This window comes from Lacerta agilis, chromosome Z (genome assembly GCF_009819535.1).
Source record: "Lacerta agilis isolate rLacAgi1 chromosome Z, rLacAgi1.pri, whole genome shotgun sequence".
Taxonomy (NCBI): Eukaryota; Metazoa; Chordata; class Lepidosauria; order Squamata; family Lacertidae; genus Lacerta; species Lacerta agilis.
The window spans coordinates 39,325,126-39,396,458 of NC_046331.1; the positions used below are offsets into that span (position 1 = coordinate 39,325,126).

The 71,333-nt window shown below is 42.9% G+C and overlaps 3 protein-coding genes across 5 annotated transcripts; 1 reads left to right on the forward strand and 2 right to left on the reverse strand.

Moving 5' to 3' along the window:
* Positions 1 to 21,019: 21,019 nt before the first annotated feature.
* LOC117040299 (protein CXorf40A-like) lies at positions 21,020 to 32,532 on the forward strand. Of its 2 annotated transcripts, XM_033137991.1 has the most exons (3): positions 21,020 to 21,076; positions 29,141 to 29,424; positions 32,112 to 32,532. In XM_033137991.1, the coding sequence occupies exons 2-3, from the start codon at positions 29,172 to 29,174 to the stop codon at positions 32,333 to 32,335; spliced, it is 477 nt and encodes a 158-aa protein (XP_032993882.1). In that variant the 5' UTR covers positions 21,020 to 21,076; positions 29,141 to 29,171; the 3' UTR covers positions 32,336 to 32,532. The 2 variants fall into 2 exon arrangements, with proteins under 2 accessions (XP_032993882.1, XP_032993881.1); XM_033137990.1 differs by lacking the exon at positions 21,020 to 21,076 and having other exon boundaries at positions 29,056 to 29,424.
* Positions 32,533 to 36,728: 4,196 nt separating this feature from the next.
* On the reverse strand, positions 36,729 to 41,273 carry LOC117039937 (heat shock transcription factor, Y-linked-like). The gene is made up of 2 exons (XM_033137348.1): positions 40,448 to 41,273; positions 36,729 to 37,612 (listed from the first exon to the last, which is right to left on the reverse strand). Exons 1-2 carry the CDS (start codon positions 41,009 to 41,011, stop codon positions 36,833 to 36,835), a joined length of 1,344 nt encoding a protein of 447 aa, XP_032993239.1. The 5' UTR covers positions 41,012 to 41,273; the 3' UTR covers positions 36,729 to 36,832.
* TMEM185A (transmembrane protein 185A) lies at positions 37,474 to 52,170 on the reverse strand. 2 transcript variants are annotated; one of them, XM_033137350.1, is made up of 7 exons: positions 52,023 to 52,170; positions 47,880 to 48,056; positions 47,240 to 47,447; positions 46,238 to 46,321; positions 44,863 to 45,039; positions 44,007 to 44,130; positions 37,474 to 37,612 (listed from the first exon to the last, which is right to left on the reverse strand). In XM_033137350.1, the coding sequence occupies exons 1-7, from the start codon at positions 52,058 to 52,060 to the stop codon at positions 37,584 to 37,586; spliced, it is 837 nt and encodes a 278-aa protein (XP_032993241.1). In that variant the 5' UTR covers positions 52,061 to 52,170; the 3' UTR covers positions 37,474 to 37,583. The 2 variants fall into 2 exon arrangements, with proteins under 2 accessions (XP_032993241.1, XP_032993240.1); XM_033137349.1 differs by lacking the exon at positions 37,474 to 37,612 and adding an exon at positions 42,612 to 43,894.
* Between the last annotated feature and the right edge of the window lie 19,163 nt (positions 52,171 to 71,333).

Genomic DNA, 71,333 nt, shown 5'->3' on the forward strand with positions numbered 1-71,333 from the left:
CCTTACAATTTCTGTTGTGAAGCACTCTGGGATATTCAGATGAAGAGCAGTATACAAATTATTATTATTATTATTATTATTATTATTATTATTATTTCTTGAAATTTTTATCCTGTCCTTCCTACAAGCAGATCTGGATAACTTGCATAGGCATCCCCTTCTTTTACCCTCTCAACTATCCTGTTGACAGATCATGACAGGCCTGAGCCTGTCAGTAAGCTTTGTGGCTAAGTGGGGATTCGAACCCTGGTCTCAAGCAGTCTAGCCACTACCCCAAATTGGGTCTGAGGCAGGAACCTTAGCCTGTCACCAGGAACTCCCCAAGAGATTAATCAGGCTTGCCCCTTACTACCAACTCCAGTGAGGACAACTGATTTCCAACTACTGTAGGTAGCCAATTTTTAACTACCCTACATGGCCTTAAGAATCTCTTTCATTAACACCAGCTTTTAGGGAGCTTTTTCTTTTCTTTTTAAGATTAATTGTTTCTTCTATCATCTATGCACACAACAATCATGACAGTAAAGCAATCTTTCTCTCTCTCTCCTCCCCCCCCCCGCCAAGAATAACATGATAAATAGAATTAATAAGATTTCTAAATATTCCTCCAGTATTGCGAAAATAGAGTCTGTTTGCAAAGCATCCTTGGCTCATCCTTGGTGCACAATATATGGCAATGTATTGAAAAATGAAGTGGTTTGTTATTGCCTGCTGACAACTGCTACCTCAATCATATATAACTTTCTCAAGCACAATTAACCTTGCCTTCTCAAACTAAAGTTAATAAGACTTTTATTGGGCATGACCACATATTTTTGGTCCCTAGCTAAGGATTCAAAGTATATGTCAAGATGTACATGTTGTTGAGCATTGTTCCCAATAACCCTGCATCCTTATTATCAATGGCTGAACTGCTCTGATGTCACAATAACCCTGTTAACCCTTGCAAGTAGGTCAAGTTGCTTAGTAAAGCATTCATTCTGATTTATTTTGGGGGAAAGCATTTACCGGTACCCTTCACTTTCCATAGCACAAAAGTTTGGTTTTTCATATTTGTTGCAGAAATGCACCAAATCCACTTTAATTGTGTTGTGTAAGTTTACAGGAATGTGATTGGATCCCACCCGCAAAACAGCAATTGTCTGAAAAGTGCCTCAGTAACCTGGCCTTGGGTTTAAAAGTCATAGAGCCTCAGTGGGTGTGGTAAAGACCTAAAATGCATCAGCCTCTCTAAATGCCACAGAGTCACAAACAGGTTTATTAAATTGTTACTAATGATATAAAAAAATGATCAAGCAAATTATCCAAGAATATACACATTCATTTTGCTTTCATTCTTAAAGTACATGCTTAACTGTTTGAGGCAGAGTTACATATTGGGAGCAGGTTAACTACATTTCAGCAAATATAACTTTCTGGAGTTTCTAAAATTAAGATGTTCACCATTAAAATGTTGTGTATGGGGTGTTAGGGGAGGGGTAGTGCCTCTGGTGGGGGACACATTGTGCTCCTTCTGGGGCAGTTGGCACCTTTGGTCCCCACCCTGCACTCAGCTCTCACCTGTAGCTCCTAGGAACTGTCAGCATGCAACTGTGGCCACACCCTAGGAATGGCACTGACTGGCAAGCTAAACCAGGCGAGGGTAGCCAATAATTTCAGATCTTCAGTGAATTAGGGACTTCCTTGCATGCGAAGACAAGTCCTTGCATGTGAAGACAAGGCTCTGTGGATTGAGCAGATGAGACCAAGTGTGTCCAACAGTCAAGGCGGCAGTTTCTGCCCATGTTGTACAGGGAAGTGAGGAATAGATGGGGCTTGTCAACTTGGTAGTCCATCTAGGAGAAGGACAACTCTGATCCTAAACCTCTGCTGTCTTGCAGGGCATCTTTGGAAGAAGAAAAGGCTAAGGAGTAAACCCTACACAAATCAGGAGTCGCTAAAGTGGCTAGATTGCACCTTGTATGTTTCCTTTCAGCAACTCCTGCAGCCAAGCTGGTGCCAAATGTATTGCTATCCTTACCTTTCGTGAGGCCGAGAACAACAACTTCATGACACTGACTTCCAAAAAGCAATTCAAATAAATTTGAACAAAAATAGCAAAAGAAAACAAAACAAAAAACCCTCAACAGGTACCAACCCCACAAATGAAGTTTATTTATTCATTTTGGCAAATTAGCCAAAAGCTAGATAGCCCTTAGTGTAAAGCATTCATCAGATCTTAAACACATAAAAATTTGTATGTGGAAAATACAAAGTGCTACATGAGCTTCATTTCAGAATTTTTTAAAGAATCCAAATCCCTAGACTACAAGGAAACAAATATCCTCAAATGCAACTAGCATGGGTGCAGCAAATGCAACTAGCATGGGGGGGACAGGGAGCAGGGTGGATAAAAATCAATGATTTAAAAAAAAATCAAAAAAGATGGATTTTTTAAATTTAAATTGGATTTTTTTAAAATAAAATGCTTTTTGAGGAAAATATATACCATCCAAAGGTTATTCAATCATGAAATAAATATTAGTTTTTTAATTATGTAGAATAAGGCTGTATATGTTTAATTTTTTTGGTAAATAAATTCCATTAATCCATTCACAATGTCATTTATGCTCTTCCAGAGGTTTTTGTAAAATTATTGGGCAGTTTCTCTGCCTACAAGATATTATCACAGATGCTTGGTTTACTTTTGCAGTTCTCAAAACTGAATTTGACTCAGCAGAGATCACATGCCTCTTCTTCACAGCAAAAATGTTATAACATGAACAGAGTTGAGAAAAAGACCTTAATCCTATTGTTCTACAAACCTATGAATACAGAATCAACCCCTTCAGTGTTAAGTTTCAAGAAGTTCAGTGAATAGAATAGAAACAATATTTTCCTGATTGTTTGGAGTGGAATGGATCTAATAAATCTATTTAAATTGCTATTATTAAGGTAATGATTATTTTTCTCCTTCCTAAGTACAACAGAAAAGTTGTCCAAATATGAATGATTAACCTATTAAACTGGGGATAAAAAAACTAATATGAAAAGTTGTTATTCTAAAAATCTTCATCTACTTGCATATTAAAGTTATACCAGCAATAATTAGTCTTTATGTAGAAAACTGTGATTTAAATCAAGCCTTACTGACTAGTGATTTAAATCAGTTGGATTTAAATCAAATCCACCCTGACAGGGAGAGACAGCTGCCCCCCTTAAATCAATAAAAATACATAGCTAACTGAGGTTCTGCCCCCACCCCACAAAAGGCCTGCATGCCCCTAACAAAAATCCTGGCTACGCCCATGGATACATAAATGAAAGCTGGAGACACATACATAATTCCCCATATTATAAAGCACAGCATTTTAATTGGCTACATGTTTTATTTGCCTGCACAAACTATCACTTTTTTTTTTGAAAGACTAAAATGGGGGGGGGGGGGAGTGAAGACCTTGTCTCAATAACTACCATCAAACCAGGCAAGAAGCTTTTAGAATGAAAGTTTAAGGCACTTTCAAATAGCATATACCAGTAACAGCTGTTAGCATCTGGAAACAAAAGTGTTAACTAAAACAAGCCTTGACTATGCTTAAATATTTAAACAAAAATAGGGGTAATAATTAGTCTTTGATGCAACAGTGGTGTAGCAATACAACTGCTAGCACAGTTACAAAGCTAAGCAGAGTCTAGGATGGTTTCCAGATTGGATGGAGGACTACATGTTGAGGTGCCTGCATTGCAGGGGGTTGGACTAAATGACCCTCAGGGACCCGTCCAATTCTATTCTTTTTTTTAAGACGCATAATGGGCTGCTAACTGAATAAACTATTATTCTACCTTTTATTCATTGCCACTTTGAAATGGAACTGGAAGAGAAGGGAATGTAGCATCAGCATACCATTCATTGAGTTTCCCTTTTACTCACTGTGAAAGCAGCAATTTTCCTGCCATGTTTCAGGAGCAGCTCTTTATTACACACATGTCTATCAATACAAACTCTGCATACCATGCTGTGCCTTGGATAAATTCCCATCAAAACATAAATTCTGTTAATGCTCTAAAGGTTTTTCAAAGTACCGTCACATACATTCACCCTCTCCTTAATACATCTCACTGTGTTCAGTTTCACATGCTCAACAATTCACTGCAGGTCATTTGTAAAGATCAAAGGTAGAGGCACCCTGCCAGCAAGCACTTTATTTTGCATTAAGTGAAAACTTGAAATCAGGAGTAATTTCAGTCATTCTGACACAAGGATATTATTTAGTAAGTTTTAAGTAGCTGGCTCCTATTGGAGCCCATCACTATGACAACATACAATGTATTTTTAGCACTGTTCTGTCCATACTACTTGCACAATGAGCAAGACTTGTTGACTTAAAGCAACACACACCATGATCCAAGGACCAAGAGCTAATTAATGGTGCAGCAGTGTTTCTTAAAAAAATATGCCTAGCCATGCTAGCAAATGAAGTTGTTTTTACCAGCTGAAGGGATGTAATGTGTTGTTGTGTTTAAAGTGACCACAGCTCAAACAGTTGAATCCAGACTTAAGAACATAAGGAGAGCCTGCTGGATCACGCAAGTGGCCCACCTAGTCCAGCATTCTGTTCTCACAGTAGCCAGCCAGATGCATGCAGGAAATCCACAAGCAGGATCCAAGCACAAGAACACTCTCTCCTCCTAAGGTTTCCAACAACTGGAATTCAGATGCATTACTGCCTTTGACTATGAGGTAAATAATGTTTCACGTCACACCAATCTCTGAGCTGTATGAGATTCCAAGGGTCCAGGCACATAGGGTTCGTGTTTCCTTTGGAAATGAGACACAGTGGATACTGTGGTGCCTTTATGATACATGGTTCATTTACAAATATATACCAACTGACCCTACAATGGAGGGGCTCACAGCATTATACTCCAGGAGTTTCTTGCTTCTCCCATGGACACTGTCAAGGATGGCAACAGAAATCAGCCATGATCCTCTGTCTCTTTGCTCAGCTTGTTGCATTTAGCAGGTTGCCACTTTTTTCTCTCTGGGCTCACAATACTACCACTGCAGTCCTAAAATCAACTCTGCTTACTATTTCTCAGTTCAAGGAGCGCTCACACCCATTTGCTTTGTTAATCAACATTACCTTCTTTTTCTTGGCCTTGATGGCCCTTCTCCCAGGTGATTTCCCAAACTCGAAAAAATGCTTTGATCTGTATTACAACACTTTGCTAAATCCAGTGTCTGGCATCCAGGAATTAAAAGGGGGTCCAGTAATTAGAAGGGGGGTCCAGACACCTCATAAACTTTTAACACTTTCTCGAAGCCTGTGCATTACTGTGCATATAGTCATAATGACTAGTAACCTCTGATAGCGTTATCATCCATCAAACTGTTTAATCCCCTTTTAAAGTCATCTGAATTGGTTGCCATCACCACATTTTGTGATAGCAAATGAAATTGTTTAAACTACACACTGTGTGAGGGTGCTGTTTCTTTTGTCTATCCTGAACCTCCATTCAGTGTGGCTAGATGGCCCAGGGTTCTTTTATTATCAGAAAGGGGGAAAGTCTTGTTCCCCAAAACCTGCACAGGAGGAAGACTGGGAGACAGCTTCTCAGCTGATACTTAACCATGAAGGTTTGAGTGTACCTTTTTGTATCTACCATGTAATATTATTGTGCTATTTAGTGCATGTGTGCTATTGATGTACTCCCTAAATAATATTTCCTGTTCCCCATCCATCAGTGGAACAGTACTACTGACTCAGACTTATTTCACTTCAGTTTCCCCCTCCTACCCATCAACACCTCAGCACTCTTTCATACTAGCAGCTGGTCCAGGCATTAAAAATCAGGCAGAATGCTGGCAATTCTGTTTACTGGATAAAACTTAAATCACTTGGATCTTAAAGCTAGAAGGCACAGCAACATCTAATTTCAATGCCACACAGAACAAATACAGCTTGTCTGAAAGGACAGGAACAAAACAAATGCTTGGGGCGATTTTGTTTTAACTTAGAAGGCAATACCAGTGTGAAAATCCAGGAAGTGTGTTTGTATATATTCCTATTTGTCGAAAAGGTGAAAACAAACAGCATTCAGCACAGACTGTTCTAGGGAAACATTTGAGGATGACAGGAAAATGAGGCCTACCAAGATACTAAAGAACATCACACATTTGCAAGTGACTCTTCACTACTGACATGTAGAAATGTCCAAGATGACTTCTTCTTTTTTTGTAGATTACCCCTTAATCACAACACTGCAATATTTCCATGTTGCTATAGTTATAGCTTCTAGTGAGGGCAGAGGTCAGCAGCTGCAGCCTGCTTCTCTGGTGATTTCAGTCAGCAACTCTATTAAACCAGCAGACATTATTGTAGAGCACATAATAATGAGATAAAATCCAGTTTCCCTCTCACCCACCACCTTTCTTTTTGGCGAAGCAACTTTGGAATCACAAGTCAACATCATATCACATGTTGATTCAACAATTGCTGCTAATAAAAAGTTGGTGCTTAATTCCTATTAGGCTAGCTGATAAGTGAAGTTTGTGCACTTCAACTGGGAACATAATGTGTGAAATGTGCCAATCTTTAAGAACCACTCCTGAAAATTGTGGCATCAGCAAGGTTTTGGAATACTATTAGAAATGGACTTGTGTGATAATTCGTTTCTATGGCTTTAACACCAATACTGTGAAAATAATAATAATAATAATAATAATAATAATAATTTATTTATTTATACCCCGCCCATCTGGCTGGGTTTCCAGCACTTACTCCAGACATATGTGATGGTCTAGTGCAGTGGTTTTCAATTAGCCAAGTACAGCAGACCCTGTTTTTCAAAATCAAGTCATGGACCCCCTACTTTTGAAAATTTTGATACCTCTACGGTACTGTAGTTTCTGTTATGCAAATAGTGCCATGGACCCCCTGGGTGGGTTAAACAGATGTCCTGGAGTCTGTGGAACACCAATTTGGAACCACTGGTCTAGTGGTGAACTATGCAAATGAACCGTTACATGGATGTCATCGTATCTGTACACTACGAGCCAAGGCGAGTAAGAAGATAAGAAATTTCACTATCACCTTTAATAGCCTACACACAAACACAGAAATACACACCAAGTAAATATTCATAGTACTGTAATTGCATTTAGTTATTAGGGACTGAATTTTTGCAGAACAAATCCACCTTAGCAAAAATGTAACTAAAATCAGAGCTCAATAGTTTGTGAGAAATTAAAAAGAAAGCAATGACAAACATATTTTTAATACCTTCGCTCTGGAAGCAGATGAGTGGACAGGTGAGTTGAAACCTCAGAGCATTTTGTACTGCTTTACTGTTCCAGTAAATGCCAGAGTAGGTAAGCAGAGGGGCAGTATCAGTAAGAAACAGCACTGGGCACAATGCAGATGATGGTTACCAGCACTTTTGCTATTAGTATTTAAGTTCCCTATTCCATCATAACATATTGCAAAGATTCATTAACACATCAACCGTCAGAAATGCACTCTAGCAAAATGGAGAGGAAACTGACAGGAGAGAAGAAATAAGAGAGCAATAATAAAAGATATTGTTGTTGTGGCCTCAGGCATATTTTGGGGTTTGGTTGTCAAGCTCAATTTATTTCACTGTTTTACTTTTAATAGCTCACTTAGTTTAACTTCCAGCTAAAACACACAAAATACTTTGGGTGGTAGTTTCCTAGCTGAGGACTTACTCTATATGGCATTATAAGTTAAACTCTAGATATGAATAAATGGTGGCAGGGCTTTTTTCAGCTGGAACCTGCAGGAACTCAACTCCGGCACCTCTCAGATGGGCACCTTTGCCATTCTAAGAGAATTCATGGTAAGTTCCGGCACCTCTTTTCCTAGAAAAATAGCACTGAATGGTGGATTTTGATTATTTGGGATGTGAAGGGAGAAATAGAGGAATTCCTGCAGAGGAATTCCTGGGCTAGTCTGGCCAAGGAAAACAACCTGGTCAAGCTAGGGACATGAAGAAACCATACAGGGCCATTGAGTGCCATTGGCAATGCAAGAGAACTATCCTCCCCACTCCCACCCCAGAGACTGGGGGTTTGGAAGGTTCCCAGGGTTAACTGGGTGTGAGGTAAAAGGAAGGGAGTGTCTTTAACAAGGTAAGCTGGGAAGAAGAGAGAACAAAGGGAGAGATCCACCTTGGGCAGACTGGCTGAAGGCAGGCTGGGGAAAATGCCTTGGACACAAGTAATGCACTGCTGTAAGGAACAACGCCCTCTTGAGATGACCATGCTGTAAGATCTGGGCTCCCTCCCTCCAACCTTAGCTGTAAATATGTGAATAAACCATATTTCTTAAAGCTACGACAGCCTCCACTACATTTTCAATTCTCCAAAGGAGCACAGACCCTGGTTCAGGGCCAAGATCGCTGGAATCCTGTGCATGGCAGGGATGGGGGGTGGGCTAGTAAAAATATATTGCGGGTAGAGGAGAAACTTAGTAGTAGTAGTAGTAGTAGTAGTAGTAATTGCTACTGGGTGGCTTCCAACAGAATATATAAAGAAAGCAACAACACATCAGACTTTAAAAGCTTCCTAATACAGAGCTGCCTTCAGATGTCTACGGGAGGTTGTGTAATTGTTTGTCTCTTTGACATCTGATGGGAGGGCATTCCACAGGGCAGGTGCCACTACTGAGGAGGCCCTCTGCTTCAGTTGGCTTTGAATTCTATGGGGGTGAGAGCAAGGACCTCATTTATGTTCCTTCCAACTATCGTGTACATTTTACTGTTTTACCTTGCATGCTACCCAAAATCTAGCTTCTATAAAACAGGCGAACTTGTCTGCAACGCTTCACCTGAAAAATGTAAGCTGCTGTGATTCTTGCTCATTTGTGAGCCTAAATTACTAATGCCAGATACACAAAGGTTAGAAAACATCCTCAAACTTTATCCTCTATAGAGAGAGCTAACATGTCCCATGCAGAGGAGTCTGAATCCAGACCAATACATAATCAATTCAACAGGTAATAAGCTGAAGGAAAGAGGGATAGTGATGCTTGTGCTGATTTCTGGGCTCAAGATCACTCATCGTTCTCTAGATAAGGGAAAACTCTTGCTTGGATTTCAAACAGGGCAATTTTGACATATGAAAGAGAGGAGGAAAATTGTTTGCCATTAGTAACAGAGAGAATATTAGATTTCCTAGGTAGGATTTCATTCTAAAAAATGGAGATACCGTCCTGTATATAGTATGATTAGAAAGGTAATTAAGGAAGCAATTGCTTGCTGTGCTTCAAATCTGGATGCAAGTGGTAGTATTGCAGAATTAGATATTAGATGTGAAGAATGCAAACGAAGATACAGCACGACAAAGCAACTGTTTCTTATTCCTTTGTTCTTGAAATTGCAGAGATTACTATCTGCTTGTAGAAGCTGGTAATTACAGGCAACAAAATTTGAAAAAGAATAAAATTATAAAAGGAAATGCATTATTAAAACCAAAGTGAAATAATTCTTTTATCAAATGATATGGGTAAGAGTGGCAACCTCTCAGCAAAGAACCCTCTTCAACTATTTCAACATAGGTTTGTACCACAAGGCCAATTTGGCCATTGGGATGCCCACAATTGGTAGAGCAAACCAAGTTGCCACTGTTTGCATCAATGAATTTTGTTTGCACTAAAGTGTATGCAAGCAACATACAAATACATTGGATATAGTCATTCACATCCACAAGGCCTCTGCAGACATGGTTAAGATAATGGATAATACAACCAGGATAGTTGGGGGGGGAAATGATACTTTGCTTGTGCAAAATCACTATCACAGTTCTGCTCTGGTGAACATAGTTTTACTATCACATGAATGCAGCAGCAGCAAGCTTATTGAATGATAACTTGAAGTTACCATCCTAACTGGCCATACCCTCCAGCTGCAGGTATTTTATAGGTATCATTACAGCATAATAATCCTACTATTCCTCCAGGTAATTTAAGATGATGCACATGGTTCTACTGCAGGGGTCCCCAAACCAAGGTCCGCAGGCCGGATAAGGCCCAAGGGACATATTTATCCGGCCCGCAGACTTCCGCTTGAGCACGGACGGGTGATGGCCGACTATAACATTGCTCCAATTCTCACGGGTTAATTGAAGGCTGCGATGGAAGTAAGCAGCCTCCCAAATCTTCCCAGGGGCTATGGGAAGACACTGCCTCACCCGCAGATGCCCACTAACCCTACTCCGAATTCTGAGGAAGAAGGGGGAATTTTTGGCACTCCCGGAAGCTACCCGGCCTGCGCTTGAGTTCCAATACTTAAAATGAATAATTTGATAATAAGTTTGGACATGCTTCAGACAAGGTGGAGAAAAAGTATTTTGCTAAACAACCCAGCCACTGAGAAGACAAGAAACATCAAGAGGAAGAAGATTTCAACTCCCTATCGGTATGTGGGAGCGGAAGGAAAAGGGGGGGAGCCTGTCTTTCTGTGATTGTACTCTGCTATATATATTAATATATTAATGGGCAACCCCCCAAAAAAGAGCCGTTTTCACTATTTAGAACAAGCGATATCTGAAAGTTTGAAAGTGTGATATATTGGACATAATATGGCTCCTAAAATATAAACTGTGTAGAAATGAAAATATGATATAATAACACCATTCCTACAAATAAGACATTACATTTCAGAGCAGTTTGGAAGAGGATAAAAGGTGCTTTAATCTGTTAATTGGCAGAGCATCCCCTTGCCACTGGATGTTTTCTTTTTTCTATAAGAATTTTGGACGATTTCCTGGAAGGGTCTGGCTCTGATTTATGTTGCAGTTCTAATTAGGAACTGCCATGTTGAAGAGAATGGGCCGTGAATCATCAAAGTCAGAAGGGGAGAGAAGCCAATAAATTATCCCTTATATATGAACTCATAGTTTGACAGGCAAACCTCCCCTGGAAAGACTTTGATGCAGTTGGTTTGACAAGATATTAAGCAGAACGCACTGTTTGGATTATATCGGGACTGTGTGAAGATGGCGGCGGCTGCAGTACGGACTTTTGGATTCAGACTTGAGAAACACCAGTGTGTCAGGGGGAGCTGCAATTTATGGAAGAAGATTATGGACATAAAATCCACACAGAAATGTCAATTTTAGCTGTTTTATCTTGCTTGTTGAAACAACTCAGTGGCGTGAAAGAAGAACGAAGGACAAGATCAGAAAGAGTATGGAAAACATTGGAGGACGATGGAAGGCAACGGAAATTTGACGTTGATTAAGACTCCTAAAAGTTTGAAGCATGGGAAGTCATATAAAATTAATAATTTGAGAGTTTATTTGGATTTATTTGGATTATCGTATTTTCCGGCATATAAGACCCCCAACTTTTCCAGTTAAAATATAGAGTTTGAGATATACTTGACTGCAGATTCTCCACCCGGCATATAAGATGACCCCTGAGTTTTGAGAAGATTTTCCTGGATTAAAAAGTAGTCTTATACGCCACAATATACAGTATTTGGATTATTCGATATTCATATGTAAAATTGGAATATTTGATGTGATTATTATAATTGGAAAATTTAATAAATATTTATCCGGCCCGTGTCAGCCCCTGCCACCCACTCTTACCGGCGCTGCGTGGCTGCCCATTTCTAGGTGGGAGGAGCACCGGAAATAGCTTGTGCACATTATTTCCGGTGCACATCCGGGTCGGAGGAGGCCCGTACACATATGCACAAGCTATTTCCGGTGCTCCTCCGACCCAGAAGTACGCCAGAAATAGCGTGTGAGCATGCGTATGGGTGCACGCCTCCCTGCCCTCCGATCAGCGCTGGAGACACCAGCCTAATGCGTGGTAAGTTTGCTGACCCCTGTTCTACTGCATCTTCACAACAGTCATGGCTCCTTGCAAGTGAATTGACTCTCTCAAAAAGGAGATTTTATAGCCTGCATCTTTGTTAACCCAAACAATCTGCACAATCCTTTTTCATAAGGAGAAAAAGTTATTTTCTTTTTAAAGTCACTTGTAACTTTTTCTTCTTTGTTTTACTACCAATGGATGGAGATCTGTTTGTTGTAACTTCTGGAAACTCTGTGAGTAAAATATACACTTATTTGGAAAGCTAAGTGTCTATGATTTAGTCTAGCCTAAGTATTTTCATGAAGAATGGTTTGTTTAAAAGTGGATGAGGGTGGATATAAATCTAACCAACTTTAAATATGCATGGAACAATCGCCATTGTGCTAACTCTGCTATGAGATAGTAAGAATCTATTTTCCAAAGCTCTCTCTCTAGCCTTAAGGTAACAACACGTGTTCCTTGTGTAAATCTGTGTAATCATATACACATGTAGAACAAGGATGTGTGTTGAGAGGGGAATGAAGCATGGGGAAAACAACTCACCATTTCCTCTCACTTGGACATGCTACATGCTGTCAACATGTTCCCTGAATTCTCTCTCTTTGACAAACTTAGAGCAGAGACCATATAAGTGAACCCCACACAAGGAACACAAACAACACACTTAATCTACTTCATAGATTTCATTTGCTTCCTGAAAGGCTCTCACCTGTTATATGGTATGCATGCACATCTTAACTTAAATGAGCAGCCCTTCCACAGCAGCAGTGTTATGTGGCCTTTTCTGTACAAGCCATTCAGCCAATACAAACCCCAGCCATAAAAGATTGATGCTATTGTAATGTAGCCCCTCTATCCATACACAAAACATCTGCTGTTATTTAAAACGACAGGTTTCTTCAAAACATACGGGTATGGTTGTGCATTTGGAGCAAGAGTTTCCCTTAGGAATCACTGAAGTGTGATAGCTACTGCAGATGAAAGAATTCCTGCCCCAGTCAACTAGGAAACTTCTGTGCCACCCCTTGGAGATACAAATACTGTGGCATTTGCTCTGCCTCTGAATTTACTCACAATACTGTGCTCCTCTAATTTTATAGCTGCTCAATAGTGACATTAATAATTTTCCACGCAATTTAACTAATCCATTCAGACAGGGAAAGCTGTAAAGATCAGTACTGCCAATGAGTCTCTGCCACCCCACGCTTTTTCCTGCTACTGCTGGTCTATTGTTTACACACACACACACACACACACACACACACGTAATACTTAAAGCTATGTAACAAGTAGCTGACTACATTTCATTCCATTTTCTCCAGGAAATTGATACATATTTCGTCGTAAGGACTAGGAGCAGAATGATTGCATTTATGCTTATTGCTTTCAGAAAGAGAAACCACATTGCCACCCTGCAACTAGGTTCAGATTTCTTTAAATGTTGTTTCATAAGACAAGATGAGAAAGGTTGCCTGACAGTTCAAAGCAAGAGGAAAGGAAGTGAAGAACATGTTTTTAATCACTTAGAAGCCTGAGATTATGTTACGTGGGTTCTGGGGCCACCTAGGGGAATGCCAGGAAGGCATAAAAAACTATTTAATGTGGTTGCATCAGCATTAACCAAGTATTCTCCTTCAAATCAATATCTGAAAAGGCGCGACATCCGCAAACCTTTTAAAGGTCATCTTTACTGATTTGGATTGTTAATTTATTAGGATTTTCAGACTACCCTGGCAAATTACCCAGAGAAGGTACAAAAATTACTCACAAGTTTTCTAGTGGAATGAACGGCCCAAAGAGAGCAACCATCTGGTGGGAATTTTTAGGGTCAAATGGGATATTTCACATCCTCAATCTCTAGGGACCATATGGGGGAAACTTTCTCATGTGCTCTTCCTACATCTTTGTCCCCACACTGTCTTCGTATGAAACCTTATACCCAAGTAACTACATTTACTGACCCAGCTGTGTTTCCAAGACAAGCAGGAGCTGCTCTAGAATAGCCAGTTCTTATATACAGTATACCGGTACTTCTTTGCCCATCGCTTCAGCTTCAGTCAATGATGCTAAAGTTCTCTGGGTCCCTTGTCCAAGCTGTATAGTTGAGCAGAATGTGTCCTTGTGCAGGATATTCCACAGTGGTAATATAGGTTTCGGGGGCAGGGACCTGCTAATCCCTAAAAATTAATAAATGGTATGATTTTGATTATTTGGGGTATGAAGGGAGTACAAGCTGCAGAGGAATTCCTAGGCTAGCCTATGCAAAATGACCTGGTCAAGCTAGGCAATGACAAAACAATACAGGGCCTTTGAGGGCCATTGGCTATGCAAAAGAACTGTACTTCCCCCTCACCTTGAGGTGTGAACAGACAATGGGGATTTCGAAGGATGCCAGGGTAACTGGGCAAGATGACACAGGAAGAGTTTGGGGCCTTTGGCAGGAGGCTTAGAATAGATGAAAAAGGTCAGAGGGATCTTGGTTGGCTGGCTGAAGGCAGGGTTGGAGACCCTTTGGACTTGTGCTTCACTGCTGGATGTGGGGGGGGAGCCCCACTTAAGGTGACCAAGTTGTAAGATCTATAGTCCCTCTGTACTAAAGATCTGTACTCCCTCTGTACTTACATCTGTACTAAAGGTGTAAATATGTGTCAATTAAACCATATTTCTAAAAGTACGATGGTCTGTGCTGCATCTTGATTCTCTCTGGAACACATACCCTGGAACCCCCTGGAATCTTGCCACAGTTTGGCAGAGATTGGGTGGGTGTGGTGTCTAACTTTTGTAACAGTTCTTTCCCAGGATTCTGTGCCACTTCCAGCCTGCATGGCATGAGGGCTTTTCTTTGTTATTTTGTTTGCTTCAGAGTCTGATGGATTTTCTCTTCTGATTATTTTCCTGCTGGTAGAGGTGAAATACCGGTACCTGTGAACCTACTTGGACTCTGCAATCATCATCTGATGCCCTTCTTCGTGTATCTCCTCCATGGGAGGTCAAGAGGGGGCCTTTTCTGCATGTTTCCTATTTGTGGAGTGCTTTACCCCAGAGAAGCTCACCCGGCACCTTCATTATCCACCTTTAGGTGCCAAGCAAAAATGTTCCTCTGCAACTAGGCCTTTGGCTGATTAACATCCTGCATCCTTTTAAATGTTTTTTTTTTTGGGGGGGGAGGTTATTATTTCATTTTTTTCTTGCCTTTATTATGTATTTTGTGTATTTATCTAGTATTTTTATGCTGTGAACCACCATGAGATCATCAGATAAATGATGGTATACAAATTAAACAAACCAACCAACCAACAACTAATGCTGTGCAGCCTCTAGCTAGACACCAAAAGGGGGAAGATTTCATTGCTTGCTTCGTAAGTATCTCCATCATAAAAGGAAAAAACAAATGCCAAGAGTTCAGCACAAACAAGGCCAGATCCATAAACAAAGCCTTCACATAGTCAGGGTTGCTGTACTAAATTAAAAAGAACTATCCCATGCAGCACTGTGTTCTACCAGAAGTCCCCAGGAAGAACACAACCAGGCAGCCCTCCCCTGTTATTTGTCCCCAAAATCATGTATTTAGAGGTACACTGCCTCTGAACATGGAAGTTTTATGTTAATTATCAAAACTAAGATAGCAACCTTGTGGCGGCTCTCTTGCCAGAAATGCTCGTTCTTAAATCCCATTCGTTACAGCTACCGTATTTTTTGCACCATAAGACACACTTTTTTCCTCCCAAAAAGTAAGGGGAAATCGCCGTACATCTTATGGTGCGAAGGCTCCCTGTCAAGCAAGCCGCCCGCCACCCCTTCCATGCTCCATGAAGCATCTCTGCTGCCCCCCCCCCGCCGCCACCGCAACTTGCAAAAGCCTGCTTTTACAAGCCATGGTGGCGGGGGGGGGGGGAGATGTTGCAGGAGCAGGGAAGGAGGGGCGCACGGCAGCTGCCTGATGCCCCTTCCCTGCTTCGTGAAGCATCTCCTCCGCCTCCCCCCGCCTCCACCGCGTTCAGCAAGAGGTGGCGGAGGGATGCTGCTGGTTCTTCCCCGCCAACCCCGTTCGCAAAAACAAGCCTGCTTTCGCGAATGGGGTTGGCGGGGAGCGCGCTGGGGGTGGGGGGGGAGGAAGATCAGCCCGGTAGCATCGCTACAGGGCTCCCCGTGCCTCCCCCACCCCCTTCGCTGGGCTGTTCCCTCCGCTGCTGCTGCTGCCTCCTCCGCTCCCCCCCCAGCCCCCCCCCCAGCCTTTTAGAGGAGGAAAACCAGAAAAATATTTTTTTTCTTGTTTTCCTCCTCTAAAAACAAGGTGTGCCCTATGGTTTGCTGCGCCCTATGGAGCGAAAAATACGGTATCTCATCTTCATTCTTTGTTCTCCTCCAATAGTGCCAGCACTGCCAAACACACAAGACCATTACTCTTTCCGCCCCCTCCTTCAGTTCCTTCAGTCTCTCTGGGTATCTTATTTTATTTATTAGATTTATATACTACCCTTAATCACAAGATCTCAAGGCGCTTCACAAGATAAAAATATAAAGTAAAAGCATAAATAAATAGTTAAAACGAAAACAACACAATAATGACACACACACAGCAAACACATTTAAAAGGCTGTAGAATGTTAATCAGCCAACGCCTGGTTGAAGAGGCGCCTAAAGATATATAATGAAGGCGCCAGATAAATCTCCCTTACACCAGCATGAGACAGGTTAAAAAACCTCAGAGCTATCCAAATTCAAAGCTCATGTTCTTGGATTATGGACACCAGACTTTCCACAGAGGACTGTAGGGCAATGAATAGGCAAGTTTAGTCCCAACAAGTAGGGAAACAGACCTGCAAGTATTCAGTGTATTCAGAAGCCTACATGAACTGCCTATAGTTTTTTCAGCATGCATTGTCTATCTCTGGACTATTATCCTTCCAAATTATCCATTGCTAGTTTCCAGTTAGAAATGAAACATTCTCTCCTCATTAACTACAAATTCTGGAGTCTGCAACAGAATATGTTGATTCAAGACACTGAATCAGACACTGAGGGATAGCATGAGACTCTTAATCTCAGGGTTGTGGGTTCAAGCCTCACACTGGAGAAAAGATTCCTGCATTGCAGGGGTGTTGGACTAGATGACTTTCGTGGTCACTTCCAACTCTACAGTTCTATGATTCTGTATTGAAGCCAACAGTGGGGAACATCAAATTGCAACAGGCTTCATTGGAAAAAAGAAAGGTACAATTTTCAGGGAGCACGGAAATACTAACTCTCAGTTAGTACCCTTGCCTTGCAAGGGTAAAATAATTTAAAATGCTGAATGAACACTCCATTCACAGCAGGTATCTAAATTTTTTTTTTAAAAAAAGCTATAATGAGAAGACATGATCAGTACTTTTGAGGTCACCATCTCTGACTGTGGATACAGATGACTTAATCTTTATCCTACCATATCTTTAAAAATATTTTCAGCTAGCAGGTGCAGAGGACATTCTCAGTTGCCCCTGGAAGAGGACATAATAATCAGTAGAGGAAGGAGAACTCATGGTAATGAGCTCTTCTTCCTGTGCAGATTACCTCAGCATGAAGCCAAGGATAAAAGAAAAAGTGGCTCTGAAGGCTACAGTTATTTCTCAATCAGCTGCCCAAATGTGCAAAATCTTATGACTTTCCTACATCTTTCCAAAAGCCGAAGGACAATATTATGAATTTATGAGATATATCTTTAAAAGCAACCTGCAGTGTTACCCCAAAGAAGCCCTTTATTTCAGCCGTTTGAATTCCAGAGCTACAAATAGGGATCATGGTATCCTCCAAATGTTGTGGCTTGGGTTTATGAGAATTGTAGTCCACAGCACCTGGAGGGCACCACTTTGCCTACTTCTGTCCTGTTGAAATAAAAAAAATCCAAATTAATTTAATTTTTAAAAGCCATCTCACCCCTTGCTTTTCCCTGTAAGACCAACTGCAGTTGTTAACAGTCGTCAACAGGTTTTCCACACCTATCAGCCAATCACCCATTCCCACCACCCTTCTGAGTATTACCCCTCCCCACCCTCTCACTATATATAAGGGTCTGGTGACTTCTGTTTCAGTGTATCTGAAGAAGTGTGCATGCACAGGAAAGCTCATACCAATAACAAACTTAGTTGGTCTCTAAGGTGCTACTGGAAGGAATATCTTATTTTTTATTTTGTTTCAACTACAGCAGACCAACACTGCTACTTACCTGTATATAAAATCAGACTTATGCAATAGTATAGTTCTGAATAACTTGACCTGGTTTTGACTTTTGATATCTTGGCATATCTTCCTGGATATTTAATCAGGAAAAAAAATCAAGTACTGAGTAGATTCGACAAAAACATATCTTCCATTCTTGCATTGCAGGGGGTTAGACTAGATGACCTTTGGGTTCCTTCCAACTCTACAATTCTATGGTTCTATGATCCTATTCATATCAGAGTTGAGACTTGATAAATATTAAATAGGCATTGTCATAGCAAATTATGTAAGCAAAAACTCAATTTCTTCCTTTTTAACACATCCTATGTACGGTAGATAGAATCAGGTAACATTTAAGACACTCAGATACTGACTATATCACAAATCTATGTACATTCAAATCCACAAAATAAACAGGCAGTTTCTGTTAACTACTAGAACTTCATATTGACTTGTCTTACATGGCTATTGTAAAGATTGCTGTGGACCCTGAAGAAGAACAGATTTAACATTTAAGCCCTGGCATAATGCAGGGAGTCTTACTTTCAATCAGGGCTGACAAGGTGAGGCAACTGCCTCATGCGGCAGGATCCATAGGGGCCTTTAATGTATGTACTGCCCCCTGCTGCTGCCATGGTGGAAGCAACAGCTGTTTCGCGCTCCTTGGAGGCTGGATCTGGCCCCCAATGCCACATCTACAGTGGTCTCTTGGTGACTAGGAAGCACTGCTGGTCTCCTCCACCCTTCCCCCCAATGTAGATTTTTATCCCCCCCCCCTTGCTCCCAATGTAGATCTTCACTTACCCCTTCTTCCCTGGCAGCATCAGGACGCCATTTTGTGGTTTCCCTCAGGTGACAAAATCTCTTGGGCCAGCCCTGCTTTGGACACATGGTAAAAACAGTTTGGTCAGTTGCATTAACAGAAGGATTAACTAATCAAATGAAAGTTGCTCAAGGCAAGTCAACTCACTTTTCCTTTTACAGCACTTGGTAACTGTTTCTAGACTAGGTGAAAACAGAAGACCACAAAAGATCACCACCAGACTCTCATTTAAGCTTGTAGAATGGTTTTTTGAATTAAGCCAATACAACCATATGTAACATTCATAACTATTATTCTTGTAGGATGTTGTGTCGACTAATATGTTGTAATGTTCTTTGTTGGTTGTATAATTCTGTTGATCTAAAAATGAATAAAAACATGTATATAAAAACCAAAAGCCCTGGCTGGATCAGGCCCTTGGCCCATCTAGTCCAGCATTCGGTTCACCTAGTGGCCACCAAGGTGCCTATGCGAAACCCACAAGCTGAACCTGAATGCAATAGTCAGCGCTTTTCCTGCTTATGATTACTGTACTAGCCATTGGTATTCAGAGGCATATTGTCTCCATCAGTGGAGGAAGCCATTGTAGCTAGCAGCCTTATCCCCCATGAATTTTTCTAATCGTCTTGTCAAACCCATCACTACATCTTGTAGTAGTGATTTCAAAGTTGAATTTCAATGTGTTGTGGAAAGTAATTTGCTTTGTCTGTAATTTGCTAACTCTTATCTGTCTATCTGATTACTAGAAATATGTGTCTACAAACACATACATATGATTCACTTTTTGCCAAATCTCCATACTTCTCATGCTGGTTGGGTGTTGCCATTTAACACTCTTACACAGCTCCTCAGCTTCTCCAAGTGAAGGGTTGTTACCAGGGGCATAGCAAAATTTCTTGAATATTTTTTTTTAATGCCTGCTCCGAAGGTCTTATCTTACTATACTAGGGATTATATAGCTAAACTGTATATGAAATTTCATGCATATCGGTTAATATCTTGACCCCCCTCCACCAAAATAGCTGTTCACTTGGCTGTTTTCCTATGTCATGAAGGCTGGAATTTCAGTTCAGAGAACACTTACTGTTCCCAACCCTAATCCTGTGGAAAGCCATCTAATTAGACTTTAATTTGATTTTGAGATGTTTTTAGGAGGTAATTTAATTATTGTTTGATTTTATACCAATGTTATGTATCTGATGTTAGCCACCCTGAGCCCGACTTTGGCCGGGGAGGGTGGGATATAAATAAAAGTTTTATTATTATTACTTGTTATTATTCCTTTGTAAGAAAATATGAAATAACGTAAAACAATGTTTGCGGGGGGGGGGGGGGAATCAATGGGGGGGCGACAAGAAATTTTCCTCACCGGGTACCACCTGACCTTCCCATGCCTGGGGGGGGGGGGCTGACAAAAATTTTTTTTGCCCCCGGGTACCAATTTACCTTGCTGAGCCCCTGGTTGTTACTTCATCCTGGTCATCAAATGATTAGTCTGATGATCATGGACTTACATTGGGGTGCTGGGCTTGGTGGAGAGGTTTAAATCTGCCCAACCTGGTGCAATATATTTGCCACCAAGATCAGTGGGGTCTTATGGGGTGCAGGAAAAAAAATCCTGGGAGTGCTGCATCAGACTGTGCCAGGGGTTAGTCACTCCTACATTATATAAATACTAATAATAATAATAAACAATGCTATCACTAACCGTTATAAGAGAGAGCTCTACAATTAGGTCACATTTCAGCAACTTGCACAATGTCTAAATCAGATGTGTAACAGTGAAATAAACCCACACATTGCTTAAAATCCGTATCCCTCTGGAAGGGGGTTGCCATGCTGTGGATGCACGACGTGACTGACTGTGGCGGCGCTACGGCCGTCTGCAAGGGATAACCACGGCAGGGAATGAAAATCTCTCAACCTGGCCTACCTCGCAGGGCAGTTGTGAGGACAGACGAAGAGGGGGGGGTACACCCTCGCACGCCACCCTGGCCGATTAAAGCGAAGCTGCTAAATAAAACTCTTCCCTGCCAGGCGCTGCTCGCCATTTCCTCTGAGGCGAAGCGGCAGGGGAAAGAGGGACCCCCCCCCCCCGTTCCGGCGCCATGATTTTCATCTCCTGAGGAGACTCAGTGCAGGAGAGAAGGGAGGTGAGCATCGTAGGAATAAACTGCGCTCTTCGCAGCCTGTGGAACGGCGGAGCCGAGCATCGCCGCGGCGGGAGGTGAGGGCGGTGCGCGGAAAGCAGGAAGCCGGATAAGGGGCGGCGGAGAGGCTTCGGCGGGCCTCCACCTTGGCGAGGCCGGGGGCGCGCGTGAAGGGACAGAAATGTACGCCATTGGGGACGGGGGTGGGGAGAAGTTCAGCGCCCTCGGTCGGAGGAGGGCGGGAGAGAGGCCTGGGCGCCGTCGAGTGAGCTGGCTCGCGGAACTCCCCGCCTCAGGATTTCGGCCTGGTTCGGAGGGGTGGGGGTGGCCAGTGAGCGCACCGGGGGCATGAACAAGCAGCCGCAAATCTGCTAGGTAAGCAGGAAGCTAGACTCCCTCGGGAGGTTTCAAAACAGAGATTGGGTGATCCTCTGCTGCGATTCCTGCATTGCAGGGTTTTAGGCTAGATCAGGGGCGTAGCAACGGTCCAGGTGCCAGGCTGAAGGGGGGTACCATTTGGCGCTACTCCCCCAAACCCAGCGAGTGGCAAAGCAGCTGCTGCCGCTCTCCCCCTACCCTCGGCCTGCTATAGGTTTGGGAGTCGTGAGGGGGGGGGCGCCGAATGCCACTCTACTGCAGCCTGAAAGTGGGGGGGTCACATTCGGCCGCCCCTCCCGCCCGTGACTCCCCATCGGGGCAAGAGGGGTGGTTTGCCCAGCTACAGGATCTGCTGGGAGAGGAGTGTACCAACGTCCGGAAATGGGTGGGGGGGTCAAAGCCGAAACGAGGAACTGAAGTAAAGGCTACTCAGTGTTGCCACAGCTTTAAAGCAGAAAGCTTCCAGGGGCGAATAAGCTTGAGAACAGTGGTTGGGGAAAGACCGGACACCCCCCGTACCATGATCTGCTAATGGTACGGTCTGAAGAGATTGAGTCCCGGGTGAGGCAGATAAGGCTCTGCGCATGCGGGAGAGCAGAAACACGGAAATAAGCGAGAAGTAAAGAGTTAATCCTCTTTACTAGGAGTTTCCCTTCCCCCGCGCTGTGTTCATAGCTGCTATTTCCTCTCCTCAGACTTCGCACTAGAGGAGAGGGTTGGAGGAGCCAGGCTGCAAGCTTATGCATAGTTCCCCCGCGAGTAAACCCGGTCAAAGTTTGTTGGATTTACTTGCTGAGTAAACATTTGTAGGGGCTGCACTGTAATAGTCCCCAGTATAAAAGGAAGAGCCAGGATAGCTTTCTCCTCTTTTCCTTAAAGAGAACTTAATGCACCTTTACCAAGTGCATGATGACAACAACCACAAAAAACCAGTTGGAGGCAAAGGTTCCCCAGCCTGTACCTGCTTCACCTATATTTTGTATTGTGCTGCTGCTCTTAAAGGTACAAGCGCCCTTCCCATTAGTAAACCTGCTTTTGGCTAGTGCCTTGTGATGGCTTTGTGGTGCTGGATCTTATAACATTTCTTTTAAAAAAAAAGAGAAACAGCACCCCAGTGTCCACTTTAACCAATCAACCAAAAATAAATATTTCTGCAGAAAGATGCATGCTATAAAAAGCAAACCATAGCTGTGTCTATAAGAAGAATACCCCAAGCTCCACAGTTGGGTAATAACCTTTATTAGGGTCAACCTCAGAAGCCACAAAAAGGGGGGCAAGCTTTAGAATTTCCCAGATAATTTATGGAGAACTTGAAAGCACAGCCCGTTTCTGTGACTTTTTTGTTTTCCCTTATTTATTTTTTAAAAAGGTCTTTAAATGGCTTGCAACTTCCTAGCTGAAACTGAGGGTTCCAGGTTTGACAGGAGCTGAGCTTGGGAGGGGGCAAAAGGAAAGGTTTTTGAGAGCTCCTGAAAGAGCGATCGGAGGAGTTGATGCACATGTGGAGGAGGAAAAACACAGGGAGAAAGAAATGACAGAACAGAGAAAGCTGAATACAAAGAAAAATGAAATTGCAAATGGAAAGCAGTGAGGAGTCATGGCCAGGGAGGAAGTGACAGCAGGTCATGAGCTTAAAATACTTTTCTTTAATAAAAAGGAGTGTTCAGGATGCTACTGGTGTTCTCTGGACAGCTATTTTGGGGTGGACAAAGTCCAGTGGGAGCACCTGCGACATCTCCCCCTCCCCCGGTGCTCTGCTTGTGGGGGCCCCCAGAGGTGAGAAAACGGGATGCTGGCCTCTTGCTGGGACTCCTCAGAGGAGAGAGGGAAGGGGAAGAGGAATTAGAAGTCAAGCTTGGACCTGGGAGAACCAGGGTTCGAATCCCCACTCGGCCATCAAGCTGCCTGATGAGAACCATACAGGCCACTGTGACCTTGCAGGAGGTGGCGTATAAATGTAAAAAGTAAAAAAATAAAGGGCCGCCCCTCCTTGCATGATTTCCCTCTACCTCTGCAGAGCTTCATCTCGGACTCATGAAAATATTGCAAGCAAGAGTGCTCCTGAGCACATGCAGACAGCACTTTTTCTTCAGTAATTGCAGCCAGTCCTGGCACATCAAGATTCAGGGAGGAGGGCTAATCCCTAGGTGAGGAGGCCGGGCAAATCAGAAGTCGCTTGAAGACACCCACAATACGTTTCTTTCGGAAACCTGAGCACCAAGTTTACCCCATCTCCATCTCCATTTCTATTTATTTGTTTATTTATTTATTATTTGTTAACCACCCTTCACTCTAAGGCCCTGGGCTGGGTTGCAGCCATTTAAAATACAGTGTTAAAAGCAATTTTAAAATTACAATCACTAAAAATAAAAAGAAACAGTAGCATCTTATAAAAAATGCCATTGCTGGGCTTTATTGGAAAAGGTTCTGTTTCGCAGGCATTAAAATAGTTAGGTGTAGAATGTGATCCTATGCATGATTATTCAGAAGCATGACCCCAGATTAGTACTAATGTCTTATTAAAATACCTAAAGCTGCTAAAAGAATGAAGAATCCAGGGAGACTTCCGGTTGGGTGCCATTCTGGACATTCGGGAGAAACCTCGGCTCTGAGGTTTCTCCGTCACTGTGAGGGAGGGGGGGAGTTGCATCTGCGCTGCGACCCCCCAGAAGAACTCCAGGAAGGGCATCCTGGAGGCGTGGGATCCGGCGGGCACCCAGTGCACCTCCCCTGCTCCCCAGTAAGCCCTAGTAAGGGCTGCCGAGAGCGAGCGGGGTAGAAGGCGCAGGTGCTGAGGATTAAAGCACTATCCTCGCAGCGAGAAATAGCAGCTGCTGGCAGAAAGCGCTCAATTTCTCCAGAATCTGGACTGTATTTGGACTTTAGTACCAATTTACTAAAAAGGATATAAAATAATTAGGCTTGGGAAGGGACTTAAAAACGGAGGTTGGTCCCTGACAGTTGAAATAGAAAGAACAGTGCAACATTGTATCCGAGGCTGCTGTCAAAGTGTAAAAACAAGGAAGACTTCTGAAACCGTTCCCTCAAAAAAGGGGGGAGGGATTTTGGATTTATTTTGGACTGAAATTTGACTTTGAAAAAGCATTACTCTTTCTTTCCGGAGGTCTTGAAAGGTTTTGCAAGAAACAAAAGGAAAATGGCTGCGGATGCAGCATAACAGAATTGTTTGGACTACAAAGTTGTTTTTCGACCTTGAATATGGCAAAGGGAAAATGGTCGGTGGATTTTCAGGAAAAGACTTTGGAGCTTTTGCAACAGATGGTGAAGAAAGTGGAGCAGATGGATCAAGCGGTGAGATCTTCAAATTTGACTTTGCAGAACTTAGGATTAGACATAAATATTGAAAGTGTGGAAGTGACAATACCAGCCCCAGGAGTAATTGGGGAGGAGAAAGAGGAAGAGGAAAAACCAGCCAGAGACTCCCTGACAAATAAAAAAGGAAGAAGCAGTGTTGATGTTGATGCAAAAGGAGTGTCTCAAAAACAGGAAGATGTTGAAAATGGAAGTGACTATGGAAGCTTTATATCGCAAAAGAAAAGAAAAGAGGTGCAACCATTTTGGTATGCACTCTGTCATGAGAATGACACATGGAAGATTTCTTTGCAAGAGATAAGATGAAAACAGAAGACAGCGTGTTTTAACTTTCGGGTTCAGGTTTTTGGGAGGGTTGGAGTGGGCTAAAAAGGACATGTTTTTGTTATCTTTCTCTTTATATGGTTAAGACAGACGGATCTGGTTGCTGGTGTAATGGAGTAATGTTATGAATTATTGGCCAAAAAATTTGAGACCGGAGGAAGGGAAGGGTATAGAAAAAAGAAGAATTTAGGTGTAAAAAATTAGTATGAGTAGGGAAAAATTTGATAAGGGTTTTAGAAAGGTTCAGAAGTATTTAGGAGCCGAGGTTGAGTAAAAATTATTAGGTGTTAAGTTTGATATTGTATGATTTTGTTTAAAAAGATAAAGAGAAAATATATTGTGATGTAAAATTAGAATTGATTATGAATTTGGAAAACTGGCAAAGAGGATTGATATTGAATTCAACAGGGGGGATTTGAGGAAGTCAATCGATAATGAAATTGAGAAAAGGAAGAATGTCTGGCCTAAGGAAAAGGGCCAGGCTTAAGCAGTGATTTTTTCCTATGTTAATTTGTTAAATTTGAATGTTTTAATATGTGCTCCTGTAAGAGAGGGGTTTGGATAAATGCTTCCCTCGGTGGGAGAGGGGGGAGTATGGAAAAATGTAACTGTTATGTAATGTGCTTAAAATTGTAAAAACCAATAAAAAAATTTGGAGGGAAAAAAAGAATGAAGAACCCAGGACCACTTTAACAAATTTATTTAGGGGTCCACCTGGCACCATCATAAAACATCTTTCTGGCGCTAAGCTAAAACTTGATGGGTGATGAGCTTGATAATGGCCTATTTGATTAAATATTCTGCTGGGAGGGGGTTCTGATGGGTATGTTTATGGATTATTGAAATGGTGTTACTGAAATGTATTGTTACAGTTTTGTGCTACACATTTGTGCCTTAACTTTTTTATAAGTTTTTTAGAGATTTCTTGTAGTAAGTGACTAATAAGTCATATAGGTAGCAATACAGTGGTACCTCAGGTTACAGATGCTTGAGGTTACAGACACTTCATGTTACAGACTCTGCTAACCCAGAAATAGTACCTCAAGTTAAGAACTTTGCTTCAGGATGAGAACAGAAATTGTGGCGCGGCAGCAGTGGGAGGCCCCATTACCTAAAGTGGTACCTCAGGTTAAGAACGGACCTCCAGAATGAATTAAGTTCTTAACCCGAGGTACCACTGTACTAATATTTAAAATGTTTTAAACATTGGAGTAAAATGACTATGGGATGTATAAAATACAGTGGTACCTCGGGTTGCAGACTCCATCTGTTCCAGGGTGCCGTTCGCACCCCAAAAAGTCCACAACCCAAGCGGCGATATCGCACATGTGTGGTAGCGTGGTATTGCACTTCTGCACATGCGCAGACCGCGCAGAGTGCTTCTGTGTGTGTGGCAAAACCTGTAAGTAAACACTTCTGGGTTTGCCACATTCGTAACCTGTGCCGTTCGCAATCCACAGTGAACACAACACGAGGTACAACTGTATAGGCTGAGATTATTATGCATTTATTCAACAGAATTTGCGTGCCAATTAATTGTAAAGAAAATCTCTTAAGTGGTTGAGTTTAAAGTATGCAACATAAACAGAGCGATCATTCACAACAAAAATAATTAGTGATAACATAATCGGCCATAATTTGCTATGTTAATTAATAGAAAACCACTACATTTATAGCCATAGATATAGACGTGATGTTCTTTTTTTAACAATATTTTTATTCATTTTCAAGTTGCACATCACACATAAAACATAACAAACAACACATTAACTACATTGCTTAAAATATCAAATCAGATTGTTACAGTTCATGCCAAAAAAAACCTTCCTATATCTGGGGGTTAAAAACATGGCCTTCTCAATTAAGGTTGGGGGGGGCTGTTGCCATTGGACAACTCTCCCCCCCCCCACTGCCCTTGCCCCTGTGGCTTTTTGGAAATCGGGGACCTCTAGCAGCCGAGGTGTTGCGTAGGGAGCTCACTCCCACCCCACCCCCCCGGAACCAGCCCAACCACCCAGCCCAAACAGGTGGGAAAGCGCTGGATGCGCCCGGGGCACTTGCTTGGCCGGACATTGCTGGCAAGGTGCAAAGGTGCCTTCGGAGACTGGGCCAGCTCCACTGCGGTTGGGGGGGGGGAGGTAACAAACAAAAAATCTGCCCTGGGTACCACCTGACCTTGCTACGCCTCTGGGCTAGATGACCCATCAGGACCCCTTTCAACTCCGCAATTCCATAATTCATTAACTGCTTCCTGCACCGCAGGGGGTTGGGCTAGATGACCCTTGGGAACCCCCCTCCCTCCCTTCACCCTATACGGTGACTACCTCCCTCCCAGCGCTGCGCATGGCTGCAAGGGAAAGCCATGGGTTCGCCAGGTGACGTTTACTCCCTTTCTGTAACTAGCAACTCACACGCTGGTGTTAAAAGGTGCAGGAGGTGTGTAGGGTGGCGAAGGCAGGTGCAGCATGGCCTTAGGAGGAGGCTTCACTCAGAGAGAGAAAAAGGAAAGATCCTGCTGCATGCCACAGGTACTGCTCCCTAGGAAGCATCCTCTCTTACAACCTCCTCCTTGTGGGGATTAGTGTTAATTCCCATATTGCATAGTAGTAGCCCTAGGCTGCTTGGCCCTTTAATAAGTTCCGTTTTTCCTACTGTAGAAACTACGCAAGACCCTCTCCTTTAAAAGTTTAAAACAACATCCCAAGTGTCAAAAAAAGATTATTTATGTATGCCATTACTGCAGCTTGTGTTTTGTAAGCCCCAAAAATGGAAAACGAGCAAGGTCCCATCTAAAGAAGAATGGCAACTTAAGTTGACAGAATACTATGCACAACTCATAGATTTAACATATAGAATAAGAGAACAAGAATAACATACGTTTAAAGAAGATTGGAAAACGTTTATTGAATATATGGGGGGAAATTGTGTACACTTGAAAACATTGGCAGCATTAAGAGAAGTTCAACAGTGTAAATAAGTTTTGAATAATGGAATACTGAATGGTTTAGTTTTTGTAAAAAAATAAAATAAAAAAGCAGAGATTTATGATATGCAAAATGAACCATGGAAAGAGAAGAAGGGAAGTCATTGATACTTTAAGAATGTTTAAAGCAGTATTCTAAATTGTAAAAGAAGAAAATTTTAACAAAAATACAGTTTAAAACAACACCTGACTTTTACTTAGCATACTTGCAGCTGCAGATTAAACAGCTGATGCATAAGGTGGATGTTTCTTGAATCGCTAACACGGTATTTCGTAGATTAAAGTGTCACAGACTGACTGACCCTGAGGCGGCACAACAGAACATAACCTGCTGCTCTAACTGCCAAGATGTAACTGCCATAACAGTTCCAACTGCCACAACTGCCGCAGGGTGTATGACGTCACAGGGTTCCGCAGCTCCTGCGATTAACCCTTTACACATGCGTTTTGGATGCCAGCCTCCTGCCCCCTCCCCCCCACTTCTGTGCACATGGGACTAAAATGGTCAGCAAAGGGTCTGCTTCGCAAGCCAAGGAGGGCTGGAATGACAGCTACTTGAAATACTGCGCTGTGTAAAATAAAAAGAAGATGATTCATGTGGTAGTTGAGGATCTCTGCGGCATCGCTTAGGGCACGCCATTTTAGCGGGCGAGACATAGCTTTAGCCAATTTCCTCAGTGAGAAGAGGTCTTGAAAACATGTTTTTGGGAGTGAGGAACCCAAATGTGCTGTTATTTTTGTGATTTAGACAGCATTTCGCTTGGTAAACCCACAATGGAGGAAGAAGCCCATAAACTGCTTTCGGAAACCGAATAATTTCAATTTCAGCTTCTGAAAATGTCAGGTAGTGCTTAATAACAATTATGTTACTACATAATATAACTGCAACTATTTAGCAATTATTTTTAATGTTTTCTAAGCAATTTTACACACATTTTACTTACGAAACTAAATTATATTAATTCAACTGAAATATCTTTTGAATTCCCAAGTCATGTTGCAACTTTCAAGCAGCCCTCATTTTTGGAATTGGGGAGGCAGATTCATGCAAGCCCCGAACACTTGCCGAGAGAGAATATGTGTTCCTCATTCTGGTTTTAAATTGTTTGTTTGGAAATTAAAGGTGATGCAAGAAAGGACTGAACTAAAGAAGAATGAAGTTCCCCTGCCTTTCCTTCCGGCAACCTTATGCTGGGTTGGTTTTAAATGAAGTAAAAACAATAGAGACCCGTTGGCGACCATTGCTGGCCCAGTACGAGTCCTGTACCATTGCTGTCCACATTGCCTTTAAAGACTGGGACGACAAAGCCTGGAAAGACATCCTCACAAACAGACTTGGCATGACAGTGACTCAAATTGAAGAACTATTGGATGCAGGTGAAAGGTTTGGAAGAGGTGTTGTGGCAGGTGAGTGACAGTGACTCAACTTTTATACTTCCAGTAGACATGAAATGCTGACTTTGTAGAGTGTTTTTGTTTTTGTTTTTGTTGTTGTTGTTGTTGTTTTACTTCTGCCCACCCCAGTCTAAATAATCTGCTCATATTTTATCCTGAGGATGGTGAAAGTACACCTGGGAAAGTATATCCTGTACAGAACAAGGGGAAGAGCAGAGAAACTGGAAGAAGGTTCATAAAATGGTAGGGGTGTTACTGCAGGACCTTTCAAGGCTGTGGCCATAGAGTAGGAAGCAAGTGAGCTAAGACAGCCTAGTCTCCTAATAAATATTCAGGTTACCTCCCTGAATGTTCAACTTCCATTTTTTTTAAAAAAAGAAAAGTTAAGTTTTGAGCCCTTTTACTGATGGCGATTCAAGGAAAAGCATGCAATCTGTATTTTAGCCAGTTGCTCACGGAGAATTTAAAGTAATACACTTTACTTTTGTATTTTATGTTCTGTAAGAAACATAAAGAAGGCCTTTTGTCTTACCCAGCAAGGCTCATTTACCCTGCTGTCACAGTGGCTAACCAGGCTGAGAATCCACACGAGTGTGATAACACTCCCCTATTTGTGATCTTTCTAATCCTGTCTTGAAGTTTCCCAAGCTGGCAGCTACATCTTGTGGTAGCAAATTTCATCGTTTAAGCATGTGCTGCATGAAGACGCACTTCCTTTTTGCCTGTCCTAAATCTCCCCAAATTTAGCTTCATTGGTGTCATTAGGAAACTTGGCCATTCTGTTGCTTACACCTAACTCCTGATCATTTATGAACAAGTTACAAAAGGCACTGGTCCCATAACAGACTACCTCCTTCTATTGTAAGGACTACCTATTTATTCCTACTACTCTGTGCTTCCTGTTCTTTAACTAGTTACTGATCCACCATTAGACCCACTCCCTTATCCCATTGTGGTGGTGGCCCAAAGGGCCACAGTAAATGTGATAATGTGTATTCTTGTAAATCCTTGAGTGTGCTTCTAATAGAGAAGTTATGGTAACCTGTTGCTTTATGAAACTGATGATTTCTGCAAGTTGCCGTCCCCATTGGAGCAGAAGTACAGCTGATATGTGAATCACAAAGAGCTCATAAGCTAGAACATAAATGGTGTAAAAGGCTATAGTAACACAGGTTTCCCACATGCATACTAACACAATTTAACAGAATCAGAAACTTTAACAGAGAGTGGTGGGAATCAGGGGCATAGCAAGGTAAATTGGTACCCAGGGGCAAAAAAATTTTTGTCGCCCCCCCCCCCAGGCATGGGAAGGTCAGGTAGTACCTGGTGCAGAAAATTTCTTGTCAACCCCTCCCCCATTGATCCCCCCCCCGCAAAAAATGGTTTTACATTATTTCATATTTTCTTACAAAGGAATAATAAGTAATAATAATAAAAAACTTTTATTTATATCCCACCCTCCCCGGCCAAAGTCAGGCTCAGGGTGGCTAACATCAGATACATAACATTGGTATAAAATCAAACAATGATTAAATTACCTCCTAAAAACATCTCAAAATCAAATTAAAGTTTAATTAGATGGCTTTCCACAGGGTTAGGGTTGGGAACAGTAAAGTGTTCCCTGAACTGAAATTTCAGCCTTTATGATAGGAAACAGCCAAGTGAACAGCTATTTTGGTGGAGGAGGGTCAAGATATTAACCAATATGCATGAAATTTCATATATAGCTATATAATCCCAAGTATAGTAAGATAAGACCTTCAGAGCAGGCATTTTCAAAAAAAAAAATTCCTTCATAATTTGTCACCCCCTCCATTATGGAACCTGGGGCGGCCCGCCCCCCGCCTCCCCCTTTGCTACGCCCCTGGTGGGAATCAAAGCTGAATCAGCTTAATTGATAACACTTATTGCACATGTGTATTAAACATGAAATGAGGTAATAGTATAAATGATTGGTGAAAATTGAAGTCCTTTGTTTGAAATGTTATAAATAACCCCTTGGGCGAGGTTGCAGTTTTGCGAAAAGATTCAACTGTAACCTATTGCTTTGCAGTAAACAACAATGGACTCCTAACTCCACTTGTCTCTGAGTTTTATTGGTGTAACTCAGAAGATAAGCCATTTTTGGCTTACAACACCATGACTGCGAAGCTTACTACAAAGGCTCTGGCTGTAAGCACCTTTTGTAGCAGGATACAAAGAAGGCCAGTGGTTTCTATACTCCCCTCATATAAACCAGCAAATGGGTTAAAGAGGGGAAAGGAAGCACTGGGGGAATGTAACAAAGCAAGGGAAAATGAGTGAGAGAGCTGGAACTATACAACAAATACCAATTCCCCTATCTGTTAGCCTATTGGGTATCTACTTATTGTGAGAGCAATACGGTTGCATCTATGGTATTTGCTCCCTGGGAAGGCTCATGTGGTGTCCACTGTTATCATTTAGGTTCCAGGAGAAGTCTGCCCACCCAGATCTTTTAAATCTCATTTATCTCTGCTGACTTTTTAATGTTTTATGCTGTCATTAAGCATTGTTTTCTTCTTTGTCTTATTACTGTATTTTATTACATTCTGTAAACTGCCCCAAATGCTTCAAACTGAAGGGCAGGATAAAGTCCTGCAAATAAAAATAAATAGGCCAGAAATTTCATATTTTTTTTTAGGAAGAAAATTATAGCAATATTTGTGTTTTAAATACAGGACTGATTGACATTGGGGAGACATCACAGTGCCCAGAACTCTTGCCTCCTGAAGACATTTTGGTACTAGAAAATAAAGCTATCCTGTCAGGCCTGGAGCAGAAATACCTGACAGTTATTTCAAACCCCAGATGGTTGTTGGAACCTATTCCTACACGAGGACGCAAAGATGTCTGGCAGGTGGACATCCCAGAGGAACTGATTCCTTCTTTGGACTACTCCTGAAGATTTTTTCTTTATGGTCCCTTAACTCTACATTTTCCAAGCTATTGAAATGGAGTAATTTTCTTCTATTGACCTTAATGTAGACCACTATTATAAAGTGAGCAAGTGCCTGATACCTTGGTGTTATCACTCTTGCAAATGGGGAACATTAATGGAATAGTTGGGGTCACCAGTAAAAGTATGCTTTGTTGAAGCTTCTTAGATGTGGATTATTGTGAATTATCCATCTTAGGTCCAAGTTATCTGAAAGACCATATCCTCCCACAAAAACCTGCCCAGGTATTGAGAACTTCATGGGAGGCCTTTCTCTTTGTTCTGCCACCTTCACAGGCATGCTTGGAGGGGATGTGGTGGAGGGCCTTCTTGGTGGCTGCTCCCAGACTTTGGAACTCCCTTCCTAGAGAAGCTAGACTGGTTCCCTCCTTGCTGTCCTTCTGCTGACAGATGAAATACTTTTTTGCTCCAACAGGATTTGGGAAACTGACTGCTTTTAATGAAAGGGCTGGTGCCATGCCGTTTATACTATAATTATTGGCATGTTTCAAACAGATCTTAAATACATATGTAGTTTTAATTCTATCATTGTTTAATTGTATTTTAATAATTGATTTTCCTGTTTTTAGTGCTTCTTGTTTTTATCTGTAAACCAGCTTAAGTTCCATGGGGGGGGGGAATAAATAAATATTATCATCATCATCATCATTTACATGCACATTATGGAATATTAAATATTTTTTCTTAATCAAGTGAAATAAACAGATCATCACTTAATCCCACTCCCTCCCCCAGAGCTTTCACTCTTAATTCCTCTGCTCCTATTGGATCTATGGTCTCATCACAAATGGCTAATCCATGCCCTCCACCCCTTTTTAGTAAACTCATTTAAATGCCCCATTCAGAGTCTTTCTCACTTCTTTGCAACTGCCCTTTCAGCTTCCTATGCCCCTCGTGCTATTTGTGGATGTAACGCCATACACAGTACTATGCTTCTATAGAAATGAATCCTGTTCCTTAGAAACACTATGGATGTTTATTAAACCTGCTTAGGTGCTTAGAAGGATATGGTCTACTTTTCTTTAGATCAGGGTTGGGTAACAGATAACCCTCCAGATGTTCCTGGGGTAGAGTTCCCATCACACCTGGCCATTAGTCATCCTGGCTGGTGCAGATGGGAACTGGAGTCCAGCAACATCTACAGTGCCACAGGTTCTTCATCCTTTGTTTTATTATGCTGCTCAGCCACCCTCCCTTTCCCCATAGGCCAGTGGTGGGCTCTGATATGTTGACCAAGACTAAGGATGAGGGCAGGAAATGCCACCTCAATGACCCTGGCACCATAGGGATGTAAAGGTGTTTCTGTTTCTGATACCGGAGTTCAATGTGATGTTTTATTCTAAGACTGTTTGGCAGGTCACTTGGGCCCCTCAGAGGTATAAAGTGAGGTTTTTAGCATTCTGAATTTTATTTGGGCCATTGCATTTTTAGCGTGCACATATAAAACCATCTATGTAAAAAGCATTAACGAGTTATGACAGCTAGTTAAGATTCACATGGATTGCACCATTTTTAGAACTCCCCTACTAATGCAGTTTTCCTCTGCAAAATGAGCTACAGGACTTTGCAGCTCCCAGCCCGGAGGACTACATTTTGGCACCTGAGGCAAACCACAGAATGGCACCTTTCCTCCCCACCAGAAAAGAAAGGGTGGTTGAAGATAGACATCAGTATCTGCTGCCCTGTGAATCCTGCTGCCTAAGGCAGTCGCCTCACCTTGCTTCGTGGGTGGGCCAGCCCTGAAGTGAGCCCTGGAAAGCGAAGTATTTCAAAAAGAGATTATATCCATTCTTTCATTCTTTCTGAATAATTCTGGACATCTTAAAAGCTTGTTATTCTAAAGGTAGATGTTAATATTTAACAGTCCAACTGCTCTTCTAGAATACAACAAATCATTATCTATGCTTTAATATTACTATGTAATTTACTTGCTATTATTGTAATTTTGATATACCTGGTAATGTGGCATACTTCTGAAATACTGCACAACAAAAACAGTAGCTACATTTCAAGACGATACCGTATATGGTTGAAAGTAAGATAATTAGAAACACTGGTTTTTATTTCAAAACTGTTGTTGTTGTTCTTGCAGACATGTATTTGCCTAATTATCTAGAATCTAGATCTCATAACAGAAGCTGGCGCCATGACAGATATCTGAAGCAGTTTATAGATGCATTTCAAACCTCATAATGAACACACAATATATTATTTATTATTGCATCATATTAGGATTTTTTTCGGGGGGGAATTCTGTTTCATTGAGTATCTGCACACTGTCCTATATTTTTTTTTAAAAGAGCATATATTAATAAATATACAAAATAAACAGATGAAGGAATTAAGTAACAAACACGAGGCTTTCACTGTAAAGCAAAATGCCACTTTAAAACTGGCTGAAAACTATCACAACTGTTTCTTTTATATCTTTTGTGACCTTAACATGTCAACTGTGCAGCAGTGAATGTGGCAACTACCCTAGCTTTTTATAAAATCCAAACATAGGTTATTCAATCTCATGCTAAGTATTTGCTTAGGCTGGGGATGAGAGAAGAAGGCCTATATATGATGTGTTCCTTTACTATTTGCTTGGATGCATATTTATTCTAGCGCCTTTAAACAAAAAAGAAGGTGGAGAGCAAATTTCAAATTCCTTCAACATCAAAAGGTACAGGAACAGCAAACTAAACTCAAACCCTTTAAAGATTCTAACTATCCTGTCTTTGATCCCCTTCATAATAGAGCTCAGCATTGCAGGTGCTGACCTGTTTAACTGCAATGCAAACTATAAATATGGCTATAAATGCAATAAGGTAAAGGTAAAGTGAGTAATAATAAATTAAGTTTTAAAAGTTGGACTTGACATACCAAATGTAAAGGAGTTTCTTCAACCACTGGCATTGATGTCCTTCACAGGTTTAAGTAGCCAATAACTCTGTCCCATGGTTTCTCCTTTTGGAGATGATGGTGATTAATTAATTAATTAAATATCTGTACCATCCTTCATCTGAAGATCGCATAAGTGGTTTACAATATAGAAACAAAAAAGTGTAACATAGTAAACAAAAACACACACTCCACAGACAGTTTAAAAGGCCTTAGATTGTTTAATTAGCCAAAGGACTGCTTAAAGAGAAACATTTTCACCTGCTGCTTAAAGATACGTAATGAAGGTGCCAGGCGAGCCTCTCTGGGGAGAGTATTCCACAAGTGGGGATCCACTGGAGAAAAAGCTCATGTTTGTGTTGCCACCCTCCAGACTTCTCATGGAGGAGGCACACAAAGAAGGGCCTCAGAAGATGATCTCAGGGTCTGGGTAGGTTCATATGGAAAGAGGTGGCCCTTGAGGTATTGTGGTCCTGAGCCATTTAAGGCTTTGTAGGTCAAAACCAGCACTTTGAATTGGACCAGGAAACTAATTGGCAGCCAGCGCAGTCAGGCCAGGATTGGTGTTACATGCTCAAACCATCTTGCCCTGGTGAGTAACCTGGTGGCTAAATTCTGCACCAGCTGAAGTTTCCAAACCATCTTCAGAGGCCACCCCACATAGAACATGTTCGCATAGCAGCTATTTTAGTACACACCAGGTCACGCCTTTTGACTGTTAACTAGAACTAACACACTCTTCTCCCACACCACACCCCTCGTATCATATTATTCAACATGTCATCTAACATGTCAACGAGGCCAACACCTGTTCTTCTGCTCTGTTGGTTTTGTAGCAGTTATCATTGACTCTGCTTAACTCTCAGTGTACTTTATTATAGTGTAGAAGATGCTTACTGCAAACTTGCCTTTTTGTTTTTGATTGCATATCAAACAAAACATGTGAAAGGTTTACAAAAGACAGTATTGAATAAGAGATAATTCAAGTGTCCCCATCAAAATCTGCCCTCTCCCAAAATAAGTGTGTGTGTTAAGTATCCCTGGCGAAGCCATTCCTTCTTAGGCTATAGTGCTACTCACTCATTTTTAGAACTTCAAGCTAGTTTTCAAAACCATCTTGGCCACATGTTTTTTCATGCAATCATAAAACATGAGGTGTTCCTGTTTTGCTTGGGCTGTACAGTTCAGCTAATGCATTCCTTCTGGTGGCAATCCACTTGCTTCAAAATACTCCCATTGGATGACAGAGAAAACTCCTAAGTAAGTGTGCATTACAGTTTTCATCTGCAGGAACAGCAGAAAGCTGGCAACCCAAATAAAATTTACTATCATCCTACCATCCCCCCTTTAAATAAGTTACACTTCACACAACTAGACCATTGTAGGAAGCAAGTTACTCCTAATCCCTCTATGATGAAATATGAAAAGTTAACCTAGGTAGACAAGACAGGAGGAAAGGAAAGAAAGAGGTTTTATTCTTCAGTCCACGTCATTCTGATTTTCTCTATTTTAAAAGGGGGTGGGGGTCGGGTTTTCTCCTCCAGTCTGCCCTCTGTTTCATCGATGGTAACCATTGTAGTCTGTTGCTTTGGGTCCAACTCCTTTGGAAGCAGAAGTAGCATTTGAAGCACAGTTGCAATTAGGGCAATGGTGGTATGAAGGAGTTCGATGATGATGGGAAGATCTTGACATGGAAATGGCAGAAGCCGCTGCTATCATGGGCATGGAAAACCATGGGTTACAAAACGGGAGTAAACTGGCCCAATGAGCCTGCATGGCTGATAAGTCTGGGTACATGGTTGGGAAGGCTGGCAACCCCATCACCGGTGCAAAGGGGCTGTTGGGTACAGGAGGTATGACATGATACAAAGAGGTAGCAGATGTGGTGGTGGTCGAGTCTATCTCATGTGTGTTGACTCGAGCATGATTGGTGTGCTGGGGCAGATGGAAAGGAGCTAGCTGGTTTACTTTGTTGTCATTGTCCTCCGGGGTTGCCTGCTCAGAGGACCTCAAAGGGGTTGGAGGGGAAGCAGCGTATCCACTTCTCAGCCGGGCTGCTGCTCCGGCAAGGCTCTTCGGCATAGTAGGTTTTCGGAGTCCAGCTTTGTGCATTTTGTCCTTTGGGGAAGTTGCAAAGAAGTTACTTTCCCTAGTAGCAGGTCCCAGAGTAGTTTGACCTTCTGGGCTTCTTGATCTGCTCTTCAAGCAGCTTTCACTGAAGTCCTCATCTAAGGAGAAAGCAATAGGTGGTGTGTTTTTGATCCCAACTCTTCTCTTGCACCTTGCAAGAAGGTGAGGACAGCCTCTCTTAAAATTTGGGTTGTGGTAGAACTGTAACTAGAATAAAAACAAAGGAAGAGATGGATTTAACATAAGGTTTCAATGAGAAATGCAACAGCGAAGCAATGCAAAATGACAGTCTCCATTGCGTATGTTTCAGTTTTATTCACACAATGGCTCTGAAATGTGGGATTCTACATCCTACATCTCTATTGATTCAGTTCTGTAATCTTATAATTATGAACTGAGTTGGTGGAAACTGTCACAGTTTGCTACAAAGCAGGAGGAAGGAATTTGGTGGCGCACATGTTGTCAGCATAATGCCTTTTGGAGGCTTAATAAAAGGAAACAGTAGCTAAGTGATACATTTTCAAAACAGATCTTGTTAAATGCACTATGAGCTCAGAAACTACAAAGGGAGTGGATGTATTGTTCTGAAGAATCTAGACTTAAAATCCAGAATATAGGTTTTTCAGATTCAGGTAGGTAGCCGTGTTGGTCTGACGCAGTCGAAATATATATTAAAAATATCCAGTAGCACCTTAGAGACCAGCTAAGTTTGCATGCACATGAAAGCTTATACCCAGTAAAACTTAGTTGGTCTCTAAGCTGCTACTGGACAATTTTCTAAATTTTTATAGGTTTTTCAGATTAGGGTCCTGCCCCAAAAGTAGGATGCTAGGGATTAATGTCACAGGGAATCTGTGGCCTGCTGCCCCATTAGGGGTAATAGGCATGCCCTACTAACTCTACTCTGTTCTCTGTCCTTCCCCACCAGCCCAGGGAGTTAGCACTGCCTATCAGTTTTCTCCTTCTTAGTGTCAATGTTGTCCTTGCAGAAGTCAGCAGGCAGGAAGATTGGAGCAAAACTAGGAATAGTTGGCTCTGACTCCACTTACCGTTGGTCTCCCTGCTTTCCATCCTATCACATTCCAATGGGCAACAGCTACCACTTCATAAAATTATTGAACAAGTGCACATATTAGTTGGCTGCTATAGCAAATAAACCATTTATTTATTTATTTTGCAACTAAATTGGAGTATTTATACTAGACAGGAACATAATAGAAAACCCCTGGTCACGTTACCCACATGCCTTCTGCACTAAGAACTTTTTGTCTGTTTGGGGAAACAGTTGCAAAACTAGATGATTTTTGTTTGCCCATGTAGGGATACTTTTAGCATCATAATTTGGCTGAAGATGAAGTGCCTAGAACATTCCTGAAACAAGGACTGGCAGTTACTGGCAAAAAGTGTCTTTCTCCAGTCATATGATAGGTTCAATTTGAATAAATGCCATATTTATTATTATTCCCCCTTCTTTAACTCAATGGGCATAGTCCAGCCAAATTTAAATGCTTTTATAACCCATCAGTTTCAGTGAGAGATATGTACGTGAACTGCATCTTATGCACATTTAACTGGAGGTAAGTCTCAACAGACACCCACAGGATTCTGTTGTAAATCTTTCCTGCTGTAGTAAATGGTTTAGGAGTGTTTAACCTTTAAGGGGCAGAATGTAGATCTGAAATGCACTGATATAGCTTCAGTTTATCCAATCTAAATAATCTGCTGTTTTGTGCAGTCTGTGCACAGCATTAAGCTCACACAGAATGTGTTTTGCTGCTATATTTAGTATTCACACTGAACAGGCACTAACCTTACGATGACATTCCTGAGCAATTTCCATTTGCATGAATAGCTCTTCCTTCCGGATATTGTACCACATAGTTTCCCTCCCCCTTTATCAAGGCCTTTCAATTATTTTGCTTAGTTGATTTAGTAATCAACATTCATCTCTTCATGGAATTCTATGAGGCCACCTCCTACATGTATTTTGAGATTTGAACATGCCTTCCCATCACAAGAGCCTTTACAGAACTAGCTTTCATTCTGTTTATATTTAATGTGCCTCAGTGTTCACATCTATAGGGGTACTCGACTGGCTACATCCAAATTTGACTTCTAAAACGAAAATAATGACCTAGTAATCTTTAAATGAGGTAGTGCAAAGCTTCAGGGAAGTAAACTATCTTTAAGAAATATAACATTAAGGATTGCAATGGAATCATAGAATTGTAGATGCAATGCAGGTGGCCCGTTTGGGGATCAAACCTGTGACCTTTTCATTATCAGCACCATGCTCTAACCAACTAGAGTTGTGCCCTTACACAAACTGCAATGTATAATAGCCACACAGCCATTTTTTCCCCCTGTGCAAGTTGCAGTCCATAATCGCAAAGTACAATATGAAGTACACTTTCCCAACTTATCCAGAAAAGCCTCTTGTCACAGCAAAAGTTGGAGTCAGCTTTTGAGCAGCTGCCATGATGATTCACGAGTGGCCTTGGCAGAGCATCACTCAGATGCCTTGGAGAGAGCTTGTGAGAATTAAGAGCAGATACAGAATGAACTGTATCATTGTTCATTGTGAGTGGCATATAGTGAGGATGCTTTTTAGCTGATTATCTTAGGTTTCAGTGGATTTGTCAGTCCCATGTTGAATGAATTTATCTAATTCACATGACAATTAAATTAACCCCTTCTTTTCAAATGTTTAGCAGCTTAAAAACAAAAGGAGGTAAGAGCTTTGAAGTAGGCATTATTTGAAGTAGGCATTATTGGGGAATGGGGAAACATTAGCGACTTTCTGGATTAACTTAATTACTAACACTATATATACATTGTCTCAGTTGTGTCCACTAAATTGTGTCCTGGCCTTGAAGCAGCTCAATATCCACTATTTCCCCTCATTCTCTTAAGTACCTGTTTCCATTCTGTGTTGCTTTTTTCCCCTTTTCTGGAAATGACTGATCTTGCACAGCATTAAAAGCAAGCAACCTGTGAACTTTGAGAAATGTCTACCTTTTGAAAACCACACCATGCTCTTACCTTGCTAAATGCATAAGCAGCTTTTTCTTCTGCTAAAAATTCGACAAGGGAGGCAGACCTTTGAAAATTCTGTCTCATCTTGCTAAAGCCATAGAGATTGAGCTGACGAATGAAGCTTTTCATACAGTCAGTTTCAAAAATGCGCAGTGGTCCTTTCCTCTCTAGAACCTCCTTTTTAAAAAGCTCTTCATCTATTACTACACAATTCCCATCATCATCCCACCACAGTGACTTAAACTGATCACTTTCAACAATTTTCCAGAGTTTCTTTGGGAAGGTAAGGGATAGGAAATCATTGTCTTCAAGAGAACCATCATCACAGAGAGTAAGCCGTGGCCTTTTTGCCCAGGGTCCATCATTCAAAGCCTGAAAAGCATTTTCTTCTATCATAGACCTCAAGGCAGTGTCACCAGCTGCAGTTTTATCATGCAACGGAGTAGATGAAATTGAGATTGCAGAATGAACTATTTCATCTTCATCTGAAAAATGTTGAGTCTGTGCAGCAGGAAGGTCCATGTCTATTTCTCTCTTCTCATTCTGGTAATTTTTTTCAGCTGTAGCCATTTATACTATTAGTCAAACCATGCTGATAAGGCAGCAGCAGGCCTATTAAAAATGATGCTAGCTTGTAGGGAGCTTCAATAGGGAGTTCTAGAACATCACAATGAGACCTATCTTGTGCAGGTGTGACATCACAAAATGAACTCTGGTTTCCTAGCGAACGATTTCATAATGACTGAACAGTATTTATGCATCTTCACTGAACAAGGGAAATTAGGACAAAGCCTATCAAATATTTGCCTTAAAATACGCACCATAAAAGCATCACATACCCACTGCACTTTAATTCCAAGAGTGAGGGCACAAGCAAGTTCATACTTCTATTTTTTTAAAAAAGAAAATTTGTTTGTGTAATTTCCTGCACTTGGATAAAGGTGGGTTTACTTGAGGTGTTGCATGAATGCTATAAAAAGAACCCACCTCACATTCTCTTAAGAAAAGTGAATTGTGTCAATACCACCACTGCTGTAACACACTTCAGAACAAAATTTGGGGTACAATAACCCCAGAAACGAGTTATTCTAGGCTGATTTACACTCTGTGATTTTATAGTAAGGAACAGAAAGCTAAGAACCCACCCTTCCTGCTCTTACAGAAAAGGAAGCATGTTTGACTTGCTAGATCCCCCTGGTTGCTCTGTGTAGCATAACGGTACATCCTCATTTACAAGCAAAAGTTCATTAACAATTTAGGTGTAGAGTGACAAACACTACTTCAAGTCTCCACTCCTTTCAGCTAATACTATTTGCCTAATACATACACTAAGGTTAAACACTAGATGCATACTGAACCTTGGTTAAATCCATAGCTTTATGAGAAATATGCAAATGTGGTTACATGTGCTTACAATTTGTCACCTGGTGAAGAGGAAATCTGTTCCAGTCCAGCTTGTGAATAAGCAGGAAGCAGCTTCTAATTTGTTATTCCAGTACAAGCCCTGCCTGCACTGAATTTTCTATCATTGTAAATAAACCTTTCCTTTATCACACAAAGGAAGTTTTATGCCAAATTTCAAGCAACTTTGTTGTACAGCAACAGAAAAAGTGGCTTGGGTTAAAAGGTGTCCTTTCATACGTGGAAGGGCTGTTTCCAACCTAGCTGAAGAATGCAGCATGAAAAAGTGACCCTAAATTCAAGGAAGCTTTTCCATGTAGCTCAAGATTCTTTCACAAAGCTCTTTTAAAGAACTGCTAGTGTTCATCACATGGCTGTTTTTGATATTATAATCTGAATAGTCTAATACCCCCTTGAAAAATTGTGCCACTGCCCTGCCAGAAGTCTTCTGCAAGTGTTCATAGAACTGAACCACTAAGTTTTTGAATGGAGCACAACAGGACTTAAGTTGATTTTTGCTATTGTTGTCATTTAGAACCTAAATGGTAAATCTAGAGAATGCCCATGTCATCACGAAATGGCTTATAAATCAATCCTATGTTATGTATTTTTCTTCTATTAAAGACCAGGAATTTTACCAAACAGAATATGGTACTTTATCATGGGCACATCCCAACCCTGGTTCCTAAACAAATCGGGGAGTTTGGAAGTATGTCCATGAAACTATAGTTTTGTGTGCTTTGTAGAAAATAGAGAGCTAAGCAAGCAATACAGGAGGATACTTTATTGACCAGCCAAAAATTGGGAGACTGAGAAATAAGATTAACGAACAATAACATTTTAACAAAAGTGTAAAAGCAACTTTTCAAAAAGCTAGTACCTTCCCTTTTCCTCTACAGTACAAAGATTGTGATTATTTACACAATAATTTACATATCTTTATCAAGGTAATTTGATCCATTAACAGAGGAAGAACCTGTAAGTCCTACCCGAGAACATGCTTGAAGCACAGTGTTCATGGTTTAATAGTGAAATTACGAGGCTAAGGAGCATGCTGATATACCAACATGTGACTATGGTATATTAACATAAATGGAAGTTGAGTGTACAGATTGACACAAAATATGTCACTCACAATAGATTATGCATTTCACACAGCCCTTAAAAAAATACTTTTACATATTTATACTGTACAGTTTTAAAATATAATACATTGCCAAAATTCATATAAATACTATACAGGCAAGCTTTAATTAAAACAAAGCAGGAAGATTAACATATAAAGCCGTATTTTCCACTTCTCTAAAACACTGGCTACAATCCAGCCCACAAGTTACATGTGTGAAAAGGTCACTGATTTCAACATGCCTTGCCCATCTGTAACTAGGCAGGTTTGATGCTCATTAGGTAGGATAGTTATTTTAAATTCTTAATTGTACTGTGTAAAAACTTGGGACTCTGTAGCTAACAAACTCTACACTGGTGGTTTAATGCTCGCAGCCAAACCAAGAGTACCAGTATATGTCACAAACATGAGACCTGATAAAATGCTTTCCATTTGTGAACTTTACCCCAGCTATTGCATTCTCATTTCTTTTACTGGCATGGTATTTAATATGCAAATACACTGAAACTCTCTAATTATATTAAAACAAATCTACATTATCTACATTACAAGCCATTAAAGCAGACACTGCTATCCATAAACAAAAACTAAGGCATGACAGAAAAGTTGGCCCCTGATTCCCAGTTGTGGTTAACAGGGAGTAGTCAGTCCTAGCTATGTGCTACATGACCGAGTTCAGTTTTAATCTGGCATATCAATGTTTAATTTGGGAGGCGGTATAACGTATTTCCCAGGACTCTGAGTAATGACCACTCCAGTCTTCTTCCGAAACATTGGAGCTATTTTCGGAGGTTCTGGGACAGGGGTTTCTTCTGCTTCTTCATTATCTTCATGATGCAGATCATAAGAAATATTGCCGTACTCTCTTAGGAATGGGAAAATTTCAAGTAGAAACTGACAGAAGTCTTTGCGGATTCCAAACCACCCTGTACAAACAAAGGATTATTGAGACCTTCAGTGTAAAAGGAAATTGACCATGATAGGATGTTATTTCAATATGAGAAGAACAAGGAGAAGGCTTTTCTGCAGAATACTTACAATGATTGCCTCCTTTCTGTCCAAATGTTGTTGCCATTAAAGTTATGAGTGAGAGCCAGAGAGGAACAAATATGGGTATATATGAAAATGTATTGTGTCCATCCAATCTGTGCACAAGAAGGATCTAGAAAGACAAATTAGGGAGTTTCAGTTTCAAGCTTAATACATCCCATTCCTTAGGAACAAAAGATTATTTTAATGTCCTAGGTACCAAGCTAGCAGGTGGCTGAAATTCCTAGGCATCATGACCATGAATGTGAAATTTTCCCAAACCTAGTAGGAACCCAATTCTAGACATTATCTTACATTCCCAGGTCTCATAGGGCTAGGAATCTTTTCAGACAGCCATGTGTCTGTTTTCAAGGAGGCCTTTTTCAGTCATGACTGCGTATTTGACACAGTTTGGTACTGGGTGGAGAATACTGACAGCCTCAGTAGTTTCTAGTACTTGCAATTACAAATAGTTTGAAAATGTGTGGACAGTGTGTGGTGAGCCAAAGTCAAAAGAAAGTACAGGAGGACAGTCTAGCCCTGCATAACTCTTTGCAACTAGAAGTGAAAGAAGCTATGCAAGATGCCTATGCACAAATGTGCTTAGTATGTACAATTTACAGAGATCACAGAATTTATAATCCTCTCACACATCAACACCGCTCTAGAAATCAGACACTCAATACTCATTGTTATGCCTTCCCAACACTAAGACACACTCCCATTTTGCTGTGAAGATCTTATTCACAACAGCAGCTCCATTTGCTGTGTGTGCCTCTAAAAAGGCACACTATTAAAAGAACTGTGAATGATCTCCCATACAATATTCCAACCTCACAAGGTTATTAGATAGTTTTTTGCCTACTTCAAAGGTGAGTAATGGAACTACGATTGTCATCCAACTGATGGCCATTGTTATGTGAGTTCTTCTTTGCTCAGCAATCACATCCATCGAGCGTAAGAATAGGACTGACCAGACAATGTAATAGAGCACAACCAAACACAGAAAGGACATCAGGATCCACAGAGGGACACAGACAACCTGCAAAAGTAGGGAAGGGAGAGAATGCTTTCACATATCAGTCAGAAAAGCTGCCCAGTTTTCCTATGAAGGTAGTACTAGTTCTGAAATTTGTCATTACGTTTGAAAATCCTTTCAGTGCAGCTCCTTTAAAACCAAACACGGACTCTTTACCTTTAACAACAGTCACGCGATCAGATGACCCTACCTCAAAGAACACATGGTACTTGGAACTATGAGTGCAATACTTAAACAAGATTTATTTTAAAAGATGAACTTTGCTTCATTTGAAGTCTAAAACTTAGATAGGAGCTTCTTCATGTACCCATATACTGGAAAGTGGGGTAGGGTGAGGGGGGTAATACAGTGGAGATATCAGTCCTAGGGGCGGGGGGACAACTGGTTTCACATAGCTTACAGTGTCAATATTGTCTTCATATGGAAGACAGGCATTATGAAGCAGGAGACTAATGTGCTCGGTGTCTTTCAATGTAATTTGCACCTTACATTCAGAAGACCATGTCAGACTATCATCTGAAAAGGAGACCTTTATAGTTTGTTCTTGCAGCACAGAAACCCATATAACGTCTTATGGACATCATGGCAGCCTAAATTTCATTTACTGTTTATTCTGCTCACGTCTTTCTTCATCTTCTCTGCATGAAGTGTGTTCCAAACTCTTTGTTATTCATCCGAGGCCCTCTGAATCCCCACCACCACCTGCATAAGTACATGGTGACCACAAAGAGAGCTTTTTCGTCCATTGTACCTTAGATATGGAATGCCTGGGACTTACTTATGGATTTTAGAAAGCAGGCAATATTTTTTTTTAAATTGCCAAGGTATTCCATTATGTTTTTATCACAAGTTTTAAGGTTGCTTTATGATTTTAGAGATATTTTTGTGGGTTTTGCTACACCTTATGTGCTTTTTGTTATGATTTTGCTGTACTTGTTTTTTTAGTTGTATGTCACCCTGTTAATAAAAGAGTGGCTTTTAAATTGAAGAAACAATAAATACAGAAGGCTCACCTACTATTTATGATGCATCTTATGGTTTGTTAAAACAAGTGGTCAGTTTGCTTCGTGGATTATGGCTCAGGTTTCTGTGTATGCCATAATTTAAAAAACAATTTTCCTTAGATAGCCATCACACTTAGCATTTGCATAAGACCTTAAAGATTTGAAAATTGCATTAAAAATGAGCACAGTTTACGTACAAGCCATGGCCACTTGATAATTTCATCCAGTCGGAGTGCAATGAATATGAACTGGAGAATATTGACAGAACACAGGATTTCCAGCTAGGAAAGAATAAAAGCAGGCATGTCAGAATAAAATAGGGTTTTATCCCCTCCCCCGAATGCTACCACAGTCAAAATACACTCAACACAGCACCTGTACATAATTTTTGAGCTGAACATTTTGCTCCTTGAGGGCAATTTAAGTTATATTATGAGTGTACCACCACAACTGAAACATAAACAGGAAGTTAATAAGGCCCTTCAGACAGTCTAGCGTAGGGGCCAAATCTGGCCCAGTAGGCCTCCCAGTTTGGCTCATGATGCCATTTTTTGGAAGCCATGCCTACCCTGCACCTGATACCATACACAATGTCCTGCCTACCTGTCAAATTTGGCTCATTGGGGTCAGGGCATGCTGAAACTAAAAGTGTGTTCTGTGGTTTTCCACTCATGGTCTGTCTGGGGCAGTTAAACCATATGACTGAATTTGGATGTAACACCAAGCCAATGTATGGTATAGCTCAGGGCAGCAGGCCTGAAGGAGGAAAGCCACCCTGATCAACTCTCTAGGAGCCAGCACAATTACTTTTCTATGCTAAGCAATATAATGTGATAAAATATATACAGTGGTACCTTGGGTTAAGAACTTAATTTGTTCCAGAGGTCTGTTCTTAACCCAAAACAGTTCTTAACCCGAGGCATGCTTTTGCTAATGGGGTGTCCTGCTGCTGTGCTGCTGCGCTGCTGGCATGCAATTTCCATTCTTATCCTGGGGCAAAGTTCTTAACCTGGAGCAACCACTTCCTGGTTAGCGGAGTTTGTAACCCGAAGCATCTGTAACCTGAGGTACCACTGTATATCTACTAAAAACTGATTTACAACATGATTCAAAAGAAAACTGAGATAGAAACAGAAATTTTCAGTTTAGAGCCCTCAACCCACACCACAGCACTAAACCCACCCATCCAGCAGTCTCACCTCCAGAGATCTGTCATGCCGAAAGCCCCAAACACAAGCTGCAACAGATACTGGAGACACAAAGAACAACGGCATGAAGACTAGAAGCCAAAAGCGGGTTCCTCTCTCAATCCCATCACAGACCAGCACTTCAAACATCAGCAGTAACAAGTGGATGCCAACTGCAATTAACATGGCTTTGAACTCCACACATGTTTCTCCTTCTGCACTAAAGGGGGGCAGAAAAAATATATACAGTATTATGTTAGATGAACAATACAACTTTGTCCACACATTCACAGGGATTTGACTTAGCCTGCTCTCTACATATTACTTATACTTTATGCGAAGATACTACTATACCCCTTCTGGGAAAAGGTCACCTGTTGTGTTCATGGGGTGTACATAGATAAGTTACCACAGGATAATTGCTAATATGCCATCTTCCAAGGTGGCACTAACTGCATAAAATACTTGTTTTTTGGTTAAGGTCATTTACTGAACTACCATGCTCCTATCCCCATCTGAAAAGCAGTACTGCGAGGGAACTAAGATTGTGCAGCAACAGGGCCCACACAAGCACTCTCAGTGGTTATACAACAAATTTTACATGAATTAATCCATAAATTATTTAAACACACAAAAAGTATATTACTCTTACCGATACTGTGGGTTTCGTGCCCATACTCCAGTTCCTACTGAGGCGCCCACAATTACCATTAACTTCCACAGCCATATTGGAGCAAACACAGCCCAATAGCTCCACTGAATCTTGTCATCCAAACGGAGAGAAAGCAAAACTGAGAACAGCAGCAGGCAGGCATAGATAAGAAATTTGCTGGGGGGGGGGTGTTTAAAAAAGAGAGAATGATTTATTTATACAAACTAAATTGTAAAAAACAACAACCTCAAAGTAGTTTACAAAAGATAAAACAGTAGAACCAAAAAGAGTTTACAACCCTGCTTTAAAACATGCAGAAGTTAAAATTCTAAAACAAATTAATATTACTTCAACTTTCCAAGCATCTGGATAGGCTTGTCTAAATAGGATGGTTGTTAGCAGGCACCAGAAAGGGCACACTGAAGGAGCCTGCTTGATCTCAATAGGCAGGGAGTTCCGAAGTGCAGGCACTCCCACACTAAACAATTGAGATCTTACAAATGTGGAATGGGTATGATGTGGCACCTGTAGTAGTGCCATTTCCACCAATCAAAGCACTCAAGTAGGCACATGTAGGATAAGACGATCTTGTAGGTTAACCGGTCCCAGGTTGTTAAGGGCTTTATACTAATAGTAACACCTTGAACTTGGCCAGTAGCAAATCAGCAAGCAGTGCAGATCTGCAAGCACAGGTGTTATATGCTAATAATGCCTCACTCCAGTCAGCAATCATGCTGCAGCATTCTGCACTAACTGCAGCTTCCCGGATCAAGTGTGAAGGAAGCCCCACATACAGCACATTGCAGTACTGGTAGTCCAGTCTTGTAGTAACAAACACATGAACATCAAGGAATTTGAATTTTTAGGGTATGAAAGCTGTTGTCCTAGGTATCTTTAAAAATTCAATATACATCTAAGGCACTGAACAAATAAAGATCCAAATGCGCCAAGACTCAATCTACCTGCACACCTAGGTCCTATCACATGAGCACCAAAATCTTCCAAAAGACCCATATATTATACATTGGTAAGACTGTACTAATAAGCTAAGGAGCTATTTCTATTCCAAGAACATAGCTCAGCTATCTGGCACTACACACCTGGTATATGTGCCTTGGGAAGCTTCCTGCATTACTTTTTAAAGCTCCAGGCATGCTCTTAAAACTCAACAGCTTCCCTGCATTACTTTTTAAAGCTCCAGGCATGCTCTTAAAACTCAACAAATTAGTTGATCTATCAAAACACCTTTGCTACAACAAAGCCACTTGCCATAGAGCTGTAGAACCAATTGGGCCAGACTCAACTCTCTTATAAGTACAGTGGACATTCAGGTTGAGAACGTGATCCGTGCAGGAGGCACGTTCACAACCTGCAGCGCCGCTTCTGCACATGCGTGGGTCGCGATTCGGCACTTCTGCGTATGCGCTGAAACCCGGAAGTAACCCGTTCCGGTACTTCCGGGTTCAGCATGGTGTACAACCTGAAAATGCACCACCTGAAGTGTCTGTAACCCGAGGTATGACTGTGGTAGGAATTAAAGGAGAATGTATTTATGTGGTGCGTGAGGTGCTATGAGTGAGATTACAAAAACCTCTTAAAACAAAATGCAAGAAGCAAATTCCTTCAGGTCAACTGGGGGATTATTTTTCTGCTTGACGGGGACAGAAGACCCTCTTCCACATGAGAAATGCCTCAGATGGCCATTAACCCACCTCTATTTTTGAAGACAAAAACCTCATAACAGGGCATGTATTTGCTTTTTGCCTTCTCCATCCCAAGGAGTTAGGCAAATAAAGATGAGTCATAAAATTCAATTCACAATAGATTAATTCCATTTTACCTTGTAAAAAGCAGTATGTTTTTAAAACCCAGCTGTTTCTCACAATATTCATACTTTCCTGGCACTAAAGGTGTTTGTTTGTTTTTTGTTTTGTTTTTTAAAAAAAATACCTTTCTGGTTTTCTCTTTATACGGTAAGATTTAAGCCTTCCATAATTTATATGTCCCAGTTTTCATTTGTTGCTCCAAAGAAGTAATAGGGTGTGATGTACAAGCTAAGTGACAGAAAGCTCTACTAGCAATTTAGTCATAATAGGAACCTCAGGATACGGAGGTAGAAAACCTTTGAATGCTAGTTGTCACAAGACAAACAAGGCAGGGTTATTCCTTTCAAGCAAGTCTGTGGTTATCCTGGAAGCATCTGGCTAGCCACTAATGGAAACAGGATGCTGGATTAGAAAAAACCTTTGACTGAAACCAGTGCAGCATGTTTCAAAAAGTCCCTGTATCAAATCTCACCTCTTAAAGCTGTTTTAGTCAAATTACTCTCTGTCAGCCCTCCAATAACTACAATATTGGAGAACCTGAATGCTGGCTTGCCTCACAGGGCTATTGTAAATATTACCACTTTGAACTACCGGTATACTATATAACAAAAACCACTAAAATGCCGTAACCACACCTACCCAACTTTGTATTTAAACCATAGCCTGGCAGCCATGACATAAATAATAAATTCCATGAAGGTAAATAAGCAGACTGGCAAAGGAGGGATGGAGCTCTTCATTCATCTGCTGTCATCAGCACAGAAACCAAGCAGGCTGCCAGAAGTGGGATGCCACCTGCTCTGCACCTACTACAGAAATGCAGGTGTTGAAGGAACGATGGGGCCCTCTGTTTCTTTTCTGCCGGCAGACTAGTAATTTTTATTAAGGCAACCTGCCCCTCAATTTACATGTGTTCGATATGTGCGCAACTGCACATTGCACTGAACCCAAAAGTGACCCCCAAAAAAGTATCACAAAAAGGGGCTAGATGGGGCAAAGTGTTTGAAGGCTTTTCCAATGGTGTTTCAAATTTACGTGATTTTATTTTAAAAGAAGGGATTCCATGTGGCAAGATGAAATCTCACATTCTAAAGCATGATTTTTGTGTCGATTGCACTTCTGCCTGTCTGTCTGAATGTGCCCTTTGGCAGGCCAAACCATTCAAACGCCTCACCCTCACTATGTAAACAGCATCACCAAATGTCAAATGCAGAAAAAAGCTCCAGCCTGTGCACTCTGCCACATTCAAAGGAAGCTATTTATTTCCACATACTTTGTGAAGTGGGAGCTTGTCCATGTGGAAGCAATGTTCCCGAAGATCTACCAGGCTACTAACTGGTTTAGACCAACCCACAAGCACCTAAGAGCAGGTCTTGTTCAAGGGTTTAAAGCTCTAGGTTTCAGGAGGTCAACTGTGTATCTGATTTAACTTTGTATTATTGGGGGCACTCTCCCAATGGTTTGACTTCAGTCAGAAGTCAGACAGATGTCAACAATTGGGGGGCAGGTAAGCGGCCTGCTTTGGAATTAGAAATGAGCAGTTAATAATAATAATAACAATAATAATAATACTCCGCCCACCTGGCTGGGTTTCCCCAGCCACTCTGGGTGGCTTACAGTACAGTACATACAAAAACATAGCAAAACGTCAAAGACTGTGTGGGGGATGTTATGTTAAAATCACTCAGGAGAAGCAGGTTCTCTCATCTGACAACATTTTCTGGTTTCCATTTCGTCTGCTTTACATATTTTATCTTCTGCAATAGCTTCAGCAGGACGAGATAGATGAACAAATAATACCATCCATTTTGTTTTATATATACTGTACATACTTTATAAGGTATAAGCACTGGTTTATGGTTTGTTTTTTAAAATGCCATCAGTTTTATTTTATTTATTTACTTCGTAAGACTTAAGCACCACTTGATTGTTTTTAAAAAAAGAGAGAGACACCCCTCGAGGCGGTTTGCAAACACTCTTCCCTTCCCTGCCCTCCCCCAGTAAAATCGAGGAAAAATTCACAACACGAGAAAGCCGAAATGCCAAAAAGTGTTTAGGATTCACCTCGGCTTCCTCCTAAGTACCTGGGTGGGCTTTTTTTCTGCTTAGCAGGGGCCGAAAAGTGTACAAAGCGCAGCGAATGCGCCTCCTTGACCTCAAGGGGCAGGGAGTTCCGACGGTGTGGGCGCTGCATCACTAAGGAATAGCAGCCATGAAGAGAACAATAGGGTTTCTCGCGAATAACAATAGCTGCCCCTCCGAGGCCCCTCTAAACCCGCGCACACCCGGCCTCCGCCTCGGCCCCTCTCGGCCTCACCTGGGATTGAAGTCCTGAAACAAGCCCCTCAGGTTCATGGCGATCCGCCTTCCGCCGCCCTTCTCACAGGGGGAGCATCGCGGGACCCCCCAAAAAATGTCCGCCACCCGACAGCCGCCCGCCCTATCCTTTCCCCTCACAGCGGCCGGGCCGCACTGCGCCTGCGCCGCCGCTCGGATGCGCACGCGCGGGATCTCGGAGGCTGTTCCGAGCTACCCCTCCTCTCCCTACACCCTTGCGCCCAAGGCTGCTTCTTTTCCCCTCCTTTCCCGCCCACCACCGAAAGCTCCGGGCCCCGCCCACCTCCGCCGGCTAAAGGAGTTGAGAAGGCAGTGCGCGTGCGCAACGGCCAGGCGCCTGCGCCATGCGCGCCTTCGAAGCTTTGCCCTGTTGCGGGGCAGGGAAGGGCAAAGGGATAAAAGCTTTGGGCTTTCCAACTAAATCGTGCTTTTTCCAATGCAGAAATTTTTTTTGCCTAACGTGGGGCCGGAATACACGACTCTGAGATTAATGCTAAACCGGCTGCTCTTTTTCTCCCGACCATCGCAGTCCCTTTATCTGGCTGGCTGGGTTTACCTCCTCACACACAGTGCTTTAGCAGTGCTTATATCCATACACTTAGGTATGCCTACTCAAAAGTAAGTTCGGTTAGGACGGTTGTGTAGGGTTGCAGTCTTCAAGGCAGCTTGTGAATACTCTTTTAAAAAAATATTATTATTATTATCATCATCATCATCATCACCTTATTCAAGTTTTCAGAAGAAATTCGGTAACTTTTGCATGGAGTGCAGAAAAGACTGCTCTCCGGGCCCTTGTCGTCCCCACTGTTTTGCATTCCATTGCTTTGTTAAAAATAAAGCGGATAACAACATACTGTATATGTTATGTATTGAGGTTCTCACCCTAGGCCACTAGGGGTGTGTGTATATATAGTTCATTCTGCTGCAGTTTTCACTCAGGTCCGCACATGCAAATGAGGGATTGAAAGTGACGTTCAGGGATTGGGTAACTACAGAAAGTTGTTTCTGTTGCTTGTAGCTGAGTTCTGTATAAGCAGGCTGCTGAGCCCTTCAGTCCAGTTCTGTCCCAGCCTGAGAATAAACAGAGCTGCTTGAAAATCACTGTGTCGTCTGCTGTGTCCACCCACTACTTAACAGTATATATATATATATATATATATGTATATATGGAACATACATATATGTATATATGGATCTTTGAGGAAAACACAAGTTAAATCACTCTGAAAACAGACGTTGGACGATGATTCGTATTTATTTAGTATTTATGGAGGGTGCAAGAATCAGCAGTGTGGGAAGGGCTGCATCTGGACCCTGAACCTGAGGTTCCCCAGGTGTTCTGCCGCCTAATATTTGTTCCACATTTGTAACCAGTTGATCTTTTAGTGTGGTAACCTTCACACTTTGGAACTCCCTGCCTACTGACATCAGGGAGCTGCTTTCCCTGTACTCTTCTTGGTGTCACTTAACATTTTCCTTTAGGCAAGCCTATTCAGGCATGTAGAATTTCATTCTGGTTTTTAGCTTGATTTTGATATTATTATTTTTCTTTTTAAATGTTTTAAACATGTCAAATTTTTTGTCTGATAATCTCATTGTTTTGTTCTTTGAGTTTTTATTACAGTCAGAAGGTATAGTAATCTTACGAATTACATAAACGAGCTCTCATTGGGTCCTGTCAGCCTAACAACAGCCTGATCCCCTCATCCCCGTTGCAGAATCTGGAACACTGACTACATGACCCTTTTGCAGAGAAAATAAGTGATCGGTGGGGTGGTCCCCGCCCCAGTCACCCACACCCAGCTGTTGCTGCGCATTGCAACTAAATTTTGCAAAACAAAATAAAACCCAGCCCTAAACTTTACATGCAATTTATTTGCCTTCAAGGAAATGCGGATGGCGCTTGAAAATAAAGACCAGAGCAACAGGGGTGCAGACTAGCCTGGGCAGTGCAAGATACAGCTGCTGCCGCCCCCCTCCTCATGGAAGGACACCGGGCACGCGTGCAGACATTAACCCTCTACTCGAGTATAGCCCAGGAGGCAGAGAGAGAGAGAGAGAGAGAGAGAGAGAGAGAGAGAGAGAGAGAGAGCGCTTAATCACACCTCCCAAGGAGTTTAGGGTGTATTCCCGCGCCCTGGCAGTCGAAGTGTAGCACGGCATAAGAGCCCCGAGCCCATTCCGAAACAGAGACTGGGCAGCACGCATGCGCGCCCAGGGGAACCAGCTGCGACTCCTGGTACTGTATGCAACTTTTCTCCTGTCTCTCATCTCTTTTAGTCGCATGCCGGTTGTGATGTCTAGAGGGGCTGAGCGCTGGAGCGGTCCTTCTCTCTCGTTCCTCTCACTGCCTCGTGGTGAGGAGGAGGAGGAGGAAGAAGATGCAGACTTTTGTCTCCCCAGTGGCCAAGGCGATCTTCGTGGCTGTCTTCCTCTTCGCTATCTTACTCATTCTCTGTGTGATCCTCTGGTACATTTGCAGGGACCCAGACCACGGCGACGTCTGAATCGATGAGGGACAGAGGAGCGCCTCGCTTTCTTGCAAGGTAATGACGGGCTGCGCGTCTCCTCCACAAGGGCAGAAGGGCAATTGGTGACAAGCAGGGGCGTAGGAGCCAACTCCTAGGGGCCGAGGGGTCTTCAGCCCCCCTCCATAAAGTATTTGAAACCCGCCGCCCCCCTTTGATGCTGTGCGTGCACCGTGTCATGTGATCGATTATGTTGGACGGGGCTTACCCCCATACTTTATTCAAGTTGCCCCTCCCAGTAGGGGGCAGCAAGCTCAAATCTTGGACTCCCACAAAAAGTTTTGCATGGATCTATTAGCATAGGAGCCAACTCCTAGGGGCTGAGGTCCAAGTTGATGGGTATTGCCATTCAAATGGTGCGTGCGTGCGTGCCGTGGCTTGTGATCGATTATGCAGAGTGGGTCCATCTGGTTCAGCACTGTGTTCACTGACAGGCAGTTTCTCTCCAGGGTTTCAGAAACGAAGTCTGTTGGGGACTGAACTTGGGACCTCCTGCATGCAAACATATTACTGCCCTCCCTAATACGTTTGCCATTTTTAATTGAGCCACCTTCTTTAGTAAAGTAACTTTCAGTCCAAACCTCGCTGAAGCTTAAGGGATAGCACAGCAACATGTGCAGCTGTTTTCTTAGAAAGCCTACTTCATCACATCAGATGCATTGCCTATGGGAAATGAATGTCACAATGAATTTCTTAGGCTTTAAAGTGCCACCGGTTTTCTTTTCTTTGCTTTGCTCCCAGAAGACAGGCAACATAATCATTATTTTTATTCATCTTTGATACCTCTCAGGGAGTGTCTGCATGGGGTTAGGAGTGGTGGTGGCCTCAAGAGGACTTGATCCTTCCAGCTCACTTTTGCAAAAGAGTTCACAGACCCTCTTTCAGACTGCATTGCTTCTGTGTCAAGTGGAACATGCAAACAAAAAGTTGCAGTGGGGCATTCTGCTGTTTCAGAAAGTCAGCACTATGTCTTTCTTCAGAATATTCCAGACTACTTCTGCTCCCCACCCCAACAGTCATAATTATGTGGATCACTGGTGTGATTCAACCACATACTAGCAAATTCAAATTACACAATTGTAGTTGATTGGGATGTCTTATAACAAACCCACTTCCTTGAAAGATTGGATTTCTTTCTTTTTCTTTTTGCAATAAGGAAAGTGATGGGAAAATGCACTGGAAAGTGTGGGATAACACTTGCTTTGATGCAAAGTTATCTAAGCTTCCAAACAAATCAGAATCATTAAGTAGCCAATGCTACCTAATCTCGCTGCAAACAAAGCAAGATGAATGCCGAATAAACTGGTTGTCTGGAAGGGACACGAGTCCTCATTGGACTGTTTTTTTTGGATGTTCCTTTCTAAGGTTTCATTTTTTCTAAGTCTTTGGACTTCCTTTCCCTTTTCCCAGTGTGGTTGATTCATCTTCTTTGTGCATGGATGGTACTGTTTAGGCTGTGCAATTGCCCTGGTCCCTGAACATTTGAAATAGATGGAGTGATGATTATGTGGCCACACAATCCACCCATTCAGGGACAGGAGCAAAACAGTTGCTCATAACCATGTTCCACATCTTCCCATGCTACCGCTTTTGACCAAAGCCTTTCCAAATCCACTATGTCTTTGTTTCCAAACTCTCTATTTTCCAGGATCCCTCTCCATATTAACATGTTTGCTATGAATTCCAGAGGCTTCCAGATCACTGAAAAGCTGGGTGTTGTCGTTTTATTGTTTATACAAAAAATGCAAACTAACTAACTAACTAACAGAAATAAGATAAAAGGGAAAGTTAAAGGAAGGAAGGAGGTCAATGGGAGATTTTGAAAAACAAGCACACTGGATTGCTTACTATGATGCATAAATCTCAAGAAAAACTGTTTGTTTGGTCCTGCTACCCATGCTCATGTTGCTCGCCAACATTACCAAACCACTCAACCAACCACTCAGCCCACCACCCCTCTCTTTACACCTCACTCAGCCGCCCCATATCCTTACAGCTCCTCTGTGTCCCTCCATCACTGCTTTATTCAAACCTCTGCTGTTGTTTAAAACTGCATTTTTTTTTTAAAAAAAAACAACCTTTCTTTTCTTTCGCTCCCCCTCCCCTTGCCCTGACTTCTCGCAATTCCAGGATTGTGCTGCAACGCTACAGATTTTCTAACGGGCACTACCGCTTCACAATGACAGCCTGACATTTATATGTATATAGGAATATTTATATACTGCTTATAAGCCAAAATGTGTTCTAAGCGGTTTATCTTCTTTCAGTTCTCATTCATATATTGCCAGTTCAAATGCGGGAGATTAAAAACCCGTCCTTATATGGAAGGTGAAGACTTCTTCCAAGTGGGATGGGTTTAATAACATTCAAGTCTTAATTTGAGCTGAGTTTTACCAGAGCTAGAAATCCTTCCTCTCAGTCTCTCAAGCCTGGTTGTAGTGCCATAATTCTGCTCCTGGATATGATAGTAATAATGAAAAAAAATGACTTCTTTTTTCTGGTCTTTCTTCAGCAAACCTTGGACATTCTCCCAACCAAGCAGATTCTTCCCTCTTATTTCTAAGTGGTCCTATTTTGGCTACAATCTTTTTGGCACTCATTACCTTAGTTCACTATTAGAGGAAGTGATAAAGCTTAGTGTCCATACACAGAAGCAGACATTGGCAATAACACAATATATCTTCCTTTACTGTACCAAATTTAACTCTTGTAGAAGAAGAGAAAAGTGCACCATGGTCTTGGTTGATTGATTAAGGTTGTAGACCAATAAACCATGGTATTGCTTTGGAGGGAAAAAAAACACCATTTCGTTGGAAAGCCCAAAGCTTTTATCCTTTTGCCCTTCCCTGCCCCGCAACAAGACCAATCTCCACTATAAGTGTTAACTAAGGACACACCCAGACTTCTGTTGTGCTGCATTTCTAGGCACAGGTCTGAACTTTGAAGCCCTGTGTCTGAGCACATTTTTTTCGTCCCACCTCTTTCTCCAGGAAAACCCACGTTTTATTGCTGAATTGGAGTGAACAGCTGGGTTTTCCATGCATAGCCATTTGCTCTGATTGAGTGGTAAAATACTGTTTTTCCTGGGAAAAGCACCAGGACATTAAAACAACAACAACATGCCATACCCTCCAACATTTATCTGATGAAAATATGGACATCCTATTCCATAATGATAATTTTACTATTTATACCCCACACATCTAATTGGGTTGCCCCAGCCACTCTGGGTAGCTTCCAACACATATAAAAGCATAATAAAACATTACACATTTTTTTTTAAACTTCCCTATACAGGATTGCCTTCAGACAGCTCAGGGTCAGATAACTCCGTACCCTCCAACATTTCTCTGATGAAAATAGGGATGTCCTAAGGAAAAGTGATGGGACGTGGGTGGCGCTGTGGGTTAAATCACAGAGCCTAGGGCTTGCCGATCGGAAGGTTGGTGTTTCGAATCCCCGCGACGGGGTGAGCTCCCGTTGTTCAGTCCCTGCTCCTGCCAATCTAGTAGTTCGAAAGCACATCAGAGTTCAAGTAGATAAATAGGTACTGCTCGGTGGGAAGGCAAACGGCATTTCCGTGTGCTGCTCTCGTTCCCCAGAAGCGGCTTAGTCATGCTGGCCACATGACCCAGAAGCTATACGCCGACTCCCTCGGCCAGTAATGCAAGATGAGCGCCACAACCCCAGAGTCGTCTGCGACTGGACCTAATGGTCAGGGGTCCCTTTACCTTTACCTTTTTAAGCAAAAGTGGGACATTCTGGGATCAAATCAGAAACCAGGGTGGCTTCTCCAAATCAGGGATGTCCCTGGAAAATAGGGACACTTGGGGGGGGGGGTCTAACATGCTTGGACATGGAGCTTTAAAGTGCGGACCAGTGCCTGGGAAACGTGGAACAGGAATTCTGGATGAGTCCTTAACGTAGCAAACCTGGGAAGACGGTGCTGTAATCAATTGCTGTTTGTGAATGATCACTGCGTTCTTGTGCATACTGAACCATTGCATGATGCTTTCATTAACTATACTTGGGTTCTATTGTTTACAACATTTTTCTCTACACCCATTTATTTTATGCTTTTGATCCTTATCCTGCCTCCTGCATGACTTCAGATTCAAGCACAGTCCTGACAAACCCCCTTAATGGAAACACTCATCTACCCAGCGGAGGTTGGTATGTTAGGGCAAATGGGGCACTGCCCCACCAACCTCAGTCTGCCCTTAGCCAGCCCCTACCTGCTGGCCTGCCTTACTTGCATTCAGACCAGGGGGTGACCTTAGCTGTCAGTTTCTTCCTCCTAATTCTCAGTGCTGCCCTCACAGAACTCATGATGGAGATAAAAGGAGAATTAGCCTGTGCTTCCTGTCCTTGGTTCTGATTCAACTTCCAAGCACCACTGCTCAGTTCCTTTGAAATCATTGCATCACCACTGTTCATTCTGTTCAATATAGGAGGTTTTTGTTTGTCATCTGCTAAGCATTTCTTCATTTCTTTCCCCCCCCAAAAGGGCATCTTTTGGCTTTTAAAAATGGAGTTTATCATCTGTCAAGAATCACTAATGCTCTGCCATTTACTAGGATTTGCATGCATTAGATTTAACATTGATTATGCAAATCTGTTCCCTCCCATACTCTGGTTCTCAGATTATATGTCTGTATGCATTAACACCAAATAAAAAGTTAGGGAAGAAGAGGAAAACTTATTTGTTTGTTTTTTACAACCATCCCCCCACCACAGCATCTCTCAAAGAGCTTCAGGGGAGCTGTGTCCTTTATTCTTTGTTTTTAGGTTGCTGCTGCAAGGTATTTATTTGTGTTTGTTTTTGCTTTTCTGATTGTGTATTTGACAGCACAATCCTATCCATACATTCACGGAAGCAGTCAGTAGGGCTTGCTCCCTGGTACATGTGTTTAGGATTGCTGCCTCAACCTTAGCTGAAATCTGCCTTAAAAAAAAAAAAAAGTACGATGTGATATTTAAAGAGAGAGCCAGTGCAGTGTAGTGGTTAGAGTGCTGGGCTTGGACCTGAGGGACCAGGGTTCAAATCCCCACTCAACCATGAAGCTCACTGGGTGACCTCAGAGTTTTTGTGGGGAATAAACGAGGAGGTGGCTTCCAACACATATAAAAACATAATAAACCATTAAACATTTTTTTTAAAAAAATAATCCCTATACAGTGTTGCCTTCAGATGGCCTGGGGGTTAGACAACTCCACACCCTCCAAATTTCTCTGATGAAAATAGAGACATCTTAAGGAAAAGCGGGACATTCCAGGATCAGATCAGAAACTGGGACAGCTGTAAATCTGGAACTGTCCCTGGAAAATGGAGACACTGAAGGGTCTGCTACTGTCAGAAAGTTATTCCTGATACTTAGCCAGAATCTCCTTTCTTGTAACTTGATCCTTTGGTTTTAGTCCTACCCTCTGCAGATGGAACCTAGTAATTTTGGACCATGAATCCCATCAGCACTGGCTAGCATGCTGATGGCTGAGGCCAATGGGAGTTGTAGTCCAAAACAGCACCCTGATTTGGAAAGGCTGATTATATCATATGTTTGAAGGTGGCCCAAGGTTATAGTACTTGTGGTGGTTTTGCTACAACATACAGGGTTAACACTTCTGAAATTTCATTGACTTTTCAGATTCATTGATGTCAATGATTCAGGAAAGCTAACTAGGCCAGCCATAAACCTTTCTCCTTACAAACAATGATATGAAATTCATTTCTGTCATTGTCCATTCAGCTTTGTTTGCAAAGATGTAAGAAGTGACCCAGCCCTGCTTGTTAATTTGGAAATAGTTGCATTATGAGTTATACCCATAGCAGCAGAATTTACAATTGTTTACTGTAAGATCATTCACTGACAGTCCAATCCTATCTATGCACATTTACTCGAAAGCAAATCCTATTATGTTCTATGAGACTTACTCCCAAGAAAGGGGAGTAAACCCTGCACAACTCCAGAATAGTGTCCCTAAGACAGATGGACTCCAGAACAGTCTCCCTTAGAAGGTGGTGGACTCTCCTTTCTTAGAGGTTTTTAAGGAGAGGTTAGATGGCAACTTGTCATGGCTGCTTTAGGGCTACTCTACAATTCTACGATTCTATGAAATAAACACTTATCTCACCAGGAAATGCTGGCTTTTTTGTTTAGAAATTGATCGTTTAGAAATTGCTAAATGTTGGTTGATTCTATAGGACAGGGGTGGCCAACTCCCAAGAGACTGTGATCTACTTTCAGAATTAAAATCTGGCAGTGATCTACCCCCATTTTGGGGGGTTCAGCTCAAAGTTGTTGACCTTTTTGGGATGAGGATTGGAATGCCCCGTTTTTTAGGGGGTTCGGCTCAAAGTTGTTGATTTTTTTTTAGGGGGGGTGACCAGATTTGGTAACCTTTTACGGGGGACAACAGAAACTTTTACAGATTTCTTTGGAGAGAGTTACATAAAAGCACTCACAAATCTGTACTCCACACAAACTCCTTTACCCACTCCTTTAACCTGCCTATCAAGAGTTCTTTAAAAATACATGCCTTCATCCTTTGTTAGTGCGACACCTGCATCACCATTTCAGTAACCAACTGTTCAATATCAGGCGAGTACTGTGTCAGGGCCAGCTTCAGGGAATCCTTAAGGTGCTCATCTGTCATGTTTGAACGTTGCTTACTCTCCGTCATTTTTAAATATGAAAATGCAGTTTCACACAAATAAGTAGAACCAAAACATGAGTGTAAAATTTCACTGCATCTTCTAAATTTGGAAATTTCTGTCTAGGCACAAACTTCCAAAATGATGATTATTCTGCACGGGCCCTCAGAAAAATGTCATTTTTCAGAGTTAATATCTCATTTTCAAGAGATGTTTTGCACAATGAGTAATTTGTACTGATAATGACTACAATTTTTTAAATGTCCAAATCAGATTTTAATGGAAATGACATGTATTCTACAATTAATTCAATTTTTTGGAAGTTGCCAAATCTTTTTTCTAACTCCAGAATACCAGAATCAATTTTGGCCACATACAATATTTTTCGCTCCATAAGGTGCACCTGACCGTAAGACGCAACAAGTTTTTAGAGGAGGAAAACAAGAAAAAAAATATTCTGAATCAAATGTTGTACTAACTAAACTATTTAATAAACTACCAGTATATCAGAATAATATTTCAACAATGTAAAGTGAACAGCAGTCAGTGGTGGCATTAAGAACCACCATTACTGTCATTAACAAATAAGGAGAGACTTTATCCCCTAGTAAGGGGGGGCAGACAGTGGAAATATATGAGCTTCCCACATCGAGTCCTTTAGCTCTAAGGACTGTATGGTTTGGACCTACACAGTTGTTTTAATAAAGGCAAAAGAAGTGGGACTTTCTTCTTTTTTGTTCATTGCAGAGAGCTCTGGGGGCTTTCATATGAGGGAGGAATGAGGGAGAAATCTCATTCAATTTCCATTTAAAGTCAAACCCCTACCAGTAATTCACACCTTCCCCAAATGTTCATCTTGCTGCTGCATCCTCCTCCTCCTGAGTAGTAATAAATGCTACCGTACTTTCACAGAGGGAGGACTGGGGTGTGGGATGAGGGAGGGAGATGCTGCCTGCATGGAAGGAAGACTGGGGTGTGGGGTGAGGGAGGGAGGGAGGCTTGGGAAGGAAGCTTCAGGCTTCCATCCTAAGCCTCTGCAGGGATCGCTCTCCTCCCGCGGTGGCTTGGGAGGCAGGGCCGGTGCTAGGGATTTTTGCGCCCTAGGCGAGATCACCTTCTGGCGCCCCCGCCAATGGAAGGAAAGAAGGAAGGAAGGAAAGGTGAGAGAGGGGGGGAGGAAGGAAAGAAGGGAGAGAGAGAGAGAAGAAAGGAAGGAAGGAAGGGTGAGAGAGAGAGAGAAGGAAGGAAGGAAGGAAGGAAGGAAGGAAAAAGGGTGAGAGAGAGAGAAGAAAGGAAGGAAGGAAGGGCGAGAGAGAGAGAAGAAAGGAAGGAAGGAAGGAAGGAAGGAAGGGTGAGTGAGAGAGAAGGAAGGAAGGAAGGAAGGAAGGAAGGAAGGAAAGAAGGAAAGAAAGAAGGGAGGGTGAGAGAGAGAAGGAAGGAAGGAAGGAAGGAAGGAAGGAAGGAAGAAGGGTGAGAGAGAGAGAAGAAAGGAAGGAAGGAAGGGTGAGAGAGAGAGAAGAAAGGAAGGAAGGAAGGGTAAGAGAGAGAGAAGGAAGGAAGGAAGGGTGAGTGAGAGAGAAGGAAGGAAGGAAGGAAGGAAGGAAGGAAGGAAGGAAGGAAAGAAGGGAGGGTGAGAGAGAGAGGGAAGTAAGGAAGGGTGAGAGAGAAGGAAGGAAGGGTGAGAGAGATGGAAGGAAGGAAGGGAGAGAGAGAGAGAGAGAGAGAGAGAGAGAGAGAAGGAACGAAGGAAGGGTGAGAGAGAGAGAGAGAGAGAAGGAAGGAAGGAAGGAAGGAAGGAAGGAAGGAAGGGTGAGAGAGAGAAGGAAGGAAGGAAGGAAGAAGGGTGAGAGAGAGAGAGAAGGAAGGAAGGAAGGAAGGAAGGAAGGAAGGAAGGGTGAGAGAGAAGGAAGGAAGGGAGAGAGAGAGAGAAGGAAGGAAGGAAGGAAGGAAGGAAGAGAAGGAAGGAAGGAAGGGTGAGAGAGAGAGAGAGAGAGAGAGAGAGAGAAGGAAGGAAGGAAGGAAGGAAGGGGGAGAGAGAGAGGGAGAAGGAAGGAAGGAAGGAGAGAGAGAGAGAGAGGGAGAAGGAAGGAAGGAAGGAAGGAAGGGTGAGAGAGAGAGAGAGAGAGAGAGAGAGAGAGAAAGAGAAAGAGAGAAGGAAGGAAGGGTGAGTGAGAGAGAAGGAAGGAAGGAAGGAAGGAAGGAAGGAAGGAAGGGTGAGAGAGAAGGAAGGAAGGAAGGAAGGAAGGAAGGAAGAAGGAAGAAGGGTGAGAGAGAGAGAGAGAAGGAAGGAAGGAAGGAAGGAAGGAAGGAAGGAAGGAAGGGTGAGAGAGAGAAGGAAGGAAGGGTGAGAGAGAGAGAGAGAGAGAGAGAGAGAGAAGGAAGGAAGGAAGGAAGGAAGGAAGGAAGAGGTGAGTGAGAAATAGAGAGAGAGAGAAGGAAAGAGGGAGGGAGGGAAGAGAGAAGGAAGGGGTGAGAGGGAAAGAAAGAGGGGGGAAGGGATGAGAGGGAGAAAGAAAGTAAGAGAGACAAGGAAGGAAGGGGTGAAAGAGAGGGTGGAGGGAGGGAAGAGAGGGGGGGGGGAGGAAGTCTGCTCTTGCAAGAGGTGGTAGCAGGATGAGCGCCCCAAAAGGAGAGAAGCCCTTTTGAAAAAAGAAAAGCCAAGGCAAGCAGGTTGCTTGCCTTGGCTTTTCTTTTTTAAAAGGACTTTTCTCCCCGCTGCAGGGGCAGCCAGCAAGGAGGAGGAGTGTCACAAAGGTGACGCCTCCCCCCCCCCCCCCCAGGCGGCTCCGCCCGGCAGCGGTGAGAAAAGCTCTTTTAAAAAAAAAAAACGCCGCCCCTGCAGCGTGGAGAAAAGTCCTTTTAAAAAGAAAAGCCAAAGCCAAGCAGCCTGCTTGCATTGCCTTTTCTTTTTTTAAAAGGACTTTTCTCCCCGCTGCAGGGGCGGCCAGCAAGGAGGAGGAGTGTCACAAGGGTGACATCCCCTCATCCTCGCTCTCCCCACGCGCAGGCGGCTCCGCCCGGCAGTGGGAAGAGAAGCTCTTTTAAAAAAAGAAAAGGCAATGCAAGCAGGCTGCTTGGCTTTGGCTTTTCTTTTTTAAAAGGACTTTTCTCCACGCTGCAGGGGCGGCCAGCGAGGAGGAGGAGTGTCACAAGGGTGACACTCCCCCATCCTCGCTGCCCCCCCCCCCGCAGGCGGCTCCAATGGGAGGTGCCAGCCAGCCATCTGGCACACACACAGAGAGAGAGGGGGGGGGCAGCTGTGGTCCGGCAAGAGGAGGGAGCTCTCCCTGGAGAGCTTTTTTCTCCTTTTAGGCTGCCGATCGCTAAGCAACCCAAGATCTACCTGCGATCGACCAGGAACTTGCTCACGATCGACAGGTAGATCGCGATCGACCTGTTGGCCACTCCTGCTATAGGACAATAGCCCTCATCTGTTTGTGATACCCAGGATTGTGATATTCATGGAATGTTTGCAAAGTCCCAGAAGGCAGAATGTACATGAAACATAATGTTATAAGACTGGGGTGTTAAGCTGGGTGGCAGACCCCTCTAAGACTTCTCATTATTGGAATGGTTAGGCTAACCCCCTGGTGGGTGATGAACCATTATGGGGGGATTAAGGAGCTTGGTGCAAGATGGCAAATGGGTGGAAGGCCCCCCCCCTCAACAGATAAAGCCTGAGTTTAGAGAAGAGAGTTTGGAGCACTGATGTGACCCAGAAGGAAAGCAGCAAGCTGGTGAGAGAGTCAGAGAGCAATGTTTGACTTCTGTTTGAATCCAAGGCTAAAGCTATGGGAGAAACAAGACCCTTTTGAGGTGTTGATGCTGTGGACCCCTCCATTGTAGCCACAGTCTCTGTGGTCCTCAGTCCAAAAGAAACCAAACCTTAGGTAAGTGCCTGGAACCCCTGGGATCTAGCATGGCCCGAGATTGTGGATGGTGTGCAACAATAGGAACATAGGAAGCTGCCTTAAAATGAGTCATACCTTTGGTCTATTTAGTTCAGTACTGTCTATAATGACTGCAAGTGGCTTTTCAGGGTTTCAAAGAGGGATCTCTTCCAGCCCTACCTGGAGATGCTGGGGGTCAAATTCGGGACCTTTTGCATGCAAAACAGGTGCTCTGCCACTGATCTAAAGCCCTTTCCTTAAGGCAGGGGTAGGCAACCCAAGGCCCATGGGCCACAAGCGGCCCACGGGGGTCATTTAACCGGTCCCCGAGCCGCCCCTGAACCGAGCTACCTGCTCGCCGAGTCCCCGCACGCTGTACTAAACTGGCGCAGCACGGCGTGGGGACTCACTTCCACGGTGCCAGAAATTGCACCTGCGCATGCTTAGATGCCAAAAATCGCGTCTGCGCTGATGCCAAAAATCGTGTCTGCACAGACGCAAACACGAAATCGCGGCTGCGTGCACACAATCCGGCCCATGGAGGAATCTCCGCTGGAGTGAACCGGCCCAAGCGAGGTAAACCTTGCCGACCCCTGCCTTAAGGGGTACAGCCTTGTTGTTAACCCTGACAAAACCCCATCAGCCGATGTGTCCTTTGCTGGACACAGCATTAGCAAAACTTGTGCCCATTCTTTTTAATGGCCCCACTCCCATGTTGCGTATTTATTGTTTCATTTATTACAATTACATCCTGCTTTTGCTTCTATGGAACTCAGGGTGGTGTCCATGTATTCATGACCTCCTTGTGCTGCTGCCGATGACTCAAAGATGCATAATAGGATGATGTCGGTAATAACAATGGTGCGTGCAAAACATAAGAATTAATTGGCTTCTGTAGATGATGAATAATATAATTCTGGCATGGAAAGACCTAATAAGCAATTATAAAAAGAAGTTATGTTTCCCCCTCCTGTGCTGTTTGCATTATCTTACTGGGATTCTGACTGCATTACATATCACAGCAGAGTTTAGGTGCCTCTCTGAGCCTTGTTTTTAAATACACAGAAGTTCCTGTTTAGACGATGTATTTATGCCGGCTGTAATCATGGAAACAGGAGGAGGAGGAGCAGGGTGAGGCGAGATTACACCTATTGGCCGAAACTCCCCTGTGCATGTTCACAACAACTTCTGAACACAGTGATGCAGCTAGGGTTGGACCTCGGGGCAGAAGTGGAGGGTCCTGCAGTTCAGGAACCCCCCAAGTGACCACCCAGGGAGTGGCAGGTGATGGGGCATGAAGATGCTTCTGCAAACATGCCAGGGCCCCACAAGACCAGTGCCGGTGGTCAGAGCTGCCTCCTTGCTTGCATGCCACAGAAACAGAGCCATGAGCCAGGCACAGGCAGAAGAAAAATGCTGGAATGTGTCTGCAGTTTCGGCCTCCATCTGTCTCTGTGTGCTTTTCCCCCAGTTCTTCAAGTGTTTTGATGTTTCAGATTTTTTAAATAGTTAATTGGAGATCCATGTTGTGTTTTATTGTATTTTGCAGGTGTTTTTTTTTTTTTTTTTACTCTTGTTGTAATCCGCTTTGAAATAATAAGTGGCCTGTAATTTGATTAAATAAAACAATAAATAACAGCGCCATCAACTAGTACCCTGGTGCATGATGCTTCTGATTCCGGAGGTAACGTTTTGACACTTTTTCTTTAATATTTGTAAAAATATGCGGAATGTGATTAATAAACAACCACATTATTTGTTTTGTTCTTAAATTCATCTTCTGGTGTGGGTGTGTGGGTGTGTGTGTGTGTGTGTGCTCTGCTTCTAACGGTTTCTATTATATTTTGTCCGCTGCCTTGGGACATATGTGGAAGGCAATTAATAAATAACAATAGCAATTCAAAATTCAAAAACTTTTCACAAGTAGCACTGTGTGGCTGAGTCAGGGAAGTTATAATGCCTGATTTTTTGTGTGTGTTCCCCACCCCCCTATATTCTTTTGGAAGCTGCCCAGAGTGGCTGGGGCAAGCCAGTGAGATGCGTGGGGTACAAAATATTATTATTATTATTATTATTATTATTATTATTATTATTATTACTACTACTATTATTAATGGCCTACCCTGCTTTGCTGCCTGAGGCAAAACAGGAAGTTGCCACCTCCTGCCCCCACTACCAAAGCCTCACTTTCAGAGGTGGGCAGCGACCTCTATCAAGATCTTGCTGGAAACCGCAGCAGTTGTGCAATCCTCGCAAGGGCGGAGCACCTGCAGGAGTGCTGCCCTATGGGATTCCGCTGCCTCAGATGGCTGCTTCAGCCTGTCTTATGGGTGGGCCGGCCCTAGGCCAAGTTCAGCTGACATTTTCCACAACGGCCCAGGGTCATGCTCTGTAAGGGGAATTGTGGGTGATAATTATGGCAGTTCTAACCAGGGAACTGTGATGATTACATGCCACCCCCAACATTTCTCCAATGAAAATAGGGATGCCCTATTTTTTATTATTATTATTATTATTATTATTATTATTATTATTATTATTATTATTATTATATTTATACCCCACCCATCTGACTGGGTTGTCCCTCCCACTTTGAGCAGTTTCCAACATATATAAAAACATAATAAAAGATTAAACATTATTTATGACTTCTTTATACAGTCATACCTCTCTAGATACAAATGCTGTGTGTTGTGTTCATCACGGCTTACGAATGCGCCGAACCCGGAAGTACCAGAACAGGTTACTTCCGGGTTCGGCAGTTCATGCATGCGCAGAAGCGCCAAATCACACTTTGTGCATGCATAGAAGCGCCGAATCGGGTCGCGCACATGCGTAGACACGGCGCTTCTAGTTGCGTGCTGCTCATGTTGCGAACGGGGACCTGGAATGGATTCCGTTCGCAACCAGAGGTATGATTGTACGGGGCTGCCTTCAGATGTCTTCTCAAGGTTGCATAGTTACTTATCTCCTTGGCTCAGGGGTCTGATGACTCCATACCCTCCAACATTTCTCCCATGAAAATAGGAACATCCTAAGGAAAAGCAGGACATTCCCAGATCAAATAAGAAGCCGGGATGGCTTCTGTAAATCCAGGACTGCCCCTGGGAAATAGGGACACTTGGAGGGTCTGTGATTATGGCTGTTCTAACCAGGCCTGCTTGTTTATTTACCTTTCCAATTACTGGGTTTGGGGCATTGCTTAGAGCACCAAGAAAGTGTACATTTTACGGCTGTGCTTTGCCTTTCGACTTGCACAGAAACACACTCCCTGCAACTGCTCCACTATGTAATTTGTTCATTGATATTCCCCTCAGACCCTTTGTTGTAATCACCATTGAACTCTGGGCTGCCAGAATTAGAACAGCACAGGTTTTTGAATTTTCCTTTCCATTCACAGTTTGTTCAGTTACTTAATTGCTCAGACTAAAAAAGCCTATCTAAATTCTAACCACAAGCCAACTGAATTGCCAGCCAGACGGCTTGCCCTCCTTTTACTTAATTCATTCTCGAAAGCTAAATGAGAATGGATTTTTAACCAGGAATACAACCTGACCTATGAGGTACCTGTGCTGTACCTGAATTGGCAGGCTAGTGCTTAAGCCAGGCTTGTAAAGCCTGATGTGTGTGTGTGTGTGCGCGCGCGTGTGTGTGTCTTAGATCTGGCCTTAGAGGAGTATGACAAAAATCAAGGATTCAGAGGTTTGAGTTATTCAGTTCCCTTCCTTCTCGCAAAATTGATAAGGTAGCTGCATCACTTTCATTTCACAGAGACTGCTTAGAATGCACCCTTCGCATTCATTCTAGGAGACCAAAGGTAAAGGTAAAGCGACTCCTGACCATTAGGTCCAGTCGTTTCCGACTCTGGGGTTGTGGCGCTCATCTCGCGTTACTGGCTGAGGGAGCCGGCGTACAGCTTCTGGGTCATGTGGCCAGTATGACAAAGCCGCTTCTGGTGAACCAGAACAGCGCACGGAAACGCCGTTTACCTTCCTGCCGGAGCGGTATCTATTTATGTACTTGCACTTTTGATGTGCTTTCGAACTGCTAGGTGGGCAGGAGCTGGGACCGAGCAACGGGAGCTCGCCCCATCGCGGGGAATTGAACTGCCGACCTTCTGATCAGCAAGCCCTAGGCTCTGTGGTTTAACCAACAGCACCACCCGCGTCTAGGAGACTAGAGGCTTGCATTTTTTAAAAAAGAAAAGAAAGAAAGCTCAGAGTCTGGGGACTCCTACTGAATAAACTGGTCCCTGTCAGTGGTCCAGCTGCAGTATTCTGGAACCAGCTGAACGGTCTCTGTCTGGAAGACCAGGCTGTGGGTGATACCTTCTGATCTTGCAAAGTGGCTTTCAGGCATTGCTGTGGAGGTTCTGTAATGCAGGACTGTTCCCAGGTTCCCCTGTCCAGTGCCCAGGCAGCCTGAAGAAACAGCCCTCAGCAGGTAATTAATGGAGCAGCTGAATATCATTTAATAAACCTAGGACAAAACGAGAGAGGCTTGCTAATGAATAACTTACACAGAATACTTGCTTCTTAGCCTGGGAAATTGTTACCGTCTTTTGAGATGATGTTTTGCAAGGATTACGTTTGAACCAGGAATATATTATTGAATGCTTTTGCATGTACTTTCCAGGGCTTTGCTCTTGGGAAACAATTTGTATTTGGGTGGGTGGGGAGAGGGAAGGCGACAGCAAGAGTGCCTTACCATTTAATTATTAGAATGCTAATGAAATGTGGCAGATTTATGCAAATCTGCCTCTCCGCTGAAGCTGTGCCTTTGGCTCAACCTGGGGTGCAGAGGTTTATGAGAATCTTTGCATGCTTCTCCTGCAGTTCTGAGCTCAGAGCTCATGAATCTTTCAGAAACATTTTTTTAAAGGAAACCACCCCACCTCCTACACAAAAGTACTCTAGGATGTGTCTTAAATAACAAAGACAGCAAAGCTTGAGCAGCATGGGTAATGAGTGCCAGCCTTAAAATAAAACGAAAAATTGAGCTGGAGGGATATTCCTTTTTATCTCAAGCAGGGAGGTAACAGGCTGAGGTTTGCTGGATCAGACCAATCTGATGGAGCCTTCTGCTTCCTACAGCAGCCAGTCAGATCACTCTGGGAATCACTGGTATTCTGATCTAGAGCCTTTTCCTCCATGCATCTGTGTAATCCCTTTTAAAAGCTGCCTGTGACCTGACCACATGCTACTCCACGGAGCTAGCAGACCACCCCAAATAAGAAGTTGGCTTACGGACAGGGCCGTCTTAGAGGGATCGGCCGCCGTGGCGCGGCAATTCCTCGGCGCCCCCGGCGTGCCGCCTCTCCGCCCGCCTCCCTCCCACGCTGGCCGCCCCTCGGGAGGGGGGGTGGGCGAGCGGGGGATGAGGGGCGTGGTGCTGGAGCGGCGCAGGCTTTGCGCGCCCTTCCAGCGCTCCAGCTGGAGGCGAGGGCGGCTGTCTTGCAACCCGCCTGCCTGCCGGCGGGGGCGGGTTGGGGAGGGGGCGCCCGGTATGCCGGTGGGCTCGTGGGGGCGCCCCTGGGGGCCCGGCGCCCTGGCGCACCGCGCCACCAGCCCCTATGGACGAGACGGCCCTGCTTACGGAAAAGGTGACGAACCCTAGGCTTGAGGGCTGAATGTGGATGACGACGTCTCTCCATTTGACCCATTGAGCTCTCTCCGGGCTACATCCTATTCCCAGCTTCACACCCTCACTTAGGGTTTTTTCCTGGCTGAAATGCGACCTTGGCTCTGATACGGCCAGGGGCAGCTCTACTATGAAACTAATGAAGCTTCAGCTTCAGGGCCCCTAATCCCAGAAGGGCCCCAGAAGTAACTTTAGTACACACTGACTTCCGGCGGCTGGCGCCATTATGGATGGTTGTGGGCTGCTTCGGCTGCGAAGCACCCAGTTCATCCCGGGGGTTAGGAGCCCTGCAGCCGCATAGCGGGGCTTCGGTGGGGGCGCGGGAAGAGCGTCCCGTGCCCTGGGCTCCCCGGCTGTGCCCGTTGTGCTCCGAACCCTTCCCCCGCGCCCCCTGTAAAGGGGGAGTGGGGGTGAAGGGACCACGGAGCCGGGCTTTAGGGGACATGCCCCAACCGGGATGTTTACATGCGGCGGCAAAGTCCGTGATGAGCGTCTCTGTTCTACCTGTCATTAAGGAGTTGCTAAGAAACCAGAAGCTGTGAGTAATTGACTGACTCTTTGTATTCCGGGAAAGCTCTGGG

Excerpts from the sequence above, each read along its gene's own strand:
- LOC117040299 (XM_033137991.1), top strand. The coding sequence starts at position 29,172 with ATGAAGTTCCCCTGCCTTTCCTTCCGGCAACCTTATGCTGGGTTGGTT. Across the intron at positions 29,425-32,111 it reads TGGAAGAGGTGTTGTGGCAG|GACTGATTGACATTGGGGAG; the intron begins GTGAGTGACAGT and ends TTTTAAATACAG.
- LOC117039937 (XM_033137348.1), bottom strand. The coding sequence starts at position 41,011 with ATGGCTACAGCTGAAAAAAATTACCAGAATGAGAAGAGAGAAATAGAC. Across the intron at positions 37,613-40,447 it reads CTGCTTATGCATTTAGCAAG|TTACAGTTCTACCACAACCC; the intron begins GTAAGAGCATGG and ends TTTTTATTCTAG.
- TMEM185A (XM_033137349.1), bottom strand. The coding sequence starts at position 52,060 with ATGAACCTGAGGGGCTTGTTTCAGGACTTCAATCCCAG. Across the intron at positions 46,322-47,239 it reads GGCATGACAGATCTCTGGAG|CTGGAAATCCTGTGTTCTGT; the intron begins GTGAGACTGCTG and ends ATTCTTTCCTAG. Across the intron at positions 43,895-44,006 it reads ACAGAAAGGAGGCAATCATT|GGTGGTTTGGAATCCGCAAA; the intron begins GTAAGTATTCTG and ends TTGTTTGTACAG.